The 69,902-nt window shown below is 41.5% G+C and overlaps 7 protein-coding genes and 3 non-coding genes across 10 annotated transcripts in view; all 10 read left to right on the forward strand.

Annotated features, from left to right (window-relative positions):
* The window catches only part of LOC140549655 (ribosomal protein S6 kinase alpha-2-like), a 15,900-nt gene extending 14,012 nt beyond the window's left edge, over positions 1–1,888 (forward strand). The window contains exons 4-6 of the mRNA XM_072673405.1: positions 107–317; positions 657–776; positions 1,823–1,888. Of these exons, the coding sequence (XP_072529506.1) occupies positions 107–317; positions 657–776; positions 1,823–1,888 (397 nt within the window). The remainder of the gene's footprint in view (positions 1–106; positions 318–656; positions 777–1,822) is intronic.
* Positions 1,889–5,146: 3,258 nt separating this feature from the next.
* Positions 5,147–5,289, forward strand: LOC140550475 (U4 spliceosomal RNA). The gene has a single exon (XR_011979172.1). It is a non-coding gene; the product is annotated as a U4 spliceosomal RNA (small nuclear RNA).
* A 3,902-nt stretch (positions 5,290–9,191) lies between these two features.
* On the forward strand, positions 9,192–11,946 carry LOC140549656 (testis-specific serine/threonine-protein kinase 6-like). The gene is made up of 4 exons (XM_072673406.1): positions 9,192–10,006; positions 10,155–10,365; positions 10,708–10,827; positions 11,845–11,946. The coding sequence occupies exons 1-4, from the start codon at positions 9,192–9,194 to the stop codon at positions 11,944–11,946; spliced, it is 1,248 nt and encodes a 415-aa protein (XP_072529507.1).
* A 7,604-nt stretch (positions 11,947–19,550) lies between these two features.
* LOC140549657 (testis-specific serine/threonine-protein kinase 6-like) lies at positions 19,551–22,297 on the forward strand. The gene is made up of 4 exons (XM_072673407.1): positions 19,551–20,365; positions 20,513–20,723; positions 21,066–21,185; positions 22,232–22,297. Exons 1-4 carry the CDS (start codon positions 19,551–19,553, stop codon positions 22,295–22,297), a joined length of 1,212 nt encoding a protein of 403 aa, XP_072529508.1.
* Positions 22,298–25,837: 3,540 nt separating this feature from the next.
* Positions 25,838–25,980, forward strand: LOC140550469 (U4 spliceosomal RNA). Its single transcript, XR_011979166.1, has one exon. It is a non-coding gene; the product is annotated as a U4 spliceosomal RNA (small nuclear RNA).
* Positions 25,981–29,836: 3,856 nt separating this feature from the next.
* Positions 29,837–31,625, forward strand: LOC140549659 (testis-specific serine/threonine-protein kinase 6-like). The gene is made up of 3 exons (XM_072673408.1): positions 29,837–30,651; positions 30,800–31,092; positions 31,582–31,625. The coding sequence occupies exons 1-3, from the start codon at positions 29,837–29,839 to the stop codon at positions 31,623–31,625; spliced, it is 1,152 nt and encodes a 383-aa protein (XP_072529509.1).
* Positions 31,626–39,361: 7,736 nt separating this feature from the next.
* LOC140549660 (testis-specific serine/threonine-protein kinase 6-like) lies at positions 39,362–41,142 on the forward strand. Its single transcript, XM_072673409.1, has 3 exons — positions 39,362–40,176; positions 40,325–40,997; positions 41,107–41,142. Exons 1-3 carry the CDS (start codon positions 39,362–39,364, stop codon positions 41,140–41,142), a joined length of 1,524 nt encoding a protein of 507 aa, XP_072529510.1.
* A 4,545-nt stretch (positions 41,143–45,687) lies between these two features.
* LOC140550470 (U4 spliceosomal RNA) lies at positions 45,688–45,830 on the forward strand. Its single transcript, XR_011979167.1, has one exon. It is a non-coding gene; the product is annotated as a U4 spliceosomal RNA (small nuclear RNA).
* Positions 45,831–54,991: 9,161 nt separating this feature from the next.
* LOC140549661 (testis-specific serine/threonine-protein kinase 6-like) lies at positions 54,992–56,780 on the forward strand. The gene is made up of 3 exons (XM_072673410.1): positions 54,992–55,806; positions 55,955–56,247; positions 56,737–56,780. The coding sequence occupies exons 1-3, from the start codon at positions 54,992–54,994 to the stop codon at positions 56,778–56,780; spliced, it is 1,152 nt and encodes a 383-aa protein (XP_072529511.1).
* A 6,799-nt stretch (positions 56,781–63,579) lies between these two features.
* Positions 63,580–65,360, forward strand: LOC140549662 (testis-specific serine/threonine-protein kinase 6-like). The gene is made up of 4 exons (XM_072673412.1): positions 63,580–64,394; positions 64,543–64,777; positions 65,096–65,215; positions 65,325–65,360. The coding sequence occupies exons 1-4, from the start codon at positions 63,580–63,582 to the stop codon at positions 65,358–65,360; spliced, it is 1,206 nt and encodes a 401-aa protein (XP_072529513.1).
* Positions 65,361–69,902: the final 4,542 nt, after the last annotated feature.

Genomic DNA, 69,902 nt, shown 5'->3' on the forward strand with positions numbered 1-69,902 from the left:
TTGAATGGGTCACTCAAAGTAAAGAGCTGTTTTGCAAATAGGTAACATACAGTATTAGTTCACTAACGATAAGTACACTAACACATTGCTTCTGTACTGTCTCCAGGGTTATTGGCAGGTTTGTGGTGGTGCCCGTTGAGGATCTGTGTCCAGACGTCAACCCACTTGAAACGTCAGAGGAAGAGTCTCAGTCTTCCTTCTCTTTGAACAGTAACATAGACAGTATATCCTCTTCTGCCTCTGAAAATGGGCTGGTGTTTTTCAGCACTCATCAGTCGACAGAGGAAGAGTCTCCGTCTTCTTCTTTAAGCAGAGACGTAGACGTTCTCTCAACTCTTGGTGTCAGATGCGAAACTCTGAAGCCTGAGCAGAAAGACAACAGCAGTGGAGCTGGTGCAAGTCTAACTTGCCAAAGGGTAGAGGCTGTGGAGGAGCACTATGGCTGCATTAGCTGTAGTCCTGTTTGTGCTGCTATTAAAAGGGCAGCTAATGCTTATGTCAAGGCACCAATTCTCAGAGCCTCCCGGTCACTCCGACGGAGGATGAGGAAGTTATTCAGAGTTAACTCTGTGGTCCATGACACCACCTCTATTTCCCAGCAGAGTGCTCCTCATTCTTCCCCTTCAGAAGCTCCTGCTTGTTTGTGTTCTGAGCAGAGACTCAAGGATGTGACTGTAGATGTCCCTCTCCATGGGCTAGTGGTGGAGACAACACCTGTTCTCCCACAGCCCACAGTACTGAAAGGAACCAGGAGGCTGAGGTTCCCTAAATTTAAGGTATGTTAGGCAAATGTTGAGCGATCGTCACAGCCTCAGATTTTATACTTTAAATATTTGCTAGAAATGTTTCAGTTGATTCATATATGTCATTTTGTCTCGCCAACAGATCCTGAAAAAGACTATTCATCCATTGTAGACATCTAGCACGGCCCTGGTGATGACATACTACCTTTACACAATTTATTGGTCATTTATACGTTGTTCTGACCAGAGGAGGATGGGTCCCCCTAGTGAGTCTTGGTTCCTCCCAAGGTTTCTTCCTCCAGCTCTGAGGGAGTTTTTCCTTGCCACTGTCGCCTTTGGCTTGCTCACTTGGGGTTCATGTTGTATTTATTTAGTTATATTTGTTCTATTTCCCGATTTCTGTAAAGCTGCGCCATCAGGTTGTAAAAAGCGACATACACATCATTTGGAGTTGTTATGTAAGGGGTAGGAAGGACACTGTCTAAACTGTGTCCATTAAGGGCAGTATAGCTCTGCACTCAGCTGAGGATATTGTTGGGTGGCTGATAGAACACTTTCTCTAGACATTAGGGATTGAGATGCCTCTGTAATGTTGCATGGACCTCGGGGACAGTGCCTCTGGACTGGCAATCCAAGGTTGTGGTCCTCATTAAGAAAGCGAACCAGAGAGTGTGTGGAAACGTTTGAAGCTTCACACCTCGGTTTCCCTCTAGAAAGTTTATGCCAGGGTAGTGCAAAGACGAGACTCAGGAGGAGAAATGCAGATTCTGTCCTGACCATGAAATGTTGGACCAGCTCTTCACTCTCTTTTGGATAGTTGAGGAGGCATGGGAGTTCAGCAATCCTGTCTACATGTTTTGTGGACTTGAAGGCTCATGACCATGTTCTCTGAGACATCTTGTGAGAAGTGCTCTAGGTGCATGGGATGCAAGGGTCGGTGATGCGAGCTGTGCAGTCCTTGTACTCACTGAGTCAGAGCTGTGTCCATATTTTCAGCACTAAGTCAAGCTTGTTAAGTGTTGCCGTTGGTCTTTGTCAGGGCTGTGCCATGTGTCTGCTCCTGTTTGTGATATTCATAGACGGGACAGCAAGGCGTAGCCAGGGGCAGGATGGTCTACGGGGGCCTCCAACGCACACTTGACTAGTTTGTAGCTAAGTGTATAGCGGTTGGTATGAGAATCAGCACCTTCAAGTCTGAGGCCACAGTGGTATCCCACTCACTTTTCACGACCCAGGACTTGCTAGAGGGATTGTATTTTATAGTATCTTATCTTAAGAATTAAATAGGGGTGCGAATCTCTCTGTGTCATGTGATTTGATTCAATTCTGATTTTTGAGGTCACGATTCAATTCAAAAACTATTTTCGATTCAGGAACCATTTTTCAATTCAAATGGTCTTTAAATTTGATTTAAATTAAGTGATTGACGAAGATGAAATGACACTGTTGTCATGGTGGGTCAGGCCAGACACAGAGGGATGAACACTCGCAGAGATGGGTGCAATGCAAGTACTTTAATAACACAATAGAAAATCATACAAAGAGCAAACTAAAGCAAACAAAGCAGCAACTAACGGGAATAAACAGGAAAACAACGTAAACTCGACAAACTAGAGGGCGAACACAAAGCACACCTTTGTGGGCTCTGGGAGCTGAGCTAGATGAGCAGGGCAGGGAACAGGGGGAACCAGCCGCAGAACCAAAAACGGCTAGGCCGACCAAACCAAACCTGACAACGCAGCGTGGAAAAGGGTCGCCTAGCTGGAGCGAGGGTCGTGGGTATAAGGTGGGAGTGAGCGAGAGCATCTCACTAAACACATGAACATGAAACACGACACTGAACCGACACAATGAACCAAACATGAACCAAACACACATGAACGTAACTGAACCAGAACCGAGTCACTGAATAGATACAAGAACAGAAACATAACAAAAAGTCCTTAAGTGGTTGGCGGCTCCGAATCGCTGCATTCTTGCTAGTAGAAAATGGAGCATTTTGCTTTCTTATTTTGAAGTTTACTTTAGTCTGTTTATGTTCAAAATGGAAAATAAAAAATGTAGTTAATTATGTATTTCAGTGTATTGTGGTTATTCGTGTGTGTGTGTGTGTGTGTGTTTGTATAGCAAGGATATGTTCTTTGTTTAAACTCTGTCATTGATAAAGTGGAGATATACATTTTTTGCATTATATATACAAAATTATTTTATATATATCACATATATCAACATCGTGAACCTAACCATACAGCTGTAGCCTATATGATATGGCTATGTAAAAGTGCTCTGTGGTTTTGCAGAATTCATGTGTCAATGGCATTGGGGCCCAGAAAATATGGTTTCAGAATCAGAATCAGAAATACTTTATTAATACTAGTAGTGAAACTGCAGTTGCTATAGTTGCAGCGGCTTGTGTAAGAATAAACACTCTATAAAGTTTAAAACAAAAACAGAAAAAAAAGGTTTATAAATGATATGATTAAATGGTATTTAGGGTATGAATATAGTTTTATGAACTAAGTGGCAAAGTGACAATAGCTGTGATAATAAATATGGAACAGACCATATGAAACATTTTGAATTATTGCACCTCTGAGTTATTTCACAGATATTAAAATGAATTGCATTACTATTATTATTGCACATATGAACAGTATAATCAGAGAACTGCACAGATGAACCATAGTGTCACACATTGAGGGAGGAGTTATAGAGTTTGATGAGCACAGGTAAGAATGACCCCCTGTGGCGCTCTGTGGCGCATTTTGGTGGACTGAGTTTTGCACTGAATGTGCTCCTGTGTCTCAACACCGTGTTGTAGAGTCATCAGAGTCAATGCCAATTCATCAGAAAACTTCTGAATGTGGCAGGTCTCTGTGCAATAGCTGAAGTCCGTGGTGTAAAGAGTGAAGAAGAAGAGAGAGAGGATAGGTCCCTGCGAGGCTCCAATGTTGCGGACCACTCTGTCCGACACACAGTGCACACAGTGCATCTTCTGGACAGAAACAATGCAGTACGTTTTCCACATCCACAGGACATAGTGCAGTACTCCGCAAAGCTGTGTGGCACAGGCCTAGCATAAGGCTTTGGCACAGGCCCCTGGGATGGACCCCATCTGGGAGAACAGAGAACACAAACATGAGTAAGAGAGTAAGCTAATCCAGAGTCTCATGGAGAAGCCTTAATATCCTAATTTTGAATGTGAGGCATTAACGAACTTACATTCTCAAATGACTCACCTAAATACATTTGAACATGCAATGATAGATTCTCAACTTCACACAGAGCTTACGTTTACTTGCTATGTTCTTTTGTATTATTCACTGAGATTGGGTAATGAATATATGGTCTCTTATTACTGAAAGGAAAGGAAACTTTTCTTTTCTTGACAAAAGAACAGACGTCTTGAATTTTACTAATTGTGTTTTCTTGCTGCTTCTTTCTTAAAATGTACAATAATAGTATGTTCCTTCCAAAAAGGAAAACACATTCAACCCTAAATCAAAGCCTTATGCTAGGTAGCCTGTATAACTCATTTAAAGCTGGTGAGGAATCTCAAGAGTGAGTATTAGAGCTAGAAGTCCTGATTCTGAAGTAGGAAACACTCCTGAACACCTGCACAGTTTAAACACTAACTATCAGACTGAAAGTTAGGATGGTTACTCAAACATACTCTGCTAAATCTGTTAGTAAACAGCATTAAAAGATCTAACAGACACTTCTTGTAAGTAATAACAGTGTATTTTACTCCAGAATCCTCAGAGCAAAACTATTTTCCTGCTGTACTTCTGCTGTTTTTCAGCCCTCTCTCCCTGGAGCCCCGCCCCTCTCTCTCAGGAACCAATTGAATACACTGAAAGCGCGGGATCCTGCTAAACTATCCAATTAGAAAGAAGATACAGGAAAACTGACAGATCCACATAACGTTGTAGTGCACTGAGCACATGTTCACCCTGTTCGTTTCAACCAAACTCTGGACCTTCTTTTTTCTCCTTTTTTCAATGATAGACTTCCTTTAACCATTACATGAACGTACAGACTATTAAAACATTAGTTTCCTCACCTTTGCCAACTATATTTTACAAAAGAACCACAAAGATTTTAACACTATTGCTGAATGAAACAAAAAATAATAATTTAATTCATTTTTCATAGTTATTTTTATTTACCTTTTTTCCCTTTTTTCTTTGTGCTGTTTACAACATGCCACGGCTTTTAAGTGCTTCATATTTTACTAATTGTGTTTTCTTGCTGCAATTTTCTTAAAATGTCCTTGTACAATAGTAGTATGTGGGTATAACGCAATTCGGAAAGTAATTCAGAAAGTAATTGTGATAAACTGGTTACGACTCTTGAAATCTTCAGTAAAGTCGATGTACATATATAGTTCTGAGAAGGTCTGTATTATTTTGCAGAGGCAGTATCATAGCTTGTGAGTTTAATCTGAGGTGTGATCATTGCTTGTTGAAAACTTTACCCACTATCCGACCAGGATGATTTGAAATATAGTCAACAATGGCCATTTTTTTGTTAGTGTTAGTTAAGAATAAGCTTGAATGTTTTTTCAGTGCTTTTTGTTGTAGTCAGGGTTTTTTGGCAGTTTGGTTTTAGATTGTGTGGGTATTAAGTTTACGTTCAGCTTTTTTCCACTTTCTAGCACTTATTTTTATATCTGTTTAGTCATTTACTGCATCATATGCTTACTAACTGCTTTTCCATTGTGTTTACAGTCTATTCCCACAGGTATATCAACAAACTAAACAAAAAGCCCAGTAGCAGTTTACCCCTACAACCAGCTTTATTTCAGTGCCCAAATCAACTGCAAGCGGGAAGTCCCTGCTTTTTATGGCTGCTGCTGCTTTTTGACTGTATGAAGTGTGGCATGTTTAGTCTAGAGCCTTTTTCCACCGCTAGTGATAATGATCGTGTTTGTACTGAATGTGAGCTAGTTCACTCTTTGGTGGTTAAAGTGGAGCAGTTAGAGGTGAGCATCACAGGTTTACGCTAAGACCAAAGCTAGCCCACCAGAACACCAAACAGGTTTACCCCTCAGTGAAACACCCGCTGAGGAGCCTGTTCAGCGTACTCTGGTCAGAGGAGACTCCACAACCGGACATTAGCGCCAACCTTAAGCAGGTAGCAAACAGGAGATATTCGAGGGTAGTTATTCATGTAGGGGCAACGATATTCATCTGCGGCAGTCAGAAGTAAGTAAGGATAACATTAAAGAGGTGGTTAAACTGGTCCAGACAATGTCTGATGTGGTCATTTGCTCTGGCCTTATCCCAATGAGGCGCGGCTCTGAGTCTTACAGCTGACTCACAGCGCTAAATCACTGGATGTTCAAGTGGTGTTCGGAAAATCATGTGGGCTTCATAGATAACTGGTTAAAGTTCGAGGACAAGTCTGTTTTTTTAGGTAGGGATGGCGTTCACCCCACACGGGAGGGTGCTGCCCTACTTTCGTGCAGCATAGCTCATAGTCTGCTAGTTAGTCGCTAGAGTCGTGTAAAAGGCTGCTGACAATCCAGAGCCTGGACCAGGCCACAGACAGACTGGCTAAACCGACTGCTTTAAGGCGTCACCCAGGTTTTACCACATTGAGACTGTGTCTGTGTCCCGAATTAAACCCAAACATAGAATATCTAAATCAGCTCGTTTTAATAATTTAATTAGTGTTAAATTCTCACATTCAAACAATAACAGCACCACCTCAAACCTAAAGCTCGGTCTACTTAATATTAGATCATTAACCCCGTTGTAAATGAAATTATATTTGATCAGAAATTAGATATTTTCTGCCTTACTGAATCCTGGATTAGACCTGATCAATATTTAGCACTAAATGAAGCCACCACCGCAGGTTATAAACATGTACATAGCCCTAGATTATCAGGCAGAGGAGGTGAAGTATGCATACACTTGATATTATTCAAAAACACTGTATCACCTTCACTTCTTTTGAGATCCTCTATATTAATATAGAGGCGTTTATAATAAGGCGTTTGCATGGATCATAGATTCTGTCTGCATGATACAAGACGTGACTGAACCCACACATTACTGTAATCATACCCTAGATTTAGTCCTGACCCTGGGTGTTAGCACTGATCATCTAAATATTCTACCTTAAAGCTCAGTAATATCAGACAATTATCTAATCTCCTATGATCTACACCTTATGTAATATGTTAATTAGTCCCCTTGCCTGTCATGACTGGCTAGGTCTTGACTATGAGGGTAAAAACTTACAGGGGATGGCTCGATGCGAGAGTGTTATATTAACAAATAAACACAAGTAGTAAACAAGGGTAAACACAAGAAGAAGCAGCAATATTACAGGGACAAAGCATAAACTGAAATATAACCATGACAAAGAAACTTGGGCAAAGCAAAGACGCACACCCGAGGCTGGCGAGTATCCTGGAGCTAGAATAGTGTGCGGGGAATGAGTAGGAAGAGTTACGCTAACCAATACCTATAGGCAGTGCCTGGGGAAACTAGGAATAACCAAAACTGCGCTCGTCAGGCGCTACTTACGTGACTTGAGAGCTGAGAGAACCCAAAAGGCAAGGCAAAACTGACTTGGTAACAAGGCTCGCCCATGAACGGTACAACTAACGTGAACCTGGATAGAGAGGGAGCCTCTCTGACGACCTCGTGGATAATAGGACCGTGAACTTGAACCTTGACGCCCTTGGTTAGTTCGGCTACGTCTATGCAAACAGCAACATGAATACATTCGCTACCTTGACTGTGTTCAGTAAGTTCAATGAGTTCACAACGCTAACTAAGCTAAATTCTCGGCAAAGGGCAGCTAGCGCTAGCCCCTTAAATACCTCAGCCCCAGGTGAAACGTATTAACCAAACAATGAACATGAATAAAACACACGTGACAATAACCAAACCGTGAAATTAGACATGAACATGAATATCAACATAAGAGTGCGTGAAACGTGATGGGCACGGCGACGCAGGCCTGACATCGCCACTGTCTAAAACATGCAATAACCCAAATGGCTGCTGTACAGTTTACTGAAAACCCTGACCTTAGCTTACACTCCATCAGACCAAACAGAGCTAGATAGATTAACAAACGGTCTAGAAAACACCCTTTGATCAACCTTAGACAAAAGTGGTACTGCTTCAGTCTAAAATGACTAGGTAAAAAAGGCTCGCACCGTGGTACAGTGATCAAACTCATACCTTAAAACAAACAGTATGGAAACTAGAGCGTAAATGGTGGACGACCACTAGAGGTGTTCCACTCTGACTAAGGACAGCTTTAGTCAATATAGAAAAGTACTCATTAAAGCTCGCTCAGCATGTTTGGCCTCGCTGATCGAGAATAACAAAAACAATCCCAGAGTACTTTTTAGTGAGATCTCTAAACTTACTCAAAGCCAGGCAGATCCTCAACCCCAGATTCTAATTTCTTTAACCAGTAATGTTTTATGGACTATTTTACCCAAAACGCTTAAATTAGCAGCCACAAAACTTATAATCAAGAAACCAAATCTTGATCTTAGTGTATTGTCTAATTACAGACCCATCTCCAACTTAACATTTATATCCAAGATATTAGAAAAAGCTGTGGCCCAACAACTCTGCTTATACCCGAGTAAAAATTACATGTATGAGAAATTCTGGACTCAGACCCAATCATAGCACAGAGACAGCCTTAGTGACGATTACAAACAATCTCCTTCTTGCCTCTGATCGAGGCTACGTATCTTTATTAGCCTTACTCGACCTCAGTGCAGCCTTCGGTACAATAGTAAAGACATGTGGAAATATGTGACTGATTTTACTGACTGCAGTGATTCATGTCCTAAAGTAACTAGACACCCTTTCTTCTGAATAAATTCAGCTGCTTTACGGCATCTGACACGGTATTATCTCCATAGAAACGCACTGACCAATAGAACAGGACATTCTACAGAAACTTTGTGGTGACAGACCCGGTTTCTAAATCTAGTCTCAGATCAAACAGATCTTACACTAAACTTTAGTATGAGTGAGGCCTTCATTCATCAGACCTGGCTGTATTCAATCAGCTCAGTCTCATCACTGCAATTTGCTCCATGTGTTGCTGAGGTAACTGAAGGGGCATAGCACTGTACGCAGCACTGTGTCCATACAGTCCTATACAGCCAATGAAGAGACTGACCTCAGTGACCCGAGTCCTCCTCCATTGTGAGGTCATGTCGATGACATCACAGAGCCTATAAAAAGGCAGGTTCCCCCTCACTGGCTCAGTTCAGATTCAGCAGCTCGAGAGATGCTTCATTCCTGCGTTCACACTGACACCATTTAGCTGATTTTGTCTAGAACCATCTTATCTAGAACCATACAGAGGTTCTACATTTGCTTGGAATATACAGGGAACAGTCCTTACAACCTTCTTAACCTTCTGACTTTTATTTCCTCTTTCCATCTACAGGGGAAAATGCAAACCAAAGAAGTCCTGAGGAGTTTGGGCTACGAGGTGGTGGATTTCATTGGTAAAGGGAGTTACGGTGAGGTTAAGCTGGCCACATCTCAAAGGCACTCCAACCATGTGGCCATCAAAATAATGCACCGCAGGCTGGCATCACATATTTTTGTCTCTAAACTTCTGCCCCGGGAACTGGCCATTCTGAAAAGAGTAAAGCACCCTCACATTGTTCAGGTGCATGAAATCTTTGAGATGCCAAACGGACAGGTGTTTATTGTGATGGAGGCTGCCGCAATGGATCTTCAACAGAAGATCTGGGAGCTCGGCCGCATTCCCATTGGCCAAGCAAAAATGTGGTTCTCACAGCTGCTCAGCGCTGTGGCCTATCTACATCAGCAGAACATTGTCCATCGTGATCTTAAATGTAAAAACGTTCTGCTGACTGCTAACGACCAAGTCAAATTAACCGACTTTGGTTTAGGCCGTTTTTCAAGGGGCTTTCCTGACTTAAGCAAGACCTATTATTGCACTCCCGAGTATGGTGCACCTGAGGTGCTTTTGGAAAAACCCTATGATCCAAAAAAAAGTGACGTGTGGAGTTTAGGTATTATCTTTTACTCCATGGTCACCGGATCCACACCCTTCAAAGTTAACAGTTTGAAGAGTCTCCTACGTGTCCAGCGAGAACCCTGGGTGTTCCCACGTAGGATCACAGTGGAGGAGCCCTGTCGGGCCTTCATATCTTATATGCTGCAGTACGACCCCTCCACTCGGCCGTCTGTGACAGAGGTGGCACAGCACCCTTGGCTGCAGCCAAGGCAGGAACGGTAAGTAAACCACTGTGCAGGTATACATACATGAAGAACATTTTGAATGGGTCACTCAAAGTAAAGAGCTGTTTTGCAAATAGGTAACATACAGTATTAGTTCACTAACGATAAGTACACTAACACATTGCTTCTGTACTGTCTCCAGGGTTATTGGCAGGTTTGTGGTGGTGCCCGTTGAGGATCTGTGTCCAGACGTCAACCCACTTGAAACGTCAGAGGAAGAGTCTCAGTCTTCCTTCTCTTTGAACAGTAACATAGACAGTATATCCTCTTCTGCCTCTGAAAATGGGCTGGTGTTTTTCAGCACTCCTCAGTCGACAGAGGAAGAGTCTCCGTCTTCTTCTTTAAGCAGTGACGTAGACGTTCTCTCAACTCATGGTGTCAGATGCGAAACTCTGAAGCCTGAGCAGAAAGACAACTGCAGTGGAGCTGGTGCAAGTCTAACTTGCCAAAGGGTAGAGGCTGTGGAGGAGCACTATGGCTGCGTTAGCTGTAGTCCTGTTTGTGCTGCTATTAAAAGGGCAGCTAATGCTTATGTCAAGGCACCAATTCTCAGAGCCTCCCGGTCACTCCGACGGAGGATGAGGAAGTTATTCAGAGTTAACTCTGTGGTCCATGACACCACCTTTATTTCCCAGCAGAGTGCTCCTCATTCTGCTTCCCCTTCAGAAGCTCCTGCTTGTTTGTGTTCTGAGCAGAGACTCAAGGATGTGACTGTAGATGTCCCTCTCCATGGGCTAGTGCTGGAGACAGCATCTGTTCTCCCACAGCCCACAGTACGGAAAGGAACCAGGAGGCTGAGGTTCCCTAAATTTAAGGTATGTTAGGCAAGTGTTGAGCGATCGTCACAGCCTCAGATTTTATACTTTAAATATTTGCTAGAAATGTTTCAGTTGATTCATAAATGTCATTTTGTCTCGCCAACAGATCCTGAAAAAGACAGAGATGATTCACCCATTGTAGACATCTAGCACGGCCCTGGTGATGACATACTACCTTTACACAATTTATTGGTCATTTATACGTTGTTTTGACCAGAGGAGGATGGGTCCCCCTAGTGAGTCTTGGTTCCTCCCAAGGTTTCTTCCTCCAGCTCTGAGGGAGTTTTTCCTTGCCACTGTCGCCTTTGGCTTGCTCACTTGGGGTTCATGTTGTATTTATTTATTTATATTTGTTCTATTTCCCGATTTCTGTAAAGCTGCGTTGCACCATCAGGTTGTAAAAAGCGACATACACATCATTTGGAGTTGTTATGTAAGGGGTAGGAAGGACACTGTCTAAACTGTGTCCATTAAGGGCAGTATAGCTCTGCACTCAGCTGAGGATATTGTTGGGTGGCTGATAGAACACTTTCTCTAGACATTAGGGATTGAGATGCCTCTGTAATGTTGCATGGACCTCGGGAACAGTGCCTCTGGACTGGCAATCCAAGGTTGTGGTCCTCATTAAGAAAGCGAACCAGAGAGTGTGTGGAAACGTTTGAAGCTTCACACCTCGGTTTCCCTCTAGAAAGTTTATGCCAGGGTAGTGCAAAGATGAGACTCAGGAGGAGAAATGCAGATTCTGTCCTGACCATGAAATGTTGGACCAGCTCTTCACTCTCTTTTGGATAGTTGAGGAGGCATGGGAGTTCAGCAGTCCTGTCTACATGTTTTGTGGACTTGAAGGCTCATGACCATGTTCTCTGAGACATCTTGTGAGAAGTGCTCTAGGTGCATGGGATGCAAGGGTCGGTGATGCGAGCTGTGCAGTCCTTGTACTCACTGAGTCAGAGCTGTGTCCATATTTTCAGCACTAAGTCAAGCTTGTTAAGTGTTGCCGTTGGTCTTTGTCAGGGCTGTGCCATGTGTCTGCTCCTGTTTGTGATATTCATAGATGGGATAGCAAGGCGTAGCCAGGGGCAGGATGGTCTACGGGGGCCTCCAACGCACACTTGACTAGTTTGTAGCTAAGTGTATAGCGGTTGGTATGAGAATCAGCACCTTCAAGTCTGAGGCCACAGTGGTATCCCACTCACCTTTCATGACCCAGGACTTGCTAGAAGGATTGTATCTTATAGTATCTTATCTTAAGAATGAAATAGGAGTGCAAATCTCTTTGTGTCAGGTGATTTGATTCAATTCTGATTCTTGAGGTCACGATTCAATTCAAAAACAATTTTCGACTCAGGAACCATTTTTCAATTCAAATGGTCTTTAAATTTGATTTAAATTAAGTGATTGACGAAGATGAAACTACATTGTTGTCATGATGGGTCAGGCCAGACACAGAGGGATGAACACTCACAGAGATGGGTGCAATGCAAGTACTTTAATAACACAATAGAAAATCATGCAAAGAGCAAACCAAAGCAAACAAAGCAGCAACTAACGGTAATAAACAGGAAAATAACGTAAACTCGACAAACTAGAGGGCGAACACAAAGCACACCTAAGACCGGGGGACTCTAGGAGCTGAGCTAGGTGAGCAGGGCAGGGAACAGGGGGAATGCTAACAACACCAACCTACAGGCAGTGCCTGGGGAAACAAGGGGGGAACTAAGGACTCATGAGAACCGTGCTGAGACCGCTGAAAAAGGGGAGAAGAGAGCTGGGGAACCAGCCGCAGAACCAAAAACGGCTAGGCCGACCAAACCTGGCAACGCAGCATGGAAAAGGGTCGCCTAACTAGAGCGAGAGTCGTGGGTATAAGGTGGCAGTGAGCGAAAGCATCTCGCTAAACACATGAACATGAAACACGACACTGAACCGACACAATGAACCAAATATGAACCAAACACATATGAACGTAACTGAACCAGAACCGAGTCACTGAATAGATACAAGAACAGAAACATAACAAAAAGTCTTTAAGTGGGCGGCGGCTCGGAATCGCCGCATTCTTACTAGTAGAAAATGGAGCATTTTGCTTTCTTATTTTGAAGTTTACTTTAGTCTGTTTATGTTCAAAATGGAAAATAAAAAATGTAGTTAATTATGTATTTCAGTGTATTGTGGTTATTCGTGTGTGTGCGTGTGTGTGTGTGTGTTTGTATAGCAAGGATTTGTTTTTTGTTTAAACTCTGTCATTGATAAAGTGGAGATATACATTTTTTGCATTATATATACAAAATTATTTTATATATATCACATATATCAACATCGTGAACCTAACCATACAGCTGTAGCCTATATGATATGGCTATGTAAAAGTGCTCTGTGGTTTTGCAGAATTCATGTGTCAATGGCATTGGGGCCCAGAAAATATGGTTTCAGAATCAGAATCAGAAATACTTTATTAATACTAGTAGTGAAACTGCAGTTGCCATAGTTGCAACTATTGTGTAAGAATAAACACTCTATAAAGTTTAAAACAAAAACAGAAAAAAAAAGCTGTGATAATAAATATGGAACAGACCATATGAAACATTTTGAATTATTGCACCTCTTAGTTATTTCACAGATATTAAAATGAATTGCATTACTATTATTATTGCACATATGAACAGTATAATTAGAGAACTGCACAGATGAACCATAGTGTCACACATTGAGGGAGGAGTTATAGAGTTTGATGACCACAGGTAAGAATGACCCCCTGTGGCGCTCTGTGGCGCATTTTGGTGGACTGAGTTTTGCACCGAATGTGCTCCTGTGTCTCAACACCGTGTTGTAAAGTGGGTGGGAGCCATCAGTGTTCTTAGCCCAGTGAAGTTTATTATCAGGACGACAGATATTTGTAGTTCTCCACAGTGTCCACACTGACCCCACTGACGGACACAAGGGTGCCTTGTCTCTTCTCAGGTCCACCAACAGTTCTTTGGTCTTTGTCACATTGAGATTCAGATGGTTTAGCTCACACCATGTGACAAAGTTCTTCATCCTCACCATATCCTCGTCCTTATCACTCCTGTGAACGAGTGTAGAAGAAGAGAGAGAGAGAGAGAGAGAGAGAGAGAGAGAGAGAGAGAGAGAGAGGGAGAGGGAGGACAGGTCCCTGCAAGGCTCCAATGTTGCGGACCACTCTGTCCGACACACAGTGCTGCAGTCTTTTTTTTAAGGGGCTACACTTGTCTTTGTTGGTTTCTTCAATAAAGGCAGGTTCTTTGGCAGTTGGGTTCTTTGCGTTCTTTCTCATTCAGTGGGTGAGAAACTAGTAACTTGGTGTTGAGTTGTTTTTAAATTTTTGCCCATAGTTACAATCACATTTTATTCTCAAAGGTTTCTTGCTTTGTGGTAGTAAGATTTCTGTAATGCATCCAGATTTTGTCGTCCATCGAAACACCGCCTTCAAAATGCAAAAATACCCATAATGCCTTTTTCTTTTGCTGTTCACAACATGCCATGGCTTTTAAGTGCTTCACATTTTACTAATTGTGTTTTCTTGCTGCTATTTTCTTAGAATGTTCTTGTACAATAATAGTATGTTGGTATAACATTTTTGAAAATAATTCAGAAATTAATTGCAAATATAAATATATTACCCGGCGAGGCCTGTGCCCCCTCGACACGCAGTACTTCAACAAGTTCAAACCAGGCCTCATCCACTTGGACTGAAACTAAAACTTCAGGTATGACTGATGAAGCAATCAAGTCAGATATCCTAGCCTCACTGAGGGAAGATATATCCAAAATAATAAGGCAAGAATTGGAGTGTGTGTTTACTGACAATTTTAATGCTCTACAAAGTGAGTTGATGTGGCGGGAGGTCTGTTGACATGGTCTGACGAAGTGATTACTGACTGCTGAAACTTGCCTTAAAAGCCAAGTTGAAACCCTTAAAGAAAAGAATGATGATTAGAGGGCAGAATGAGAAGGGGGAATGTTTGAATAGTTGGCGGGGGGTCTTAACTGTGTCTTGTCACAGCACAAGGACAGACGACCCGAATCGAAAGCCCCCCTCCCTAAAATGAGTAAGATGCTTAGACATCAATCTTTTGAACTGGGTCTTGTTGATTTGTTGAGAAGTAAATTCACAAGACACAGAGACTTTACACACTATTCATGTACAACTGCATCCTATTCCAGGATTGACTATTTTTGAACCCCCAAATTAGAGTTACATGGGGTAATAAACATTATGATACCTCTTATACTCTTTATTTAACACACTTTTTTTTTTATTTCCTAATGCAAACTGGAAGAAGGAAAAAATGCTATGTATGGAAACATTCTGTCTCATGACTTCTGTATTTTTATCACAGATTTTTTGGCAGTTTGGTTTTAGGTTGTGTGGGCTTTCTGTTTAGGTTCAGCTTTTGAGTTTTGCGTTCTGTCTCATGCAGTGGGTGAGAAACTAGTAACTTGGTGGTGATTTGTTTTAAGGGTTCCTTGCTTTGCCGCCTTCACAATGCAAAAATACCCATAATGCCGTTTCCTTTTGCTGTTTAAAACATGCCATGGCATTTAAGTGCTTCATATTTGGATAACTGTGTTTTCTTGCATGTATTTGCTTTGAATGTTCTAGTACAATAATAGTATGTTTGTATAACGCAGTTCATAATTCAGAAAGTAATTGTGATAAACTGGTTACCATTGTTGAAATCCGAAGTAAAGTAGGTTTACATATATACTTCTGAAAAGGGTCAGCGTTGTTTTTTTTTGTTTGTTTTGCAAAAGCATTATCAAAGCTGTTGAGTTTAATTCTGTGAGTGTTCATTACTGGCAAAAAGATCTACCCAATACCCCACCATGATGATTTGAAATATAATAAACCATGGCATTGATTTGTTTTTATACAGAATTAAAAGATTGTTTTAAGAATAAGCTTGAATTTTTTTTCAGTATTTTCTGTTGCAGTCAAGACAATTTGTTTGGCAGTAGGTTCAGCTTTGTGTTTCATCTCATCCAGTGGGTAAGAAACTAGTAACTCGGTGGTGAGTTGTTTTAAGACTGGTTTTATTGTTTTTTTTTATTTTTGCCCATATTACAAACACATTTTTTCCTCAAGGGACCCTTGCTTTGTTGTGTTAAGATTCACGTAATGTGTCCGGATTTTGTTATCAATTGTAACGCCACCTTCACAATGCAAAAATACCCATAATGCTTTTTCCTTTTGCTGTTTGCAACATCCCATGCCTTTCTTGTGCTTCATATTTTACTAATTGTGTTTTATTGCTGCTATTTTCTTAGAATGTTCTGAATACATTTTATAATGTAATTCAGAATGTAATTCAGAAAGTAATTCAGAAAGTAATTGCGATAAATTTGTTACCATTCTTGAAATCCTCTGTAAAGTAGGTGTACATGTATAGTTCTAAGAAAGGTAAGCTTTCTTTTGCAGAGGCTTTATATAATCTGTGAGAGTAATCTGAGGTATGGTAATACCTTGTTCAAAACCTTCCCACCCTTAATTGAAATATATTCTGTCATGGCAAATTGTGTTCGTTTTTTGGGGGGTTTTTCAGGCTCTTTTTGCTGCAAGGTAGATTTTATTGGTGGTTTGGTTATAGATTGTGTAGGCATTTTGTTTAGGTTCAGCTTTTGAGCTTTGCGTTTTATCTTATCCAGTGGGTAAAAAACTAGTAACTTGGTGGTGAGTTACTTGAAGACTGTTTTAATTGAATTTTACATTTTTTAAAATGATCCATAAATGCAAAAATACCCATAATGATTTTTTTCCTTCTGCCATGCCTTTTAAGTGCTTCATAATAAACTAATTGTGTTTTCTTATAATAATAATTATAAAATAATAGTATGTTGGTACAAGGCAATTTGGAAAGTAATTCAGAAAGTAAATGTGATAAATTGGTTACCGTTCTTGAAATCCTGAGTAAAGTAGGTGAACATTTTTTGTGGGTTTTTTTTTCTGCAAAGGCAATGTCATAGTTTTTGAGTTTAATCCAGTGCATGGTCATTACTGTTTAAAATATTTACTCAATACCCCATCATGATGGTTTGAAATATAGTCCATCATGGCAATTTGTGTTTTTATAGAGACTCAAAAATCTTTTCGTTTTTTTGGCAGTTTGGTTTTAGATTGTGTGGCCAACGTGTTTAGTTTCAGGTTTTGAGCTTTGCTTTTCATCTTATCCAGTGGGTAAGAAACTTGGTGAAGAGTTATTTTAAGACTGATTTTATTATTTTTTAAATGTTTGTGCCCATAGTTACAATCACAGTCAACACAGTCTTTTGGCAGTTTGTTTTTAGGTTGTGTGTGCATTATATTTATGTTCAGGTTTTGAGCTTTGTGTTTTGTCTCATCTAGTGAGTAAGAAACTAGTAACTTGGTTGTGAGTTGTTTTAAGACTGGTTTTATTGTTGTTGTTTTATTGGTGTTGCCCACAGTTATAAACATTTTTTTCCTCAAGGGTCCCTTGCTTTGTTGTGGTAAGATTCACGTAATGCGTATAGATTTTGTTGTCAATTGTATCCCCGCCTTCACAATGCAAAAATACCCAAAATGCTTTTTCCTTTTGCGTTCTACGACATGCCATGTCTTTGTATTGCTTCATATTTTCCTAATTGTATTTTTTTGCTGCTAATTACTTAGAATCTTTCATGTACAACAATAGTAAGTTGGAACAACACAATTTGGAAAGTAGTTGAGAAAGTAATTGCTATAAACTGGTTACCATTCTTGAAATCCTCAGTACATTAGGTGTGTATATATCTATATATATATCTATATATATATATATATATATATTTATATATTTCTTTTTAAGAAGATTTAGTCTTTTTTTACTTAGAACCAATGTCATGGTTTATGAGATTAATTCAAGGCGTTGCTATTTGTGGTTGAAAACTTTTGGTTTTTTGACTTGGAAATATAATCAGCCATGGCAATTTTTGTTATTCTGTAATGAGACTTGAGTCTTTTGGTTTCGTCTCTCTTTTTTCTCACAGTCAAGGCAGTTTCTTGGCAATTTGTTTTTAGCTTGTGTGGGTATTATGTTTAGGTTCAGCTTTTGAGCTTTGCGTTCTGTCTCATCCAGTGGGTGAGAAAATAGTAACTTGGTGGTGATTTGGCTGGTTTTATTGATTTTAAATTTTTGGCCCATAGTAACAAACACATTTTTCTCAAGGGTCCCGTGCTTTGTTGTGTTAAGATTCCGGTAACGCTTTTGGATTTTTTTGTCAATCGGAACAGCGACTTCACAATGCAAAAATACCCACAATGCTTTTCCCTTTTGCTTTCTACGACATGCCATGGCTTTTAAGTGCTTCATATTTTACTAACTGTTTTCTTGCTGCAATTGTCTTAAAATGTTCTTGTACAATAGTAGTATGTTGGTATAACGCAATTCCTAAAAAGTCTAAGTAGATATAAGTTCTGTATTTTTGGCAATATTGTAGAGTGTAAATTTAATATGAGGTGTGATCATTGCTGGTTAAAAATATTACACAATACTTTGCCAGCATGTTTGGAAATATAGTCAGCCAAGACGTATTTTACATAGTTTTTGCAGGGAATTGAATGTTTATGTGAAAATGAAGTTTGTATCTTTGGTTTCTTCAGGCTATTTGTGCTGCAATCAAGGCAGTATTATAGCAGTTTGGTTTTAGATTGTGTGGGCATTCTGTTTGGTGGGTTGTTTTAAGACTGCTTTTATTCATTTCTTAATATTTTTGCCTATAGATACAATGACATTTGTCTCAAGGGTCCTTTCCTTTGTTATGTTAAGATTCTCGTGATGTGTTTGGATGTTCTTGTCAATCGCAACACCGCCTTGACATTGCAAAAATAACCATACTTTTTCCTTTTGTTGAGCACGGAGAACACAAAGAACACAAATATGACTAAGAAAGAGCACAAAGAACACACACATAAACCCATACATGAGTACAAATATGGAAATACATTAATAAATAAATATAGACATACAGAAACAGATGAATGCCAAAATGTGGCGAAATACATAAATAAAATAAAATAATAATAATTAAAAAAAAAATAGAGAAATTAATGTGAAATTGTGGAAATACCAAAGTAAAGATGTGGAAATATGTGACTGATTTTACTGACTGCAGTGATTCATGTCCTAAAGTAACTAGACATCCTTTCTTCTGAATAAATTCAGCTGCTTTACGGCATCTGACACGGATGTTTCCATAGAAACGCACTGACCAATAGAACAGGACTCTCTAAAGAAACTTTGTGGTGACAGACCCGGTTTCTAAATCTAGTCTCAGATCATACAGATCTGATGCTAAACTTTAGTATAAGTGAGGCCTTAATTCATCAGGCCTGGATGTATTTAATCAGCTCAGTCTGATCACTGCAATTTGCTTCATGTGTTGCTGAGGTAAATGAAGGGGCATAGCACTGTACACAGCACTGTATGTCCATACAGTCCTATACAGCCAATGAAGAGACTGACCTCAGTGACCCGAGTCCTCCTCCATTGTGAGGTCATGTCGATGACATCACAGAGCCTATAAAAAGGCAGGTTCCCCCTCACTGGCTCAGTTCGGATTCAGCAGCTCGAGAGACGCTTCATTCCTGCGTTCACACTGACACTGACGCCATTTAGCTGACGCTCTTGTCTAGAACCATCTTATCTAGAACCAGAAAGAGGTTCTACTTTTGCTTCTCCTTTAAAATAGGACAGAGTAGAAAAATGCAAACCAAAGAAGTCCTGAGGAGTTTGGGCTACGAGGTGGTGGATTTCATTGGTAAAGGGAGTTACGGTGAGGTTAAGCTGGCCACATCTCAAAGGCACTCCAACCATGTGGCCATCAAAATAATGCACCGCAGGCTGGCATCACATATTTTTGTCTCTAAACTTCTGCCCCGGGAACTGGCCATTCTGAAAAGAGTAAAGCACCCTCACATTGTTCAGGTGCATGAAATCTTTGAGATGCCAAACGGACAGGTGTTTATTGTGATGGAGGCTGCCGCAATGGATCTTCAACAGAAGATCTGGGAGCTCGGCCACATTCCCACTGGCCAAGCAAAAATGTGGTTCTCACAGCTGCTCAGCGCTGTGGCCTATCTACATCAGCAGGACATTGTCCATCGTGACCTTAAATGTAAAAACGTTCTGCTGACTGCTAACAACCAAGTCAAATTAACCGACTTTGGTTTAGGCCGTTTTTCAAGGGGCTTTCCTGACTTAAGCAAGACCTATTATTGCACTCCCGAGTATGGTGCACCTGAGGTACTTTTGGAAAAACCCTATGATCCAAAAAAAAGTGACGTGTGGAGTCTAGGTATTATCTTTTACTCCATGGTCACCGGATCCACACCCTTCAAAGTTAACAGTTTGAAGAGTCTCCTACGTGTCCAGCGAGAACCCTTGGTGTTCCCACGTAGGATCGCGGTGGAGGAGCCCTGTCGGGCTTTCATATCTTATATGCTGCAGTATGACCCTTCCACTCGGCCATCTGTGACAGAGGTGGCACAGCACCCTTGGCTGCAGCCGAGGCAGGAACGGTAAGTAACCACTGTGCAGGTATACATATATGAAGAACATTTTGAATGGGTCACTCAAAGTAAAGAGCTGTTTTGCAAATAGGTAACATACAGTATTAGTTCACTAACGATAAGTACACTAACACATTGCTTCTGTACTGTCTCCAGGGTTATTGGCAGGTTTGTGGTGGTGCCCGTTGAGGATCTGTGTCCAGACGTCAACCCACTTGAAACGTCAGAGGAAGAGTCTCAGTCTTCCTTCTCTTTGAACAGTAACATAGACAGTATATCCTCTTCTGCCTCTGAAAATGGGCTGGTGTTTTTCAGCACTCATCAGTCGACAGGGGAAGAGTCTCCGTCTTCTTCTTTAAGCAGAGACGTAGACGTTCTCTCAACTCATGGTGTCAGATGCGAAACTCTGAAGCCTGAGCAGAAAGACAACAGCAGTGGAGCTGGTGCAAGTCTAACTTGCCAAAGGGTAGAGGCTGTGGAGGAGCACTATGGCTGCGTTAGCTGTAGTCCTGTTTGTGCTGCTATTAAAAGGGCAGCTAATGCTTATGTCAAGGCACCAATTCTCAGAGCCTCCCAGTCACTCCGACGGAGGATGAGGAAGTTATTCAGAGTTAACTCTGTGGTCCATGACACCACCTCTATTTCCCAGCAGAGTGCTCCTCATTCTGCTTCCCCTTCAGATGCTCATGCTTGTTTGTGTTCTGAGCAGAGACTCAAGGATGTGACTGTAGATGTCCCTCTCCATGGGCTAGTGGTGGAGACAACATCTGTTCTCCCACAGCCCACAGTACTGAAAGGAACCAGGAGGCTGAGGTTCCCTAAATTTAAGGTATGTTAGGCAAATGTTGAGCGATCGTCACAGCCTCAGATTTTATACTTTAAATATTTGCTAGAAATGTTTCAGCTGATTCATATATGTCATTTTGTCTCGCCAACAGATCCTGAAAAAGACTATTCATCCATTGTAGACATCTAGCACGGCCCTGGTGATGACATACTACCTTTACACAATTTATTGGTCATTTATACGTTGTTCTGACCAGAGGAGGATGGGTCCCCCTAGTGAGTCTTGGTTCCTCCCAAGGTTTCTTCCTCCAGCTCTGAGGGAGTTTTTCCTTGCCACTGTCGCCTTTGGCTTGCTCACTTGGGGTTCATGTTGTATTTATTTAGTTATATTTGTTCTATTTCCCGATTTCTGTAAAGCTGCGCCATCAGGTTGTAAAAAGCGACATACACATCATTTGGAGTTGTTATGTAAGGGGTAGGAAGGACACTGTCTAAACTGTGTCCATTAAGGGCAGTATAGCTCTGCACTCAGCTGAGGATATTGTTGGGTGGCTGATAGAACACTTTCTCTAGACATTAGGGATTGAGATGCCTCTGTAAAGTTGCATGGACCTCGGGAACAGTGCCTCTGGACTGGCAATCCAAGGTTGTGGTCCTCATTAAGAAAGCGAACCAGAGGGTGTGTGGAAACGTTTGAAGCTTCACACCTCGGTTTCCCTCTAGAAAGTTTATGCCAGGGTAGTGCAAAGACGAGACTCAGGAGGAGAAATGCAGATTCTGTCCTGACCATGAAATGTTGGACCAGCTCTTCACTCTCTTTTGGATAGTTGAGGAGGCATGGGAGTTCAGCAGTCCTGTCTACATGTTTTGTGGACTTGAAGGCTCATGACCATGTTCTCTGAGACATCTTGTGAGAAGTGCTCTAGGTGCATGGGATGCAAGGGTCGGTGATGCGAGCTGTGCAGTCCTTGTACTCACTGAGTCAGAGCTGTGTCCATATTTTCAGCACTAAGTCAAGCTTGTTAAGTGTTGCCGTTGGTCTTTGTCAGGGCTGTGCCATGTGTCTGCTCCTGTTTGTGATATTCATAGACGGGACAGCAAGGCGTAGCCAGGGGCAGGATGTTCTACGGGGGCCTCCAACGCACAGTTGACTAGTTTGTAGCTAAGTGTATAGCGGTTGGTATGAGAATCAGCACCTTCAAGTCTGAGGCCACAGTGGTATCCCACTCACTTTTCACGACCCAGGACTTGCTAGAAGGATTGTATCTTATAGTATCTTATCTTAAGAATTAAATAGGGGTGCGAATCTCTCTGTGTCAGGTGATTTGATTCAATTCTGATTTTTGAGGTCACGATTCAATTCAAAAACAATTTTCGATTCAGGAACCATTTTTCAATTCAAATGGTCTTTAAATTTGATTTAAATTAAGTGATTGACGAAGATGAAATGACACTGTTGTCATGGTGGGTCAGGCCAGACACAGAGGGATGAACACTCGCAGAGATGGGTGCAATGCAAGTACTTTAATAACACAATAGAAAATCATACAAAGAGAAAAACAAAGCAAACAAAGCAGCAACTAACGGGAATAAACAGGAAAACAACGTAAACTCGACAAACTAGAGGGCGAACACAAAGCACAACTTTGTGGGCTCTGGGAGCTGAGCTAGATGAGCAGGGCAGGGAACAGGGGGAACCAGCCGCAGAACCAAAAACGGCTAGGCCGACCAAACCAAATCTGACAACGCAGCGTGGAAAAGGGTCGCCTAGCTGGAGCGAGGGTCGTGGGTATAAGGTGGGAGTGAGCGAGAGCATCTCACTAAACACATGAACATGAAACACGACACTGAACCGACACAATGAACCAAACATGAACCAAACACACATGAACGTAACTGAACCAGAACCGAGTCACTGAATAGATACAAGAACAGAAACATAACAAAAAGTCCTTAAGTGGGCGGCGGCTCTGAATCGCCGCATTCTTACTAGTAGAAAATGGAGCATTTTGCTTTCTTATTTTGAAGTTTACTTTAGTCTGTTTATGTTCAAAATGGAAAATAAAAAATGTAGTTAATTATGTATTTCAGTGTATTGTGGTTATTCGTGTGTGTGTGTGTGTGTGTGTTTGTATAGCAAGGATATGTTCTTTGTTTAAACTCTGTCATTGATAAAGTGGAGATATACATTTTTTGCATTATATATACAAAATTATTTTATATATATCACATATATCAACATCGTGAACCTAACCATACAGCTGTAGCCTATGTGATATGGCTATGTAAAAGTGCTCTGTGGTTTTGCAGAATTCATGTGTCAATGGCATTGGGGCCCAGAAAATATGGTTTCAGAATCAGAATCAGAAATACTTTATTAATACTAGTAGTGAAACTGCAGTTGCTATAGTTGCAGCGGCTTGTGTAAGAATAAACACTCTATAAAGTTTAAAACAAAAACAGAAAAAAAAGGTTTATAAATGATATGATTAAATGGTATTTAGGGTATGAATATAGTTTTATGAACTAAGTGGCAAAGTGACAATAGCTGTGATAATAAATATGGAACAGACCATATGAAACATTTTGAATTATTGCACCTCTGAGTTATTTCACAGATATTAAAATGAATTGCATTACTATTATTATTGCACATATGAACAGTATAATCAGAGAACTGCACAGATGAACCATAGTGTCACACATTGAGGGAGGAGTTATAGAGTTTGATGAGCACAGGTAAGAATGACCCCCTGTGGCGCTCTGTGGCGCATTTTGGTGGACTGAGTTTTGCACTGAATGTGCTCCTGTGTCTCAACACCATGTTGTAGAGTCATCAGAGTCAATGCCAATTCATCAGAAAACTTCTGAATGTGGCAGGTCTCTGTGCAATAGCTGAAGTCCGTGGTGTAAAGAGTGAAGAAGAAGAGAGAGAGGATAGGTCCCTGCGAGGCTCCAATGTTGCGGACCACTCTGTCCGACACACAGTGCTGCAGGCGTACATACTGTGGTCTGCCAGTCAGGTAGTGAACAATCCAGGACACGAGGGGGCCATCTACTTGCATCATTGTCAGCTTGTCACCCAGAGCATTAGGCCAAATGGTGTTAAATGCACTGGAGAAATCAAAAAACATGATCCTTACAGTGCTGGCTGGATTATAGCATCCTCAACTCCCAGACAGGACTGTGCCGGAGCTCATCCAGGACTAGCTTCTCCATGGTCTTCATGATGTGTGACGTCAGTGCCCCTGGCCTGTACTCCTAATGTCACTGGGTCGCGGCATCTTCTGGACAGGAACAATGCAGTACGTTTTCCACATCCACAGGACATAGTGCAGTACTCCGCAAAGCTGTGTGGCACAGGCCTAGCATAAGGCTTTGGCACAGGCCCCTGGGATGGACCCCATCTGGGAGAACAGAGAACACAAACATGAGTAAGAGAGTAAGATAATCCAGAGTCTCGTGGAGAAGCCTTAATATCCTAATTTCGAATGTGAGGCATTAACGAACTTACATTCTCAAATGACTCACCTAAATACATTTGAACATGCAATGATAGATTCTCAACTTCACACAGAGCTTACGTTTACTTGCTATGTTCTTTTGTATTATTCACTGAGATTGGGTAATGAATATATGGTCTCTTATTACTGAAAGGAAAGGAAACTTTTCTTTTCTTGACAAAAGAACAGACGTCTTGAATTTTACTAATTGTGTTTTCTTGCTGCTTCTTTCTTAAAATGTACAATAATAGTATGTTCCTTCCAAAAAGGAAAACACATTCAACCCTAAATCAAAGCCTTATGCTAGGTAGCCTGTATAACTCATTTAAAGCTGGTGAGGAATCTCAAGAGTGAGTATTAGAGCTAGAAGTCCTGATTCTGAAGTAGGAAACATTCCTGAACACCTGCACAGTTTAAACACTAACTATCAGACTGAAAGTTAGGATGGTTACTCAAACATACTCTGCTAAATCTGTTAGTAAACAGCATTAAAAGATCTAACAGACACTTCTTGTAAGTAATAACAGTGTATTTTACTCCAGAATCCTCAGAGCAAAACTATTTTCCTGCTGTACTTCTGCTGTTTTTCAGCCCTCTCTCCCTGGAGCCCCGCCCCTCTCTCTCAGGAACCAATTGAATACACTGAAAGCGTGGGATCCTGCTAAACTATCCAATTAGAAAGAAGATACAGGAAAACTGACAGATCCACATAAAGTTGTAGTGCACTGAGCACATGTTCACCCTGTTCATTTCAACCAAACTCTGGACCTTCTTTTTTCTCCTTTTTTCAATGATAGACTTCCTTTAACCATTACATGAACGTACAGACTATTAAAACATTAGTTTCCTCACCTTTGCCAACTATATTTTACAAAAGAACCACAAAGATTTTAACACTATTGCTGAATGAAACAAAAAATAATAATTTAATTCATTTTTCATAGTTATTTTTATTTACCTTTTTCCCCTTTTTTCTTTGTGCTGTTTACAACATGCCACGGCTTTTAAGTGCTTCATATTTTACTAATAGTGTTTTCTTGCTGCAATTTTCTTAAAATGTCCTTGTACAATAGTAGTATGTTGGTATAACGCAATTCGGAAAGTAATTCAGAAAGTAATTGTGATAAACTGGTTACGACTCTTGAAATCTTCAGTAAAGTCGATGTACATATATAGTTCTGAGAAGGTCTGTATTATTTTGCAGAGGCAGTATCATAGCTTGTGAGTTTAATCTGAGGTGTGATCATTGCTTGTTGAAAACTTTACCCACTATCCGACCAGGATGATTTGAAATATAGTCAACTATGGCCATTTTTTTGTTAGTGTTAGTTAAGAATAAGCTTGAATGTTTTTTTCAGTGCTTTTTGTTGTAGTCAGTTTGGTTTTAGATTGTGTGGGTATTAAGTTTACGTTCAGCTTTTTTCCACTTTCTAGCACTTATTTTTATATCTGTTTAGTCATTTACTGCATCATATGCTTACTAACTGCTTTTCCATTGTGTTTACAGTCTATTCCCACAGGTATAACAACAAACTAAACAAAAAGCTGAGTAGCAGTTTACCCCTACAACCAGCTTTATTTCAGTGCCCAAATCAACTGCAAGCGGGAAGTCCCTGCTTTTTATGGCTGCTGCTGCTTTTTGACTGTTTGAAGTGTGGCATGTTTAGTCTAGAGCCTTTTTCCACCGCTAGTGATAATGATAGTGTTTGTACTGAATGTGAGCTAGTTCACTCTTTGGTGGTTAAAGTGGAGCAGTTAGAGGTGAGCATCACAGGTTTACGCTAAGACCAAAGCTAGCCCACCAGAACACCAAACAGGTTTGTCCCCCTCAGTGAAACACCCGCTGAGGAGCCTGTTCAGCGTACTCTGGTCAGAGGAGACTCCACAACCAGACATTAGCGCCAACCTTAAGCAGGTAGCAAACAGGAGATATTCGAGGGTAGTTATTCATGTAGGGGCAACGATATTCATCTGCGGCAGTCAGAAGTAAGTAAGGATAACATTAAAGAGGTGGTTAAACTGGTCCAGACAATGTCTGATGTGGTCATTTACAGCTGACTCACAGCGCTAAATCACTGGATGTTCAAGTGGTGTTCGGAAAATCATGTGGGCTTCATAGATAACTGGTTAAAGTTCGAGGACAAGTCTGTTTTTTTAGGTAGGGATGGCGTTCACCCCACACGGGAGGGTGCTGCCCTACTTTCGTGCAGCATAGCTCATAGTCTGCTAGTTAGTCGCTAGAGTCGTGTAAAAGGCTGCTGACAATCCAGAGCCTGGACCAGGCCACAGACAGACTGGCTAAACCGACTGCTTTAAGGCGTCACCCAGGTTTTACCACATTGAGACTGTGTCTGTGTCCCGAATTAAACCCAAACATAGAATATCTAAATCAGCTCGTTTTAATAATTTAATTAGTGTTAAATTCTTACATTCAAACAATAACAGCACCACCTCAAACCTAAAGCTCGGTCTACTTAATATTAGATCATTAACCTCGTTGTAAATGAAATTATATTTGATCAGAAATTAGATATTTTCTGCCTTACTGAATCCTGGATTAGACTTGATCAATATTTAGCACTAAATGAAGCCACCACCGCAGGTTATAAACATGTACATAGCCCTAGATTATCAGGCAGAGGAGGTGAAGTATGCATACACTTGATATTATTCAAAAACACTGTATCACCTTCACTTCTTTTCAGATCCTCTATATTAATATAGAGGCCTTTATAATAAGGCGTTTGCATGGATCATAGATTCTGTCTGCATGATACAAGACGTGACTGAACCCACACATTACTGTAATCATACCCTAGATTTAGTCCTGACCCTGGGTGTTAGCACTGATCATCTAAATATTCTACCTCAAAGCTTAGTAATATCAGACAATTATCTAATCTCCTATGATCTACACCTTATGTAATATGTTAATTAGTCCCCTTGCCTGTCATGACTGGCTAGGTCTTGACTATGAGGGTAAAAACTTACAGGGGATGGCTCGATGCGAGAGTGTTATATTAACAAATAAACACAAGTAGTAAACAAGGGTAAACACAAGAAGAAGCAGCAATATTACAGGGACAAAGCATAAACTGAAATATAACCATGACAAAGAAACTTGGGCAAAGCAAAGACGCACACCCGAGGCTGGCGAGTATCCTGGAGCTAGGATAGTGTGCGGGGAATGAGTAGGAAGAGTTACGCTAACCAATACCTATAGGCAGTGCCTGGGGAAACTAGGAATAACCAAAACTGCGCTCGTCAGGCGCTACTTACGTGACTTGAGAGCTGAGAGAACCCAAAAGGCAAGGCAAAACTGACTTGGTAACGAGGCTCGCCCATGAACGGTACAACTAACGTGAACCTGGATAGAGAGGGAGCCTCTCTGACGACCTCGTGGATAATAGGACCGTGAACTTGAACCTTGACGCCCTTGGTTAGTTCGGCTACGTCTATGCAAACAGCAACATGAATACATTCGCTACCTTGACTGTGTTCAGTAAGTTCAATGAGTTCACAACGCTAACTAAGCTAAATTCTCGGCAAAGGGCAGCTAGCGCTAGCCCCTTAAATACCTCAGCCCCAGGTGAAACGTATTAACCAAACAATGAACATGAATAAAACACATGTGACAATAACCAAACCGTGAAATTAGACATGAACATGAATATCAACATAAGAGTGCGTGAAACGTGACGGGCACGGCGACGCAGGCCTGACATCGCCACTGTCTAAAACATGCAATAACCCAAATGGCTGCTGTACAGTTTACTGAAAACCCTGACCTTAGCTTACACTCCATCAGACCAAACAGAGCTAGATAGATTAACAAACGGTCTAGAAAACACCCTTTGATCAACCTTAGACAAAGTGGTACTGCTTCAGTCTAAAATGACTAGGTAAAAAAGGCTCGCACCGTGGTACAGTGATCAAACTCATACCTTAAAACAAACAGTATGGAAACTAGAGCGTAAATGGTGGACGACCACTAGAGGTGTTCCACTCTGACTAAGGACAGCTTTAGTCAATATAGAAAAGTACTCATTAAAGCTCGCTCAGCATGTTTGGCCTCGCTGATCGAGAATAACAAAAACAATCCCAGAGTACTTTTTAGTGAGATCTCTAAACTTACTCAAAGCCAGGCAGATCCTCAACCCCAGATTCTAATTTCTTTAACCAGTAATGTTTTATGGACTATTTTACCCAAAACGCTTAAATTAGCAGCCACAAAACTTATAATCAAGAAACCAAATCTTGATCTTAGTGTATTGTCTAATTACAGACCCATCTCCAACTTAACATTTATATCCAAGATATTAGAAAAAGCTGTGGCCCAACAACTCTGCTTATACCCGAGTAAAAATGACATGTATGAGAAAATCCAATCTGGACTCAGACCCAATCATAGCACAGAGACAGCCTTAGTGACGATTACAAACAATCTCCTTCTTGCCTCTGATCGAGGCTACGTATCTTTATTAGCCTTACTCGACCTCAGTGCAGCCTTCGGTACAATAGTAAAGACATGTGGAAATATGTGACTGATTTTACTGACTGCAGTGATTCATGTCCTAAAGTAACTAGACACCCTTTCTTCGGAATAAATTCAGCTGCTTTACGGCATCTGACACGGTATTATCTCCATAGAAATGACTGACCAATAGAACAGGACATTCTACAGAAACTTTGTGGTGACAGACCCGGTTTCTAAATCTAGTCTCAGATCAAACAGATCTGACACTAAACTTTAGTATGAGTGAGGCCTTCATTCATCAGACCTGGCTGTATTCAATCAGCTCAGTCTCATCACTGCAATTTGCTCCATGGGTTGCTGAGGTAACTGAAGGGGCATAGCACTGTACGCAGCACTGTGTCCATACAGTCCTATACAGCCAATGAAGAGACTGACCTCAGTGACCCGAGTCCTCCTCCATTGTGAGGTCATGTCGATGACATCACAGAGCCTATAAAAAGGCAGGTTCCCCTTCACTGGCTCAGTTCGGATTCAGCAGCTCGAGAGATGCTTCATTCCTGCGTTCACACTGACACCATTTAGCTGATTTTGTCTAGAACCATCTTATCTAGAACCATACAGAGGTTCTACATTTGCTTGGAATACACAGGGAACAGTCCTTACAACCTTCTTAACCTTCTGACTTTTATTTCCTCTTTCCATCTACAGGGGAAAATGCAAACCAAAGAAGTCCTGAGGAGTTTGGGCTACGAGGTGGTGGATTTCATTGGTAAAGGGAGTTACGGTGAGGTTAAGCTGGCCACATCTCAAAGGCACTCCAACCATGTGGCCATCAAAATAATGCACCGCAGGCTGGCATCACATATTTTTGTCTCTAAACTTCTGCCCCTGGAACTGGCCATTCTGAAAAGAGTAAAGCACCCTCACATTGTTCAGGTGCATGAAATCTTTGAGATGCCAAACGGACAGGTGTTTATTGTGATGGAGGCTGCCGCAATGGATCTTCAACAGAAGATCTGGGAGCTCGGCCGCATTCCCATTGGCCAAGCAAAAATGTGGTTCTCACAGCTGCTCAGTGCAGTGGCCTATCTACATCAGCAGGACATTGTCCATCGTGATCTTAAATGTAAAAACGTTCTGCTGACTGCTAACAACCAAGTCAAATTAACCGACTTTGGTTTAGGCCGTTTTTCAAGGGGCTTTCCTGACTTAAGCAAGACCTATTATTGCACTCCCGAGTATGGTGCACCTGAGGTGCTTTTGGAAAAACCCTATGATCCAAAAAAAAGTGACGTGTGGAGTCTAGGTATTATCTTTTACTCCATGGTCACCGGATCCACACCCTTCAAAGTTAACAGTTTGAAGAGTCTCCTACGTGTCCAGCGAGAACCCTTGGTGTTCCCACGTAGGATCACAGTGGAGGAGCCCTGTCGGGCCTTCATATCTTATATGCTGCAGTACGACCCCTCCACTCGGCCGTCTGTGACAGAGGTGGCACAGCACCCTTGGCTACAGCTGAGGCAGGAACGGTAAGTAATCCACTGTGCAGGTATACATACATGAAGAACATTTTGAATGGGTCACTCAAAGTAAAGAGCTGTTTTGCAAATAGGTAACATACAGTATTAGTTCACTAACGATAAGTACACTAACACATTGCTTCTGTACTGTCTCCAGGGTTATTGGCAGGTTTGTGGTGGTGCCCGTTGAGGATCTGTGTCCAGACGTCAACCCACTTGAAACGTCAGAGGAAGAGTCTCAGTCTTCCTTCTCTTTGAACAGTAACATAGACAGTATATCATCTTCTGCCTCTGAAAATGGGCTGGTGTTTTTCAGCACTCCTCAGTCGACAGAGGAAGAGTCTCCGTCTTCTTCTTTAAGCAGAGACGTAGACGTTCTCTCATCTCATGGTGTCAGATGCGAGACTCTGATGCCTGAGCAGAAAGGCGACAGCAATGGAGCTGGTGCAAGTCTGACTTGCCAAAGGGTAGAGGCTGTGGAGGAGCACTATGGTTGCGTTAGCTGTAGTCCTGTTTGTGCTGCTATTAAAAGGGCAGCTAATGCTTATGTCAAGGCACCAATTCTCAGAGCCTCCCGGTCACTCCGACGGAGGATGAGGAAGTTATTCAGAGTTAACTCTGTGGTCCATGACACCACCTCTATTTCCCAGCAGAGTGCTCCTCATTCTGCTTCCCCTTCAGATGCTCATGCTTGTTTGTGTTCTGAGCAGAGACTCAAGGATGTGACTGTAGATGTCCCTCTCCATGGGCTAGTGGTGGAGACAGCATCTGTTCTCCCACAGCCCACAGTATGGAAAGGAACCAGGAGGCTGAGGTTCCCTAAATTTAAGGTATGTTAGGCAAGTGTTGAGCGATCGTCACAGCCTCAGATTTTATACTTTAAATATTTGCTAGAAATGTTTCAGTTGATTCATATGTGTCATTTTGTCTCGCCAACAGATCCTGAAGAAGACGAAGATGATTCACCCATTGTAGACATCTAGCACGGCCCTGGTGATAACATACTACCTTTACACAATTTATTGGTCATTTATACGTTGTTTTGACCAGAGGAGGATGGGTCCCCCTAGTGAGTCTTGGTTCCTCCCAAGGTTTCTTCCTCCAGCTCTGAGGGAGTTTTTCCTTGCCACTGTCGCCTTTGGCTTGCTCACTTGGGGTTCATGTTGTATTTATTTATTTTTATTTGTCCTATTTCCGGATTTTTGTAAAGCTGCGTTGCACCATGAGGTTGTAAAAAGCGACATACACATCATTTGGAGTTGACTTGTTATGTAAGGGGTAGGAGGGACACTGTCTAAACTGATTGAGATGCCTCTGTAATGTTGCATGGACCTCAGGAACAGTGCCTCTGGACTGGCAATCCAAGGTTGTGGTCCTCATTAAGAAAGTGAACCAGAGAGTGTGTGGAAACTTTTGAAGCATCACACCTCGGTTTCCCTCTAGAAAGTTTATGCCAGGGTAGTGCAAAGATGAGACTCAGGAGGAGAAATGCAGATTCTGTCCTGACCATGAAATTTTGGACCAGCTCTTCACTCTCTTTTGGATAGTTGAGGAGACATGGGAGTTCAGCAGTCCTGTCTACATGTTTTGTGGACTTGAAGGCTCATGACCATGTTCTCTGAGACATCTTGTGAGAAGTGCTCTAGGTGCATGGGATGCAAGGGTCGGTGATGCGAGCTGTGCAGTCCTTGTACTCACTGAGTCAGAGCTGTGTCCATATTTTCAGCACTAAGTCAAGCTTGTTGAGTGTTGCCGTTGGTCTTTGTCAGGGCTGTGCCATGTGTCTGCTCCTGTTTGTGATATTCATAGACGGGACAGCAAGGCGTAGCCAGGGGCAGGATGGTCTACGGGGGCCTTCAACGCACACTTGACTAGTTTGTAGCTAAGTGTATAGCGGTTGGTATGAGAATCAGCACCTTCAAGTCTGAGGCCACAGTGGTATCCCACTCACCTTTCATGACCCAGGACTTGCTAGAGGGATTGTATCTTATAGTATCTTATCTTAAGAATTAAATAGGGGTGTGAATCTCTCTGTGTCAGGCGATTTGATTCAATTCTGATTTTTGAGGTCACGATTCAATTCAGAAACAATTTTTGATTCAGGAACCATTTTTCAATTTAAATGGTCTTTAAATTTGATTTAAATTAAGTGATTGACGAAGAAGAAATGACATTGTTGTCATGGTGGGTCAGGCCAGACACAGAGGGATGAACACTCCCAGACATGGGTGCAATGCAAGTACTTTAATAACACAATAGAAAATCATACAAAGAGCAAACTAAAGCAAACAAAGCAGCAACTAACGAGAATAAACAGGAAAACAACGTAAACTCGACAAACTAGAGGGCGAACACAAAGCACACCTGAGACCGGGGGGCTCTAGGAGCTGAGCTAGATGAGCAGGGCAGGGAACAGGGGGAACCAGCCGCAGAACCAAAAACGGCTAGGCCGACCAAACCTGGCAACGCAGTGTGGAAAAGGGTCGCCTAGCTGGAGCGAGGGTCGTGGGTATAAGGTGGGAGTGAGCGAAAGCATCTCGCTAAACACATGAACATGAAACACGACACTGAACCGACACAATAAACCAAACATGAACCAAACACACATGAACGCAACTGAACCAGAACCGAGTCACTGAATAGATACAAGAACAGAAACATAACAAAAAGTCCTTAAGTGGGCGGCGGCTCGGAATCGCTGCATTCTTGCAAGTAGAAAATGGAGCATTTTACTTTCTTATTTTGAAGTTTACTTTAGTCTGTTTATGTTCAAAACGGAAAATAAAAAATGTAGTTAATTATGTATTTCAGTGTATTGTGGTTATTCGTGTGTGTGTGTGTGTGTGTGTGTAAATGTGTATAGCTATGTTCTTTGTTTAAACTCTGTCACTGATAAAGTGGAGATATACATTTTTTGCATTATAAATATAAAATTATTTTATATATATCACATATATCAACAATGTGAACCATACAGCTGTAGCCTATAAGTGCTGTGTGGTTTTGCAGAATTCATGTGTCAATGGCATTGGGGGCCAGAAAATATGGTTTCAGAATCAGAAATACTTTATTAATCCTAGTAGTGAAACTGCAGTTGCCATAGTTGCAGCGGTTTGTGTAAGAATAAACACTCTATAAAGTTTAAAACAAAAACAGAAAAATAAGGTTTATAATATATATTATATGATATGACATATATTATGATATGATTAAATGGTATTTATAGTATGAATATAGTTTTATGAATAAAAGCAAAGTGACAATAACTGTGATAATAAATATGGAACAGACCATATGAAACATTTTGAATTACTGCACCTCTGAGTTATTTCACAGATATTAAAATGAATTGCATTACTATTATTATTGCACATATGAACAGTATAATTAGAGAACTGCACAGATGATCCATAGTGTCACACATTGAGGGAGGAGTTATAGAGTTTGATGAGCACAGGTAAGAATGACCCCCTGTGGCGCTCTGTGGTGCATTTTGGTGGACTGAGTTTTGCACTGACTGTGCTCCAGTGTCTCAACACCGTGTTGTAAAGTGGGTGGGAGCCATCAGTGTTCTTAGCCCTGTTTGTAGTTCTCCACAGTGTCCACACTGACCCCACTGACGGACACAGGGGTCATCGGTGCCTTGTCTCTTCTCAGGTCCACCAATAGTTCTTTGGTCACATTGAGATGCAGATGGTTTAGCTCACACCATGTGACAAAGTTCTTCATCGTCACCAAATCCTCATCCTCATCACTTCTGTAAAAGAGTGTAGAAGAAGAGAGAGAGAGAGAGGATAGGTCCCTACGAGGCTCCAATGTTGCTGACCACTCTGTCCGACACACAGTTCTGCAGTCTTTTTTTTAAGGGGCTACACTTGTCTTTGTTGGTTTCTTTAATCAAGGCAGGTTTTTTGGCAGTTGGGTTCTTTGCGTTCTTTCTCATTCAGTGGGTGAGAAACTAGTAACTTGGTGTTGAGTTGTTTTTAAATTTTTGCCCATAGTTACAATCACATTTTATTCTCAAAGGTTTCTTGCTTTGTGGTAGTAAGATTTTCGTAATGCGTCCAGATTTTGTCGTCCATCGAAACACCGCCTTCAAAATGCAAAAATACCCATAATGCCTTTTTCTTTTGCTGTTTACAACATGCCATGGCTTTTAAGTGCTTCACATTTTACTAATTGTGTTTTCTTGCTGCTATTTTCTTAGAATGTTCTTGTACAATAATAGTATGTTGGTATAATATTTTTGTAAATAATTTAGAAATTAATTGCAAATATAAATATATTACCCGGCGAGGCCTGTGCCCCCTCGACACGCAGTACTTCAACAAGTTCAAACCAGGCCTCATCCACTTGGACTGAAACTGAAACTTCAGGTATGACTGATGAAGAAATCAAGTCAGATATCCTAGCCTCACTGAGGGAAGATATATCCAAAATAATAAGGCAAGAATTGGAGTGTGTGTTTACTGACAATTTTAATGCTCTACAAAGTGAGTTGATGTGGCGGGAGGTCTGTTGACATGGTCTGACGAAGTGATTACTGACTGCTGAAACTTGCCTTAAAAGCCAAGTTGAAACCCTTAAAGAAAAGAATGATGATTAGAGGGCAGAATGAGAAGGGGGAATGTTTGAATAGTTGGCGGGGGGTCTTAACTGTGTCTTGTCACAGCACATGGACAGACAACCCGAATCGAAAGCCCCCCTCCCTAAAATGAGTAAGATGCTTAGACATCAATCTTTTGAACTGGGTCTTGTTGATGTGTTGAGAAGTAAATTCACAAGACACAGAGACTTTACACACTATTCATGTACAACTGCATCCTATTCCAGGATTGACTATTTTTGAACCCCCAAATTAGAGTTACATGGGGTAATAGACATTATGATACCTCTTATACTCTTTATTTAACTCACTTTTTTTATTTCCTAATGCAAACTGGAAGAAGGAAAAAATGCTATGTATGGAAACATTCTGTCTTATGACTTTAAAAAAATCTTCTGTATTTTTATCACAGATTTTTTGGCAGTTTGGTTTTAGGTTGTGTGGGCTTTCTGTTTAGATTCAGCTTTTGAGCTTTGCGTTCTGTCTCATGCAGTGGGTGAGAAACTAGTAACTTGGTGGTGATTTGTTTTAAGGCTTCCTTGCTTTGCCGCCTTCACAATGCAAAAATACCCATAATGCCTTTTCCTTTTGCTGTTTAAAACATGCCATGGCATTTAAGTGCTTCATATTTGGATAATTGTGTTTTCTTGCATGTATTTGCTTTGAATGTTCTAGTACAATAATAGTATGTTTGTATAACGCAGTTCATAATTCAGAAAGTAAGTGTGATAAACTGGTTACCATTGTTGAAATCTGAAGTAAAGTAGGTGTACATATATACTTCTGAAAAGGGTCAGCATTGTTTTGTTTTTTTTTGTTTTTTTTGTAAAAGCATTATCAAAGCTGTTGAGTTTAATTCTGTGTGTGTTCATTACTGGTAAAAAGATCTACCCAATACCCCACCATGCTGATTTGAAATATAATCAACCATGGCATTGTTTTCTTTTTATACAGAATTAAAAGATTGTTTTAAGAATAAGCTTGAATTTTGTTTCAGTATTATCTGTTGCAGTCAAGACAATTTGTTTGGCAGTAGGTTCAGCTTTGTGTTTCATCTCATCAAGTGGGTAAGAGACTATTAACTTGGTGGTGAGTTGTTTTAAGACTGTTTTTATTGTTTTTTTTTAATTTTTGCCCATAGTTACAAACACATTTTTTCCTCAAGGGACCCTTGCTTTGTTGTGTTAAGATTCACGTAATGTGTCCGGATTTTGTTATCATTTGTAACGCCACCTTCACAATGCAAAAATACCCATAATGCTTTTTCCTTTTGCTGTTTGCAACATCCCATGCCTTTCTTGTGCTTCATATTTTACTAATTGTGTTTTATTGCTGTTATTTTCTTAAAATGTTCTTGTACAATAGTAGTATGTTGGTATAATGCAATTATACCATTCTTGAAATCCTCTGTAAAGTAGGTGTACATGTATAGTTCTAAGAAAAGCAAGCTTTCTTTTGCAGCGGCTTTATATAATCTGTGAGAGTAATCTGAGGTATGGTAATACCTTGTTCAAAACTTTACCCAAAACCTTCCCACCCTTAATTGAAATATATTGTGTCATGGCAAATTGTGTTAGTTTTTTGAGGGGTTTCTCAGGCTCTTTTTGCTGCAAGGTAGATTTTATTGGTGGTTTGGTTATAGATTGTGTAGGCATTTTGTTTAGGTTCAGCTTTTGAGCTTTGCGTTTTATCTTATCCAGTGGGTAAGAAACCAGTAACTTGGTGGTGAGTTACTTGAAGACTGTTTTAATTGAATTTTACATTTTTTAAAATGATCCATGAATGCAAAAATACCCATAATGATTTTCCTCTTCGGCCATGCCTTTTAAGTGCTTCATAATAAACTAATTGTGTTTTCTTATAATAATAATTATAAAATAATAGTATGTTGGTACAAGGCAATTTGGAAAGTAATTCAGAAAGTAATTGTGATAAATTGGTTACCATTCTTGAAATCCTGAGTAAAGTAGGTGAACATTTTTTGTGGGTTTTTTTTCTGCAAAGGCAATGTCATAGTTTTTGAGTTTAATCCAGTGCATGGTCATTACTGTTTAAAATATTTACTCAATACCCCACCATGATGGTTTGAAATATAGTCCATCATGGCAATTTGTGTTTTTATAGAGACTCAAAAATCTATGTTAAGAATAAGCTTGAATTTTTTTTTTTTTTATAGTGTTTTCTGTTCCTGTCAAAACAGGGTTTTTTTGGCAGTTTGGTTTTAGATTGTGTGGCCAACGTGTTTAGTTTCAGGTTTTGAGCTTTGCTTTTGTTTTTTGACTTGGAAATATAATCAGCCATGGCAATTTTTGTTGTTCTGTAATGAGACTTGAGTCTTTTGGTTTCGTCTCTCTTTTTTCTCACAGTCAAGGCAGTTTCTTGGCAATTAGTTTTTAGCTTGTGTGGGTATTATGTTTAGGTTCAGCTTTTGAGCTTTGCGTTCTGTCTCATCCAGTGGGTGAGAAAATAGTAACTTGGTGGTGATTTGGCTGGTTTTATTGATTTTTAATTTTTGGCCCATAGTAACAAACACATTTTTCTCAAGGGTCCCGTGCTTTGTTGTGTTAAGATTCCGGTAATGCTTTTGGATTTTTTTGTCAATCGGAACAGCGACTTCACAATGCAAAAATACCCACAATGCTTTTCCCTTTTGCTTTCTACGACATGCCATGGCTTTTAAGTGCTTCATATTTTACTAACTGTGTTTTCTTGCTGCAATTGTCTTAAAATGTATGTTGGTATAACGCAATTCGGAAAGTAATTCAGAAAGTAATTGAAATAACCTGGTTACCATTCTTGAAATCCTCTGTAAAGTAGGTGTACATATATAGAGTTCTAAGTAGATATAACTTCTGTATTTTTGGCAATATTGTAGAGTGTAAATTTAATATGAGGTGTGATCATTGCTGGTTAAAAATACTGAAAGTTGCTGGTTGAAAATGGAGTTTGTATCTTTGGTTTCTTCAGGCTATTTGTGCTGCAATCAAGGCAGTTTTATAGCAGTCTGGTTTTAGATTGTGTGGGCATTCTGTTTGGTGGGTTGTTTTAAGACTGCTTTTATTCATTTCTTAATGTTTTTGCCTATAGATATAATGAGATTTTTCTCAAGGGTCCTTTCCTTTGTTATGTTAAGATTCTCGTGATGTGTTTGGATGTTCTTGTCAATCACAACACCGCCTTGACATTGCAAAAATAACCATACTTTTTCCTTTTGTTGAGCACGGAGAACACAAAGAGCACAAATATGACTAAGAAAGAGCACAAAGAACACACACATGAACCCATACATGAGTACAAATATGGAAATACATTAATAAATAAGTGTAGACATATGGAAACAGATAAATGCCAAAATGTGGCGAAACAAATAAATACACTAAAACAAACAAAAAAATAGAGAAATTAATGTGAAATTGTGAAAATACCAAAGTAAAGATGTGGAAGTATGTGACTGATTTTACTGACTGCAGTGATTCATGTCCTAAAGTAACTAGACACCCTTTCTTCTGATTAAATTCAGCTGCTTTACGGCATCTGACACAGCTGTATTATTTCCATAGAAAAACACTGACCAATAGAACAGGACTTTCTACAGAAACTTTGTGGTGACAGACCCGGTTTCTAAATCTAGTCTCAGATCAAACAGATCTGACACTAAACTTTAGTATGAGTGAGGCCTTCATTCATCAGACCTGGCTGTATTCAGTCAGCTCAGTCTCATCACTGCAATGTGCTTCATGTGTTGCTAAGGTAACTGAAGGGGCATAGCACTGTACACAGCACTGTGTGTCCATACAGTCCTATACAGCCAATGAAGAGACTGACCTCAGTGACCCGAGTCCTCCTCCATTGTGAGGTCATGTCGATGACATCACAGAGCCTATAAAAAGGCAGGTTCCCCCTCATTGGCTCAGTTCGGATTCAGCAGCTCGGGAGACGCTTGATTCCTGCGTTCACACTGACGCCATTTAGCTGATTTAGCTGATTTTGCCTAGAACCATCTTATCTAGAACCATAAAGAGGTTCTACATTTGCTTGGGATATACAGGGAACAGTCCTTACAGCCTTCTTAACCTTCTGACTTTTATTTCCTCTTTCCATCTACAAGGGAAAATGCAAACCAAAGAAGTCCTGAGGAGTTTGGGCTACGAGGTGGTGGATTTCATTGGTAAAGGGAGTTACGGTGAGGTTAAGCTGGCCACATCTCAAAGGCACTCCAACCATGTGGCTATCAAAATAATGCACCGCAGGCTGGCATCACATATTTTTGTCTCTAAACTTCTGCCCCGGGAACTGGCCATTCTGAAAAGAGTAAAGCACCCTCACATTGTTCAGGTGCATGAAATCTTTGAGATGCCAAATGGACAGGTGTTTATTGTGATGGAGGCTGCCGCAATGGATCTTCAACAGAAGATCTGGGAGCTCGGCCGCATTCCCATTGGCCAAGCAAAAATGTGGTTCTCACAGCTGCTCAGTGCAGTGGCCTATCTACATCAGCAGAACATTGTCCATCGTGATCTTAAATGTAAAAACGTTCTGCTGACTGCTAACGACCAAGTCAAATTAACCGACTTTGGTTTAGGCCGTTTTTCAAGGGGCTTTCCTGACTTAAGCAAGACCTATTATTGCACTCCCGAGTATGGTGCACCTGAGGTGCTTTTGGAAAAACCCTATGATCCAAAAAAAAGTGACGTGTGGAGTCTAGGTATTATCTTTTACTCCATGGTCACCGGATCCACACCCTTCAAAGTTAACAGTTTGAAGAGTCTCCTACGTGTCCAGCGAGAACCCTTGGTGTTCCCACGTAGGATCACAGTGGAGGAGCCCTGTCGGGCCTTCATATCTTATATGCTGCAGTACGACCCCTCCACTCGGCCGTCTGTGACAGAGGTGGCACAGCACCCTTGGCTGCAGCCGAGGCAGGAACGGTAAGTAAACCACTGTGCAGGTATACATACATGAAGAACATTTTGAATGGGTCACTCAAAGTAAAGAGCTGTTTTGCAAATAGGTAACATACAGTATTAGTTCACTAACGATAAGTACACTAACACATTGCTTCTGTACTGTCTCCAGGGTTATTGGCAGGTTTGTGGTGGTGCCCGTTGAGGATCTGTGTCCAGACGTCAACCCACTTGAAACGTCAGAGGAAGAGTCTCAGTCTTCCTTCTCTTTCAGCAGTAACATAGACAGTATTTCCTCTTCTGCCTCTGAAAATGGGCTGGTGTTTTTCAGCACTCATCAGTCGACAGAGGAAGAGTCTCCGTCTTCTTCTTTAAGCAGAGACGTAGACGTTCTCTCATCTCATGGTGTCAGATGCGAAACTCTGATGCCTGAGCAGAAAGACAACAGCAGTGGAGCTGGTGCAAGTCTAACTTGCCAAAGGGTAGAGGCTGTGGAGGAGCACTATGGCTGCGTTAGCTGTAGTCCTGTTTGTGCTGCTATTAAAAGGGCAGCTAATGCTTATGTCAAGGCACCAATTCTCAGAGCCTCCCGGTCACTCCGACGGAGGATGAGGAAGTTATTCAGAGTTAACTCTGTGGTCCATGACACCACCTCTATTTCCCAGCAGAGTGCTCCTCATTCTGCTTCCCCTTCAGAAGCTCCTGCTTGTCTGTGTTCTGAGCAGAGACTCAAGGATGTGACTGTAGATGTCCCTCTCCATGGGCTAGTGGTGGAGACAGCACCTGTTCTCCCACAGCCCACAGTACAGAAAGGAACCAGGAGGCTGAGGTTCCCAAAATTTAAGGTATGTTAGGCAAATGTTGAGCGATCGTCACAGCCTCAGATTTTATACTTTAAATATTTGCTAGAAATGTTTCAGTTGATTCATATGTATCATTTTGTCTCGCCAACAGATCCTGAAGAAGACAGAGATTATTCACCCATTGTAGACATCTATTACGGCCCTGGTGATGACATACTACCGTTACACAATTTATTGGTCATTTATACGTTGTTCTGACCAGAGGAGGATGAGTCCCCCTAGTGAGTCTTGGTTCCTCCCAAGGTTTCTTCCTCCAGCTCTGAGGGAGTTTTTCCTTGCCACTGTCGCCTTTGGCTTGCTCACTTGGGGTTCATGTTGTATTTATTTATTTTTATTTGTCCTGTTTCCCGATTTCTGTAAAGCTGCGTTGCACCATCAGGTTGTAAAAAGCGTCATACACATCATTTGGACTTGTTATGTGAGGGGTAGGAGGGACACTGTCTAAACTGTGTCCATTAAGGGCAGTATAGCTCTGCACTCAGCTGAGGATATTGTTGGGTGGCTGATAGAACACTTTCTCTAGACATTAGGGATTGAGATGCCTCTGTAATGTTGCATGGACCTCGGGAACAGTGCCTCTGGACTGGCAATCCAAGGTTGTGGTCCTCATTAGGAAAGCGAACCAGAGAGTGTGTGGAAACGTTTGAATCATCACACCTCGGTTTCCCTCTAGAAAGTTTATGCCAGGGTAGTGCAAAGACGAGACTCAGAAGGAGAAATGCAGATTCTGTCCTGACCATGAAATGTTGGACCAGCTCTTCACTCTCTTTTGGATAGTTGAGGAGGCATGGGAGTTCAGCAGTTCTGTCTACATGTTTTGTGGACTTGAAGGCTTATGACCATGTTCTCTGAGACATCTTGTGAGAAGTGCTCTAGGTGCATGGGATGCAAGGGTCGGTGATGCGAGCTGTGCAGTCCTTGTACTCACTGAGTCAGAGCTGTGTCCATATTTTCAGCACTAAGTCAAGCTTGTTAAGTGTTGCCGTTGGTCTTTGTCAGGGCTGTGCCATGTGTCTGCTCCTGTTTGTGATATTTATAGACGGGATAGCAAGGCGTAGCCAGGGGCAGGATGGTCTGGGGGGCCTCCAACGCACACTTGACTAGTTTGTGTATAGTGGTTGGTATGAGAATCAGCACCTTCAAGTCTGAGGCCACAGTGGTATCCCACTCACCTTTCACGACCCAGGACTTGCTAGAGGGATTGTATCTTATAGTATCTTATCTTAAGAATGAAATAGGGGTGCGAATCTCTCTGTGTCAGGTGATTTGATTCAATTCTGATTTTTGAGGTCACGATTCAATTCAGAAACAATCTTTGATTCAGGAACCATTTTTCAATTCAAATGGTCTTTAAATTTGATTTAAATTAAGTGACTGATGAAGATGAAACGACATTGTTGTCATGGTGGGTCAGGCCAGACACAGGGGGATGAACACTCGCAGAGATGGGTGCAATGCAAGTCCTTTAATAACACAATAGAAAATCATACAAAGAGCAAACCAAAGCAAACAAAGCAGCAACTAACGGGAATAAACAGGAAAACAACGTAAACTCGACAAACTAGAGGGCGAACACAAAGCACACCTGAGACCGGGGGACTCTGGGAGCTGAGCTAGATGAGCAGGGCAGGGAACAGAGGGAACCAGCCGCAGAACCAAAAACGGCTAGGCCAACCAAACCTGGCAACGCAGTGTGGAAAAGGGTCGCCTAGCTGGAGCGAGGGTCGTGGGTATAAGGTGGCAGTGAGTGAAAGCATCTCGCTAAACACATGAACATGAAACACGACACTGAACCGACACAATGAACCAAACACACATGAACGCAACTGAACCAGAACCGAGTCACTGAATAGATACAAGAACAGAAACATAACAAAAAGTCCTTAAGTGGGCAGCGGCTCGGAATCGCCGCATTCTTGCTAGTAGAAAATGGAGCATTTTGCTTTCATATTTTGAAGTTTACTTTAGTCTGTTTATGTTCAAAACGGAAAATAAAAAATGTAGTTAATTATGTATTTCAGTGTATTGTGGTTATTCATGTGTGTGTGTGTGTGTGTGTGTATATAGCAAGAATATGTTCTTTGTTCTTCTGTCACTGATAAAGTGGATATATACATTTTTTGCATTATAAATACAAAATTATTTTATATATATCACATATATCAACACCGTGAACCTAACCATACAGCTGTAGCCTATATGATATGGCTATGTAAAAGTGCTGTGTGGTTTTGCAGAATTCATGTGTCAATGGAATTGGGGGCCAGAAAATATGGTTTCAGAATCAGAATCAGAAATACTTTATTAATCCTAGTAGTGAAACTGCAGTTGCTATAGTTGCAGCGGTTTGTGTAAGAATAAACACTCTATAAAGTTTAAAACAAAAATAGAAAAAAGGTTTATAAATTATAAGATTAAATGGTATTTAGAGTATGAATATAGTTTTATGAATAAATGGCAAAGTGACAATAACTGTGATAATAAATATGGAACAGACCGCCCAGAGCATTAGGCCAAATGGTGTTAAATGCACTGGAGAAATCAAAAAACATGATCCTTACAGTGCTGGCTGAATTATAGCATCCTCAACTCCCAGACAGGACTGTGCTGGAGCTCATCCAGGACTAGCTTCTCCATGGTCTTCATGATGTGTGACGTCAGTGCCACTGGCCTGTACTCCTAATGTCACTGGGTCACGGCATCTTCTGGACAGGAACAATGCAGTACGTTTTCCACATCCACGGGACATAGTGCAGTACTCCGCAAAGCTGTGTGGCACAGGCCTAGCATAAGGCTTTGGCACAGGCCCCTGGGATGGACCCCATCTGGGAGAACAGAGAACACAAACATGAGTAAGAGAGTAAGATAATCCAGAGTCTCGTGGAGAAGCCTTAATATCCTAATTTCGAATGTGAGGCATTAACGAACTTACATTCTCAAATGACTCACCTAAATACATTTGAACATGCAATGATAGATTCTCAACTTCACACAGAGCTTACGTTTACTTGCTATGTTCTTTTGTATTATTCACTGAGATTGGGTAATGAATATATGGTCTCTTATTACTGAAAGGAAAGGAAACTTTTCTTTTCTCGACAAAAGAACAGACGTCTTGAATTTTACTAATTGTGTTTTCTTGCTGCTTCTTTCTTAAAATGTACAATAATAGTATGTTCCTTCCAAAAAGGAAAACACATTCAACCCTAAATCAAAGCCTTATGCTAGGTAGCCTGTATAACTCATTTAAAGCTGGTGAGGAATCTCAAGAGTGAGTATTAGAGCTAGAAGTCCTGATTCTGAAGTAGGAAACACTCCTAAACACCTGCACAGTTTAAACTCATGCAAATAACCAGAGCTGAATTCACTGATATTTGGACTACACTCACTTCAACCAGAAATCAGCTCTGTGAGCAACACTTGTGAGATGAACAACTCATAGCAGGTACCCCCATCTTTTTAGTCTTTTCCCCCACCCACGCTGCAGGCCTGTTAGGATGCTTGTGAACGTTGGGGCCTTGAACCAGTAAACAGCACTGGCCGCTTCGCCCCGTGTGGAGCAAAATAAAAGAAAATAAAAGGGTAGCGCTAAAATAGCTTCATCAAATGTGAGGCTTGAGTCGTTTCTGGCTCCTTCTCATCCCCTGCCCACTCTTCCACTCTCTGTCTCTCTCTCTCTAGCCTCAGCTCCTGCTAACTGTGCTATGGGGTTGTGTATCCCACTCTCTCCAGGAGAAAGTCAAACTCTCAGTTCTAGCCACTCCGACTACAACAGGTCATCCACAGTACAGCGACAGTCCCTTACTGGTAGCTGACAGTGAACCTGCACCCCAAGCTCATCTGGCTTCTCCAACCAAACTGAGACCCAGGCTAGCACGGCTGCTCTGCACTCTGAGCTCACTAACTATCAGACTGAAAGTTAGGATGGTTACTCAAACATACTCTGCTAAATCTGTTAGTAAACAGCATTAAAAGGTCTAACAGACACTTCTTGTAAGTAATAACAGTGTATTTTACTCCAGAATCCTCAGAGCAAAACTATTGTCCTGCTGTACTTCTGCTGTTTTTCAGCCCTCTCTCCCTGGAGCCCCGCCCCTCTCTCTCAGGAACCAATTGAATACACTGAAAGCGTGTGATCCTGCTAAACTATCCAATTAGAAAGAAGATACAGGAAAACTGACAGATCCACATAACCTTGTAGTGCACTGAGCACATGTTCACCCTGTTCATTTCAACCAAACTCTGGAGCTTCTTTTTTCTCCTTTTTTCAATGATAGACTTCCTTTAACCATTACATGAACGTACAGACTATTAAAACATTAGTTTCCTCACCTTTGCCAACTATATTTTACAAAAGAACCACAAAGATTTTAACACTATTGCTGAATGAAACAAAAAATAATAATTTCATTCATTTTTCATAGTTATTTTTATTTACCTTTTTTCCCTTTTTTCTTTGTGCTGTTTACAACATGCCACGGCTTTTAAGTGCTTCATATTTTACTAACTGTGTTTTCTTGCTGCAATTTTCTTAAAATGTCCTTGTACAATAGTAGTATGTTGGTATAACGCAATTCGGAAAGTAATTCAGAAAGTAATTGTGATAAACTGGTTACGACTCTTGAAATCTTCAGTAAAGTCGATGTACATATATAGTTCTGAGAAGGTCTGTATTATTTTGCAGAGGCAGTATCATAGCTTGTGAGTTTAATCTGAGGTGTGATCATTGCTTGTTGAAAACTTTACCCACTATCCGACCAGGATGATTTGAAATATAGTCAACTATGGCCATTTTTTTGTTAGTGTTAGTTAAGAATAAGCTTGAATGTTTTTTTCAGTGCTTTTTGTTGTAGTCAGTTTGGTTTTAGATTGTGTGGGTATTAAGTTTACGTTCAGCTTTTTTCCACTTTCTAGCACTTATTTTTATATCTGTTTAGTCATTTACTGCGTCATATGCTTACTAACTGCTTTTCCATTGTGTTTACAGTCTATTCCCACAGGTATATCAACAAACTAAACAAAAAGCCCAGTAGCAGTTTACCCCTACAACCAGCTTTATTTCAGTGCCCAAATCAACTGCAAGCGGGAAGTCCCTGCTTTTTATGGCTGCTGCTGCTTTTTGACTGTATGAAGTGTGGCATGTTTAGTCTAGAGCCTTTTTCCACCGCTAGTGATAATGATCGTGTTTGTACTGAATGTGAGCTAGTTCACTCTTTGGTGGTTAAAGTGGAGCAGTTAGAGGTGAGCATCACGGCTTTACTAAAGGATAGAGAGCCAGAGTCACTGACAGCAGCCCCGGATGCTTTAGGGAGAGCTAGCACCCCCCTCCACTCCGGAGTTAGCTAAGCTAAGGCTAATGCTAGCGCTAAGACCAAAGCTAGCCCACCAGAACACCAAACAGGTTTACCCCTCAGTGAAACACCCGCTGAGGAGCCTGTTCAGCGTACTCTGCTCAGAGGAGACTCTGTTATCTGACACGTGAAGATAGCTCGTCCTTTAGAGGCTCCAGCAGAACCGTTAGCTGTTTACCAGGAGCCAGAGCGCCGGACATTAGCGCCCACCTTAAGCAGGTAGCTAACAGGAGATATTCGAGGGTAGTTATTCATGTAGGGGCAACGATATTCATCTGCGGCAGTCAGAAGTAAGTAAGGATAACATTAAAGAGGGGGTTAAACTGGTCCAGACAATGTCTGATGTGGTCATTTGCTCTGGCCTTATCCCAATGAGGCGCGGCTCTGAGTCTTACAGCCGACTCACAGCGCTAAATCACTGGATGTTCAAGTGGTGTTCGGAAAATCATGTGGGCTTCATAGATAACTGCTTAGAGAGAGAGAGAGAGAGAGAGAGTCGTGTTTAGTATGAGCTCTTAAAATTTCTACCTTTCTTCATTTTTAAAATGAGATTAATCACAGAAATCAAACTGATTATAATTATAATATCAACAAAACGTCATTTCAGTTTAAAAAGAATTTATTTGGATATAATTAGACAGAAAAACAAGCAAAAATAAGAATCAGAAGGAGAGCAGCTAGCAGAGCAGCAAGCAGCGTAGCCGTTAGCCGTTAGCAGTGGAAGCAGATTCAGCAGAAGCAGAATCAGCTCCAGAAAGAATCCAGAGGAAAACTGAACAGGGAGCTGTAGACCTGCTACACCCACCGCTGAGACCAACCACACCCGACTAAACCAGGAGCAGAGACCAGACAGCCCCCACACCTGCGCCTCACACTGGGGTAAGAGACCCGCTCCCACAGAGCGACAGAGTCACAGACCGGAGACCATCACCCTAAACTAAGGTCTGAACTCAGGTATGAAACTCTAGCTACAGAAGAGGAGAACGTGCTCAGATAGCGCTAACCCCGCTAAGTTTGCTAAAGCAGCTAATCTGGCAGTTACTGCGAGCCTCCTCTGATTGGTCAGCTGCTACAAAAACTGCTACAACCAATGAGAATGGCCTCAGCAGCAGCAGCTCCGCCTTCCCACATGTTTGACTTTCCCACAGACGCTGGATCAGAGAGCAGCAGACAGCAGCATAAACAGAGGCAGCAGAGAGAGAACCCTGAGACCCTGTTTAAAGACTGCAGCTCCATCAGAGGGAGAAACACCACCACCAACCTGCTCTTCTACACTGAGCACAGTCCAGCATGGCATTCGGCTCTGTGCAGATATTTCACACACACCACAAAGAGAGGCATCTGCAAGGGCCGCCAGTTATACATCTTTGAGGATGCAGAAAAAGATGCAGAGAACAGGCTCCTAACAGTGAAGCTGTACCAAAACAGCACAGTGATGGTGCAGGGGAGTGAAGACGCTCTGCTGGAATTTGAAATGGCTTTTCCCAGTCTCACAAACCTGGCCAACCAAGAAAGAGCTGAAGCCCCCAGCACAGTCCCCAGCCCAACCCCCACACTTGAACAAACACCTGCTGAAGGGGAAACAGAGCCCCCCCACAACATTACTGTAGATCACAGCCCTCCCTCAGTCAGCACTGCCCCGCCCCCGAGCCCACGCCTCCACTCCACTGTAGCTGAGATAAAGAACAGCCTCTCCTTACTGGAAGTGGAACTGGTAGAACTGAGGGAGCACATCCACACCCACATCACCACCAGGAAAGACATGAGCCTCCTCAGAGACCAGTACAGCCAGCTAAAGGTATCTGTACAAGAGCTGAAGGGAGACGTAAAGAATCTGCTACAGGAGAGAGAAGCACTAAACAATGAACTGGCAAGGGTTCGAGACAACACACACAAAGAACTGGAACAAATTAGACAGGAACTGAAAACAGAAATTCGGAGCCTCAAGGAAGAGCTGCACCAGAAAGACACCACCATAAAGAACCTAAACACACAGATCCAGACACATACTGAGCAGCTGAACACTCCACTCACTGCCAGCCCCTCACAATCCAGCCAGACTCAAAATCTCCCTGCTACACAGCAAGACCACCACAAGCCCTCATCTGATAGACCCGTAGAGCTCCAGAAGCCTGAAGCAGAGGGAGCAGCCGAACAGCAGAGCAGCAGACCAGCCACCGTGGAGAAAGACACAGACATTGCCATTCTGATTGATTCAAACGGAAAATTCCTGCAGGAGGATTTACTCTTCCCAGGTCAGAAAACAGCAAAAAATATGGTGCCCAAAAATAAAAGATGCCCACAGAATTCTCTCTGATTCCAAACTTAACACTGCTAAATCTATCATTATCCACACTGGCACCAATGACCTCAGAACAGAGCAGGAGAGGGTAGGAAGACTGATGTGCAGAGTAGCAGAGAGAGCTGCTGAGTCCTTTCCTAACACCAAAATCATTATCTCCACCCTCCTGCCCTGCAAAGACTTCCACCCAGCCACCATCCACAAGATCAACACAGACATCTCTAGAGGATGTGCCCTCATGCCTAATGTGCACCTGGCCCACCACTCTAACATCACCCCCCACCATCTCTACGACCATGTGCACATAAGCAAACACATGGTCAGAGAATTTGCCAGGACACTTAAAAATACTACACTTGGCAGACATTCCCACTCAACACAGGAACACGGAGGAATGGTTCCCAAGACCACAACACAGCTTCAGGCACGCAGCCATCAGCCCTACCATCCACAAACACCTCCTGAGAGCCCGACACCTACCTGGACAGCATAATTCTCCTCACACCCCGCCAACTGGACCAGCCTACCGGGTCACACCGTCCAGACCAGCACAACGCCCCCCTCCAACCAGACCAGTGCACCGGCCCCACCCTGAACATGCACCCCGAGCAGCCCCCCTCACTCAGGACAGGGCCCTACAGCAGCAACGCAGCTATGCAGAGGTCCTTCGTACTCCACAGAGCTCTACACAGATGGGTAAAATCAAACAGTTACTACAGTACATCTGTGCAAAACTCCCATAGCTCATATATGCAGCACACTTACAGTCACTACTTCAATCTTTTTCATTATAAAATGAACTTGTAGTGGACTTCTTGTTTTGTTTTTGAATGCATTTATTTATTTTCCCCAATATATTCAGTATTAGTAGATTTCTTTATTTATCTCATTTTAATCAGAAAAGGAGATTCACTATTAACATGGCTTCACTCTCAATTAGTATGTGGAACATTCAAGGTTTAAAATCATCAACATTTGGGTTTAAAAATCTAGATGAAGACTTTACAAAAACACTGATCTTCTAATACTGCAGGAGACTTGGTGTAGGACTAATACGACCACTCACTGTCCCCAAGGCCACAGAGACATCATCATCCCTTCCCAAAAACTGAACTCAGTGCGTCAGGGCAGAGACTCGGGAGGAATAATCATATGGTACAAAGAAAACCTACACAGTTTTTTAGACACATTGAAAATTGGAAAATTTTACATTTGGCTTAAAATAAAAAAGGCATTATTATCTATGAAAAAAGATCTGTTTCTCTGTGCCATATATATTCCTCCAACAGAGTCCCCTTACTGCTCTGAAGAGATGTTCCCAGAGCTAGAAAAGGAAATGTGCCATTTCCAGGCGCAGGGAAATGTGCTGATTTGTGGGGACTTCAATGCTAGAACTGGAACACAGCCTGATTATATTAATATAAAAAATGACAAATACATTAACAATAATATGCCATCCATTACTAATAACCCTTCTTATGCCCATAGAAACAATCAAGATTGCACGGTCAACAAAAGTGGTAAAGACCTCCTGCAGCTCTGTCAAAGCCTGGGTCTGTACATCGTCAACGGTAGGTTACGAGGGGACACTTTAGGAAGGTATACATTTTGCTCACCTCTTGGGAATTGTACAGTAGATTACATCATAACAGATTTAGACCCTTTCTCTCTCAGCGCATTCACTGTAAAAACACTAACCCCTTTGTCTGATCACAGCCAAATCACTGTGTTCATTAAAAGGGCAGAAAATAACAGCAGTGCACACACACAGCCCAGTAAGCTGTACAACATCCGGAGACCATACAGATGGGCCCAAAACAGCACAGAAGAGTTCCAGAAAGCAGCTGCAAACCAAGAAATTCAGACACTTTTAGACTCCTTTCTGGACACCACATATGTTCCCAGTAAAGAAGGAATCAATCTAGCAGTAAGAAATATGAGTATGATTTTTGACAAAACAGCTAAAAAAGCACAATTAAAAAATAGAAACAGATCAAAACCCAAACTCAAAAAAGAAGACAATTGGTTTGATCAGGAGTGCCAAAACATGAGAAAAGAACTTCGAAATTTATCAAATCAGAAACACAGAAATCCAAACAATGCACACATACGCCTTCTTTACTGTGAAACACTAAAGAATTATAAATATACACTCAGAACCAAAAAAGCTCAATATACATACAAGCAACTATCACTACTTGATTCAATAAATACAAATAGATTCTGGAATAATTGGAATAAACTTAAAAAGAAAGATTATGAAGAACTAGCCATACAAAATGGAGATACATGGACAAACCACTTCCAAACACTGTTTAAAAAAATAGAATTTGACCCAAATTCAGAACAAAGCAAGATAAACAGAAAACTAGAAAAAATAGAAATAGCAATTAAAAACAATCAAAATCCTTTAGACTTCTCAATTACTGAACAGGAGCTTAAAGACAAAATAAAAATAATAAAACCAAATAAAGCATCTGGACCCGATTGCATCCTCAATGAGACGCTAAAATGTTCCAGTTCAAAATTTAATTTGGCCATTTTAAAACTGTTCAATTTAGTTCTGAGTGTAGGTCACTTCCCTGAAACCTGGAACCATGGACTGATAACACCAATCTTTAAAAATGGAGATAAGTTTGACCCTAATAATTACTGAGGCATCTGTGTGAACAGTAATTTGGGGAAGCTGATGTGCAGCATCTTAAATTCTAGAATCTTAAACTTCCTTATGAAGCACAGTGTCTTGAATAGAAGTCAAATTGGGTTTTTACCAAATTACCGCACCACTGATCATATTTACACCCTACACACTCTGATTGAAAAACATTAAAATAAAACCAGAATATTTGCCTGTTTTATTGACTTTAAAAAAGCATTTGATTCTATTTGGCACCAAGGATTCTTTTACAGACTTCTAGAAAGTGGTGTAGGGGGGTAAAACATATGATCTCATTAAATCAATGTACACAGGAAACAGGTGTGGAATTAAAATCGGTAACAAACAAACAGATTCTCTCGCTCAGGAGTGCGGAGTGCGACAGGGCTGCTGTTTAAGCCCAACCCTATTCAACATTTATATTAATGAACTGGCCAAAATATTAGAGGAGTCTAAAGCTCCCGGTCTCACTCTGCACAACTCAGAGATCAAATTCCTGCTCTATGCAGACGACCTGGTCCTGCTGTCCTCCACAGAGCAGGGTCTACAGCAGAACCTGGACCTGCTGGAGCAGTACTGCCAGACCTGGGCCCTGGCAGTAAACCCCAAAAAGACAAAGATCATGATATTTCAAAAAAGATCCCGATCTCAATTTCTATTAGGCACACAGGAAATCAACCATGCCTCCAACTATAACTATTTAGGCATCACAATCAGTTCCTCCGGAAATTTCCATCAAGCAGTGAATCAGCTGAGAGAAAAAACACGCAGAGCTTTCTACACCATAAAACGTCAAATTTGTGCAGAAATTCCAATTAAAATTTGGCTAAAAATATTTGAGTCAGTAATGGAACCTATTGCCCTTCATGGCAGGGAAGTTTGGGGTCCGCTTACCAATCAACAATTTGACAAATGGGACAAACATCCAATTGAGACTCTGCATGCAGAATTCTGTAAAAACATGCACAAAAACTCCACCAACAACGCATGCAGGACCAGAACATCACTAAACTAATCAGAACAAACCAAATTACAACTCATTTCAGAGACAAATACAACACCTATTGGGAAACTCAAACACAATTACAGAGTAAAATGCAATGTTATCTGACCCCAAAACGCCAGTACACTGTGGCAGAGTACCTGAGCACAGTGACTGACCCGAAACTGAGGACCACTCTGACCAGGTACAGACTCAGTCAGCACAGCCTGGCTATAGAGACTGGCAGACACAAAAGATCCTGGGTTCCTCAGGAGAAGAGAACATGCCAGCAGTGCCAGCTCAACAAAACAGAGTCAGAGCTGCACTTCCTGACAGAATGCCCCAAATACACCCAGACCCGCCAGCAATTCTACACCAAAATCAGCCACAGATACCCCAAATTCCTCAGCCTCTCCAACCCAGAGAAACTGCCCTATCTGCTAGGAGAGCGTAGAGAGTGCTGCTCACTCACAGCTCAGTACACCCTTGCCTGCCACCGTCAGAGAGACAGTGAGTGACCATATCAGCTTCTACACACTGTAACACACACTGACACAAACACTGAAACACACACTGACAAACTTTTTTTTTTTTTTTATGTTAATAGTTCAAACTGTTCAGTAATGTTTAATCTGTTCACATTTCACAACTTTCCTGTAACCTGTAGCTTTGGCAATACAAATGTAGCTCTATTTGTCATGCCAATAAAGCCCCCTGAATTGAAAAGTTAATTGGTTAAAGTTCGAGGACAAGCCTGTTTTTTTTAGGTAGGGATTGCGTTCACCCCACACGGGAGGGTACTGCCTTACTTTCGTGCAGTATAGCTCATAGTCTGCTAGTTAGTCGCTAGAGTCGTGTAAAAGGCTGCTGACAATCCAGAGCCGGGACCAGGCCGCAGACAGACTGGCTAAACCGACCGTCTGCGAGCTGCTTTAAGGCGTCACCCAGGTTTTACCGTATTGAGACTGTGTCTGTGTCCCGAATTAAACCCAAACATAGAATATCTAAATCAGCTCGTTTTAATAATTTAATTAGTGTTAAATTCTCACATTCAAACAATAACAGCACCACCTCAAACCTAAAGCTCGGCCTATTTAATATTAGATCATTAACCTTGTTGTAAATGAAATTATATGTGATCAGAAATTAGATATTTTCTGCCTTACTGAATCCTGGATTAGACCTGATCAATATTTAGCACTAAATGAAGCCACCACCGCAGGTTATAAACATGCACATAGCCCTAGATTATCAGGCAGAGGAGGTGAAGTATGCATACACTTGATATTATTCAAAAACACTGTATCACCTTCACTTCTTTTCAGATTCTCTACATTAATATATCACATTGCATTTATACTAATTCATATTTATAGGCCTCCAGGGCCCTACTCTGAATTAAAAAAAAAAATGAGTGATTTTGCTGCAGACTTGGCAAAGTTATAATAGTAGGAGACTTTAATATTCATTTTGAAAAAGCAGACGATCCATTAACAAAGGCGTTTGCATAGATCTTAGATTCTGTCTGCATGATACAAGACATGACTGAAGCCACACATTACTGTAATCATACCCTAGATTTAGTCCTGACCCTGGGTGTTAGCACTGATCATCTAAATATTCTACCTCAAAGCTCTACCTCCACTCTGACTAAGGACAGCCTTAGTCAATATAGAAAGGTACTCATTAAAGGCATGTACCCAAAACGCTTACATTAGCAGCCATAAAACCAAATCTTGATCTTAGTGTATTGTCTAATTACAGACCCATCTCCAACTTAACATTTATATCCAAGATATTAGAAAAAGCTGTGGCCCAACAACTCTGCTTATACCCGAGTAAAAATGACATGTATGAGAAATTTCAATCTGGACTCAGACCCAATCATAGCACAGACACAGCCTTAGTGAAGATTACAAATGATCTCCTTCTTGCCTCTGATCGAGGCTATGTATCTTTATTAGCCCTACTCGACCTCAGTGCAGCCTTCGGTACAATAGTAAAGACATGTGGAAATATGTGACTGATTTTACTGACTGCAGTGATTCATGTCCTAAAGTAACTAGACACCATTTCTTCTGAATAAATTCAGCTGCTTTACGGCGTCTGACACAGCTGTATTATTTCCATAGAAAAACACTGACCAGTAGAACAGGACTTTCTACAGAAACTTTGTGGTGACAGACCCGGTTTCTAAATCTAGTCTCAGATCATACAGATCTGATGCTAAACTTTAGTATGAGTGAGGTCTTCATTCATCAGACCTGGCTGTATTCAATCAGCTCAGTCTCATCACCGCAATGTGCTTCATGTGTTGCTAAGGTAACTGAAAGGGCATAGCACTGTACACAGCACTGTGTGTCCATACAGTCCTATACAGCCAATGAAGAGACTGACCTCAGTGACCCGAGTCCTCCTCCATTGTGAGGTCATGTCAATGACATCACAGAGCCTATAAAAAGGCAGGTTCCCCCTCACTGGCTCAGTTCGGATTCAGCAGTTCGGGAGATGCTTCATTCCTGCGTTGACACTTACACCATTTAGCTGATTTAGCTGATTTTGTCTAGAACCATCTTATCTAGAACCATAAAGAGGTTCTACATTTGCTTGGAATATACAGGGAACAGTCCTTACAACCTTCTTAACCTTCTGACTTTTATTTCCTCTTTCCATCTACAGGGGAAAATGCAAACCAAAGAAGTCCTGAGGAGTTTGGGCTACGAGGTGGTGGATTTCATTGGTAAAGGGAGTTACGGTGAGGTTAAGCTGGCCACATCTCAAAGGCACTCCAACCATGTGGCCATCAAAATAATGCACCGCAGGCTGGCATCACATCTTTTTGTATCTAAACTTCTGCCCCGGGAACTGGCCATTCTGAAAAGAGTAAAGCACCCTCACATTGTTCAGGTGCATGAAATTTTTGAGATGCCAAACGGACAGGTGTTTATTGTGATGGAGGCTGCCGCAATGGATCTTCAACAGAAGATCTGGGAGCTCGGCCGCATTCCCATTGGCCAAGCAAAAATGTGGTTCTCACAGCTGCTCAGCGCTGTGGCCTATCTACATCAGCAGAACATTGTCCATCGTGATCTTAAATGTAAAAACGTTCTGCTGACTGCTAACGACCAAGTCAAATTAACCGACTTTGGTTTAGGCCGTTTTTCAAGGGGCTTTCCTGACTTAAGCAAGACCTATTATTGCACTCCCGAGTATGGTGCACCTGAGGTGCTTTTGGAAAAACCCTATGATCCAAAAAAAAGTGACGTGTGGAGTCTAGGTATTATCTTTTACTCCATGGTCACCGGATCCACACCCTTCAAAGTTAACAGTTTGAAGAGTCTCCTACGTGTCCAGCGAGAACCCTTGGTGTTCCCACGTAGGATCACAGTGGAGGAGCCCTGTCGGGCCTTCATATCTTATATGCTGCAGTACGACCCCTCCACTCGGCCGTCTGTGACAGAGGTGGCACAGCACCCTTGGCTACAGCTGAGGCAGGAACGGTAAGTAATCCACTGTGCAGGTATACATACATGAAGAACATTTTGAATGGGTCACTCAAAGTAAAGAGCTGTTTTGCAAATAGGTAACATACAGTATTAGTTCACTAACGATAAGTACACTAACACATTGCTTCTGTACTGTCTCCAGGGTTATTGGCAGGTTTGTGGTGGTGCCCGTTGAGGATCTGTGTCCAGACGTCAACCCACTTGAAACGTCAGAGGAAGAGTCTCAGTCTTCCTTCTCTTTGAACAGTAACATAGACAGTATATCATCTTCTGCCTCTGAAAATGGGCTGGTGTTTTTCAGCACTCCTCAGTCGACAGAGGAAGAGTCTCCGTCTTCTTCTTTAAGCAGAGACGTAGACGTTCTCTTATCTCATGGTGTCAGATGCGAGACTCTGATGCCTGAGCAGAAAGGCGACAGCAATGGAGCTGGTGCAAGTCTGACTTGCCAAAGGGTAGAGGCTGTGGAGGAGCACTATGGTTGCGTTAGCTGTAGTCCTGTTTGTGCTGCTATTAAAAGGGCAGCTAATGCTTATGTCAAGGCACCAATTCTCAGAGCCTCCCGGTCACTCCGACGGAGGATGAGGAAGTTATTCAGAGTTAACTCTGTGGTCCATGACACCACCTCTATTTCCCAGCAGAGTGCTCCTCATTCTGCTTCCCCTTCAGATGCTCATGCTTGTTTGTGTTCTGAGCAGAGACTCAAGGATGTGACTGTAGATGTCCCTCTCCATGGGCTAGTGGTGGAGACAGCATCTGTTCTCCCACAGCCCACAGTATGGAAAGGAACCAGGAGGCTGAGGTTCCCTAAATTTAAGGTATGTTAGGCAAGTGTTGAGCGATCGTCACAGCCTCAGATTTTATACTTTAAATATTTGCTAGAAATGTTTCAGTTGATTCATATGTGTCATTTTGTCTCGCCAACAGATCCTGAAGAAGACGAAGATGATTCACCCATTGTAGACATCTAGCACGGCCCTGGTGATAACATACTACCTTTACACAATTTATTGGTCATTTATACGTTGTTTTGACCAGAGGAGGATGGGTCCCCCTAGTGAGTCTTGGTTCCTCCCAAGGTTTCTTCCTCCAGCTCTGAGGGAGTTTTTCCTTGCCACTGTCGCCTTTGGCTTGCTCACTTGGGGTTCATGTTGTATTTATTTATTTTTATTTGTCCTATTTCCGGATTTTTGTAAAGCTGCGTTGCACCATCAGGTTGTAAAAAGCGACATACACATCATTTGGAGTTGACTTGTTATGTAAGGGGTAGGAGGGACACTGTCTAAACTGATTGAGATGCCTCTGTAATGTTGCATGGACCTCAGGAACAGTGCCTCTGGACTGGCAATCCAAGGTTGTGGTCCTCATTAAGAAAGTGAACCAGAGAGTGTGTGGAAACTTTTGAAGCATCACACCTCGGTTTCCCTCTAGAAAGTTTATGCCAGGGTAGTGCAAAGATGAGACTCAGGAGGAGAAATGCAGATTCTGTCCTGACCATGAAATTTTGGACCAGCTCTTCACTCTCTTTTGGATAGTTGAGGAGACATGGGAGTTCAGCAGTTCTGTCTACATGTTTTGTGGACTTGAAGGCTCATGACCATGTTCTCTGAGACATCTTGTGAGAAGTGCTCTAGGTGCATGGGATGCAAGGGTCGGTGATGCGAGCTGTGCAGTCCTTGTACTCACTGAGTCAGAGCTGTGTCCATATTTTCAGCACTAAGTCAAGCTTGTTGAGTGTTGCCGTTGGTCTTTGTCAGGGCTGTGCCATGTGTCTGCTCCTGTTTGTGATATTCATAGACGGGACAGCAAGGCGTAGCCAGGGGCAGGATGGTCTACGGGGGCCTTCAACGCACACTTGACTAGTTTGTAGCTAAGTGTATAGCGGTTGGTATGAGAATCAGCACCTTCAAGTCTGAGGCCACAGTGGTATCCCACTCACCTTTCACGACCCAGGACTTGCTAGAGTGATTGTATCTTATAGTATCTTATCTTAAGAATTAAATAGGGGTGTGAATCTCTCTGTGTCAGGCGATTTGATTCAATTCTGATTTTTGAGGTCACGATTCAATTCAGAAACAATTTTTGATTCAGGAACCATTTTTCAATTTAAATGGTCTTTAAATTTGATTTAAATTAAGGGATTGACGAAGAAGAAATGACATTGTTGTCATGGTGGGTCAGGCCAGACACAGAGGGATGAACACTCCCAGACATGGGTGCAATGCAAGTACTTTAATAACACAATAGAAAATCATACAATGAGCAAACTAAAGCAAACAAAGCAGCAACTAACGAGAATAAACAGGAAAACAACGTAAACTCGACAAACTAGAGGGCGAACACAAAGCACACCTGAGACCGGGGGGCTCTAGGAGCTGAGCTAGATGAGCAGGGCAGGGAACAGGGGGAACCAGCCGCAGAACCAAAAACGGCTAGGCCGACCAAACCTGGCAACGCAGTGTGGAAAAGGGTCGCCTAGCTGGAGCGAGGGTCGTGGGTATAAGGTGGGAGTGAGCGAAAGCATCTCGCTAAACACATGAACATGAAACACGACACTGAACCGACACAATAAACCAAACATGAACCAAACACACATGAACGCAACTGAACCAGAACCGAGTCACTGAATAGATACAAGAACAGAAACATAACAAAAAGTCCTTAAGTGGGCGGCGGCTCGGAATCGCTGCATTCTTGCAAGTAGAAAATGGAGCATTTTACTTTCTTATTTTGAAGTTTACTTTAGTCTGTTTATGTTCAAAACGGAAAATAAAAAATGTAGTTAATTATGTATTTCAGTGTATTGTGGTTATTCGTGTGTGTGTGTGTAAATGTGTATAGCTATGTTCTTTGTTTAAACTCTGTCACTGATAAAGTGGAGATATACATTTTTTGCATTATAAATATAAAATTATTTTATATATATCACATATATCAACAATGTGAACCATACAGCTGTAGCCTATAAGTGCTGTGTGGTTTTGCAGAATTCATGTGTCAATGGCATTGGGGGCCAGAAAATATGGTTTCAGAATCAGAAATACTTTATTAATCCTAGTAGTGAAACTGCAGTTGCCATAGTTGCAGCGGTTTGTGTAAGAATAAACACTCTATAAAGTTTAAAACAAAAACAGAAAAATAAGGTTTATAATATATATTATATGATATGACATATATTATGATATGATTAAATGGTATTTATAGTATGAATATAGTTTTATGAATAAAAGCAAAGTGACAATAACTGTGATAATAAATATGGAACAGACCATATGAAACATTTTGAATTACTGCACCTCTGAGTTATTTCACAGATATTAAAATGAATTGCATTACTATTATTATTGCACATATGAACAGTATAATTAGAGAACTGCACAGATGATCCATAGTGTCACACATTGAGGGAGGAGTTATAGAGTTTGATGAGCACAGGTAAGAATGACCCCCTGTGGCGCTCTGTGGTGCATTTTGGTGGACTGAGTTTTGCACTGACTGTGCTCCAGTGTCTCAACACCGTGTTGTAAAGTGGGTGGGAGCCATCAGTGTTCTTAGCCCTGTTTGTAGTTCTCCACAGTGTCCACACTGACCCCACTGACGGACACAGGGGTCATCGGTGCCTTGTCTCTTCTCAGGTCCACCAATAGTTCTTTGGTCACATTGAGATGCAGATGGTTTAGCTCACACCATGTGACAAAGTTCTTCATCGTCACCAAATCCTCATCCTCATCACTTCTGTAAAAGAGTGTAGAAGAAGAGAGAGAGAGAGAGGATAGGTCCCTACGAGGCTCCAATGTTGCTGACCACTCTGTCCGACACACAGTTCTGCAGTCTTTTTTTTAAGGGGCTACACTTGTCTTTGTTGGTTTCTTTAATCAAGGCAGGTTTTTTGGCAGTTGGGTTCTTTGCGTTCTTTCTCATTCAGTGGGTGAGAAACTAGTAACTTGGTGTTGAGTTGTTGAGTTGTTTTTAAATTTTTATCCATAGTTACAATCATATTTTATTCTCAAAGGTTTCTTGCTTTGTGGTAGTAAGATTTTCGTAATGCGTCCAGATTTTGTCGTCCATCGAAACACCGCCTTCAAAATGCAAAAATACCCATAATGCCTTTTTCTTTTGCTGTTTACAACATGCCATGGCTTTTAAGTGCTTCACATTTTACTAATTGTGTTTTCTTGCTGCTATTTTCTTAGAATGTTTTATTAAATTAATTGCAAATATAAATATATTACCCGGCGAGGCCTGTGCCCCCTCGACACGCAGTACTTCAACAAGTTCAAACCAGGCCTCATCCACTTGGACTGAAACTGAAACTTCAGGTATGACTGATGAAGAAATCAAGTCAGATATCCTAGCCTCACTGAGGGAAGATATATCCAAAATAATAAGGCAAGAATTGGAGTGTGTGTTTACTGACAATTTTAATGCTCTACAAAGTGAGTTGATGTGGCGGGAGGTCTGTTGACATGGTCTGACGAAGTGATTACTGACTGCTGAAACTTGCCTTAAAAGCCAAGTTGAAACCCTTAAAGAAAAGAATGATGATTAGAGGGCAGAATGAGAAGGGGGAATGTTTGAATAGTTGGCGGGGGGTCTTAACTGTGTCTTGTCACAGCACATGGACAGACAACCCGAATCGAAAGCCCCCCTCCCTAAAATGAGTAAGATGCTTAGACATCAATCTTTTGAACTGGGTCTTGTTGATGTGTTGAGAAGTAAATTCACAAGACACAGAGACTTTACACACTATTCATGTACAACTGCATCCTATTCCAGGATTGACTATTTTTGAACCCCCAAATTAGAGTTACATGGGGTAATAGACATTATGATACCTCTTATACTCTTTATTTAACTCACTTTTTTTATTTCCTAATGCAAACTGGAAGAAGGAAAAAATGCTATGTATGGAAACATTCTGTCTTATGACTTTAAAAAAATCTTCTGTATTTTTATCACAGATTTTTTGGCAGTTTGGTTTTAGGTTGTGTGGGCTTTCTGTTTAGATTCAGCTTTTGAGCTTTGCGTTCTGTCTCATGCAGTGGGTGAGAAACTAGTAACTTGGTGGTGATTTGTTTTAAGGCTTCCTTGCTTTGCCGCCTTCACAATGCAAAAATACCCATAATGCCTTTTCCTTTTGCTGTTTAAAACATGCCATGGCATTTAAGTGCTTCATATTTGGATAATTGTGTTTTCTTGCATGTATTTGCTTTGAATGTTCTAGTACAATAATAGTATGTTTGTATAACGCAGTTCATAATTCAGAAAGTAAGTGTGATAAACTGGTTACCATTGTTGAAATCTGAAGTAAAGTAGGTGTACATATATACTTCTGAAAAGGGTCAGCGTTGTTTTGTTTTTTTTTTTGTTTTTTTTGTAAAAGCATTATCAAAGCTGTTGAGTTTAATTCTGTGTGTGTTCATTACTGGTAAAAAGATCTACCCAATACCCCACCATGCTGATTTGAAATATAATCAACCATGGCATTGTTTTCTTTTTATACAGAATTAAAAGATTGTTTTAAGAATAAGCTTGAATTTTGTTTCAGTATTATCTGTTGCAGTCAAGACAATTTGTTTGGCAGTAGGTTCAGCTTTGTGTTTCATCTCATCAAGTGGGTAAGAGACTATTAACTTGGTGGTGAGTTGTTTTAAGACTGTTTTTATTGTTTTTTTTAATTTTTGCCCATAGTTACAAACACATTTTTTCCTCAAGGGACCCTTGCTTTGTTGTGTTAAGATTCACGTAATGTGTCCGGATTTTGTTATCATTTGTAACGCCACCTTCACAATGCAAAAATACCCATAATGCTTTTTCCTTTTGCTGTTTGCAACATCCCATGCCTTTCTTGTGCTTCATATTTTACTAATTGTGTTTTATTGCTGTTATTTTCTTAAAATTTTGTACAATTCTACAATTTGCTTTTGTTTTTTTGACTTGGAAATATAATCAGCCATGGCAATTTTTGTTGTTCTGTAATGAGACTTGAGTCTTTTGGTTTCGTCTCTCTTTTTTCTCACAGTCAAGGCAGTTTCTTGGCAATTAGTTTTTAGCTTGTGTGGGTATTATGTTTAGGTTCAGCTTTTGAGCTTTGCGTTCTGTCTCATCCAGTGGGTGAGAAAATAGTAACTTGGTGGTGATTTGGCTGGTTTTATTGATTTTTAATTTTTGGCCCATAGTAACAAACACATTTTTCTCAAGGGTCCCGTGCTTTGTTGTGTTAAGATTCCGGTAATGCTTTTGGATTTTTTTGTCAATCGGAACAGCGACTTCACAATGCAAAAATACCCACAATGCTTTTCCCTTTTGCTTTCTACGACATGCCATGGCTTTTAAGTGCTTCATATTTTACTAACTGTGTTTTCTTGCTGCAATTGTCTTAAAATGTATGTTGGTATAACGCAATTCGGAAAGTAATTCAGAAAGTAATTGAAATAACCTGGTTACCATTCTTGAAATCCTCTGTAAAGTAGGTGTACATATATAGAGTTCTAAGTAGATATAACTTCTGTATTTTTGGCAATATTGTAGAGTGTAAATTTAATATGAGGTGTGATCATTGCTGGTTAAAAATACTGAAAGTTGCTGGTTGAAAATGGAGTTTGTATCTTTGGTTTCTTCAGGCTATTTGTGCTGCAATCAAGGCAGTATTATAGCAGTTTGGTTTTAGATTGTGTGGGCATTCTGTTTGGTGGGTTGTTTTAAGACTGCTTTTATTCATTTTTTTAATGTTTTTGCCTATAGATATAATGAGATTTTTCTCAAGGGTCCTTTCCTTTGTTATGTTAAGATTCTCGTGATGTGTTTGGATGTTCTTGTCAATCACAACACCGCCTTGACATTGCAAAAATAACCATACTTTTTCCTTTTGTTGAGCACGGAGAACACAAAGAGCACAAATATGACTAAGAAAGAGCACAAAGAACACACACATGAACCCATACATGAGTACAAATATGGAAATACATTAATAAATAAGTGTAGACATATGGAAACAGATAAATGCCAAAATGTGGCGAAAGAAATAAATACACTAAAACAAACAAAAAAATAGAGAAATTAATGTGAAATTGTGAAAATACCAAAGTAAAGATGTGGAAGTATGTGACTGATTTTACTGACTGTAGTGATTCATGTCCTAAAGTAACTAGACACCCTTTCTTCTGATTAATTTCAGCTGCTTTACGGCATCTGACACAGCTGTATTATTTACATAGAAAAACACTGACCAATAGAACAGGACTTTCTACAGAAACTTTGTGGTGACAGACCCGGTTTCTAAATCTAGTCTCAGATCAAACAGATCTGACACTAAACTTTAGTATGAGTGAGGCCTTCATTCATCAGACCTGGCTGTATTCAGTCAGCTCAGTCTCATCACTGCAATGTGCTTCATGTGTTGCTAAGGTAACTGAAGGGGCATAGCACTGTACACAGCACTGTGTGTCCATACAGTCCTATACAGCCAATGAAGAGACTGACCTCAGTGACCCGAGTCCTCCTCCATTGTGAGGTCATGTCGATGACATCACAGAGCCTATAAAAAGGCAGGTTCCCCCTCATTGGCTCAGTTCGGATTCAGCAGCTCGGGAGACGCTTGATTCCTGCGTTCACACTGACGCCATTTAGCTGATTTAGCTGATTTTGCCTAGAACCATCTTATCTAGAACCATAAAGAGGTTCTACATTTGCTTGGGATATACAGGGAACAGTCCTTACAACCTTCTTAACCTTCTGACTTTTATTTCCTCTTTCCATCTACAAGGGAAAATGCAAACCAAAGAAGTCCTGAGGAGTTTGGGCTACGAGGTGGTGGATTTCATTGGTAAAGGGAGTTACGGTGAGGTTAAGCTGGCCACATCTCAAAGGCACTCCAACCATGTGGCTATCAAAATAATGCACCGCAGGCTGGCATCACATATTTTTGTCTCTAAACTTCTGCCCCGGGAACTGGCCATTCTGAAAAGAGTAAAGCACCCTCACATTGTTCAGGTGCATGAAATCTTTGAGATGCCAAACGGACAGGTGTTTATTGTGATGGAGGCTGCCGCAATGGATCTTCAACAGAAGATCTGGGAGCTCGGCCGCATTCCCATTGGCCAAGCAAAAATGTGGTTCTCACAGCTGCTCAGTGCAGTGGCCTATCTACATCAGCAGAACATTGTCCATCGTGATCTTAAATGTAAAAACGTTCTGCTGACTGCTAACGACCAAGTCAAATTAACCGACTTTGGTTTAGGCCGTTTTTCAAGGGGCTTTCCTGACTTAAGCAAGACCTATTATTGCACTCCCGAGTATGGTGCACCTGAGGTGCTTTTGGAAAAACCCTATGATCCAAAAAAAAGTGACGTGTGGAGTCTAGGTATTATCTTTTACTCCATGGTCACCGGATCCACACCCTTCAAAGTTAACAGTTTGAAGAGTCTCCTACGTGTCCAGCGAGAACCCTTGGTGTTCCCACGTAGGATCACAGTGGAGGAGCCCTGTCGGGCCTTCATATCTTATATGCTGCAGTACGACCCCTCCACTCGGCCGTCTGTGACAGAGGTGGCACAGCACCCTTGGCTGCAGCCGAGGCAGGAACGGTAAGTAAACCACTGTGCAGGTATACATACATGAAGAACATTTTGAATGGGTCACTCAAAGTAAAGAGCTGTTTTGCAAATAGGTAACATACAGTATTAGTTCACTAACGATAAGTACACTAACACATTGCTTCTGTACTGTCTCCAGGGTTATTGGCAGGTTTGTGGTGGTGCCCGTTGAGGATCTGTGTCCAGACGTCAACCCACTTGAAACGTCAGAGGAAGAGTCTCAGTCTTCCTTCTCTTTGAACAGTAACATAGACAGTATATCCTCTTCTGCCTCTGAAAATGGGCTGGTGTTTTTCAGCACTCATCAGTCGACAGAGGAAGAGTCTCCGTCTTCTTCTTTAAGCAGAGACGTAGACGTTCTCTCATCTCATGGTGTCAGATGCGAAACTCTGATGCCTGAGCAGAAAGACAACAGCAGTGGAGCTGGTGCAAGTCTAACTTGCCAAAGGGTAGAGGCTGTGGAGGAGCACTATGGTTGCGTTAGCTGTAGTCCTGTTTGTGCTGCTATTAAAAGGGCAGCTAATGCTTATGTCAAGGCACCAATTCTCAGAGCCTCCCGGTCACTCCGACGGAGGATGAGGAAGTTATTCAGAGTTAACTCTGTGGTCCATGACACCACCTCTATTTCCCAGCAGAGTGCTCCTCATTCTGCTTCCCCTTCAGAAGCTCCTGCTTGTCTGTGTTCTGAGCAGAGACTCAAGGATGTGACTGTAGATGTCCCTCTCCATGGGCTAGTGGTGGAGACAGCACCTGTTCTCCCACAGCCCACAGTACAGAAAGGAACCAGGAGGCTGAGGTTCCCAAAATTTAAGGTATGTTAGGCAAATGTTGAGCGATCGTCACAGCCTCAGATTTTATACTTTAAATATTTGCTAGAAATGTTTCAGTTGATTCATATGTATCATTTTGTCTCGCCAACAGATCCTGAAGAAGACAGAGATTATTCACCCATTGTAGACATCTATTACGGCCCTGGTGATGACATACTACCGTTACACAATTTATTGGTCATTTATACGTTGTTCTGACCAGAGGAGGATGAGTCCCCCTAGTGAGTCTTGGTTCCTCCCAAGGTTTCTTCCTCCAGCTCTGAGGGAGTTTTTCCTTGCCACTGTCGCCTTTGGCTTGCTCACTTGGGGTTCATGTTGTATTTATTTATTTTTATTTGTCCTGTTTCCCGATTTCTGTAAAGCTGCGTTGCACCATCAGGTTGTAAAAAGCGTCATACACATCATTTGGACTTGTTATGTGAGGGGTAGGAGGGACACTGTCTAAACTGTGTCCATTAAGGGCAGTATAGCTCTGCACTCAGCTGAGGATATTGTTGGGTGGCTGATAGAACACTTTCTCTAGACATTAGGGATTGAGATGCCTCTGTAATGTTGCATGGACCTCGGGAACAGTGCCTCTGGACTGGCAATCCAAGGTTGTGGTCCTCATTAGGAAAGCGAACCAGAGAGTGTGTGGAAACGTTTGAATCATCACACCTCGGTTTCCCTCTAGAAAGTTTATGCCAGGGTAGTGCAAAGACGAGACTCAGAAGGAGAAATGCAGATTCTGTCCTGACCATGAAATGTTGGACCAGCTCTTCACTCTCTTTTGGATAGTTGAGGAGGCATGGGAGTTCAGCAGTTCTGTCTACATGTTTTGTGGACTTGAAGGCTTATGACCATGTTCTCTGAGACATCTTGTGAGAAGTGCTCTAGGTGCATGGGATGCAAGGGTCGGTGATGCGAGCTGTGCAGTCCTTGTACTCACTGAGTCAGAGCTGTGTCCATATTTTCAGCACTAAGTCAAGCTTGTTAAGTGTTGCCGTTGGTCTTTGTCAGGGCTGTGCCATGTGTCTGCTCCTGTTTGTGATATTTATAGACGGGATAGCAAGGCGTAGCCAGGGGCAGGATGGTCTGGGGGGCCTCCAACGCACACTTGACTAGTTTGTAGCTAAGTGTATAGTGGTTGGTATGAGAATCAGCACCTTCAAGTCTGAGGCCACAGTGGTATCCCACTCACCTTTCACGACCCAGGACTTGCTAGAGGGATTGTATCTTATAGTATCTTATCTTAAGAATGAAATAGGGGTGCGAATCTCTCTGTGTCAGGTGATTTGATTCAATTCTGATTTTTGAGGTCACGATTCAATTCAGAAACAATCTTTGATTCAGGAACCATTTTTCAATTCAAATGGTCTTTAAATTTGATTTAAATTAAGTGACTGATGAAGATGAAACGACATTGTTGTCATGGTGGGTCAGGCCAGACACAGGGGGATGAACACTCGCAGAGATGGGTGCAATGCAAGTCCTTTAATAACACAATAGAAAATCATACAAAGAGCAAACCAAAGCAAACAAAGCAGCAACTAACGGGAATAAACAGGAAAACAACGTAAACTCGACAAACTAGAGGGCGAACACAAAGCACACCTGAGACCGGGGGACTCTGGGAGCTGAGCTAGATGAGCAGGGCAGGGAACAGAGGGAACCAGCCGCAGAACCAAAAACGGCTAGGCCAACCAAACCTGGCAACGCAGTGTGGAAAAGGGTCGCCTAGCTGGAGCGAGGGTCGTGGGTATAAGGTGGCAGTGAGTGAAAGCATCTCGCTAAACACATGAACATGAAACACGACACTGAACCGACACAATGAACCAAACACACATGAACGCAACTGAACCAGAACCGAGTCACTGAATAGATACAAGAACAGAAACATAACAAAAAGTCCTTAAGTGGGCAGCGGCTCGGAATCGCCGCATTCTTGCTAGTAGAAAATGGAGCATTTTGCTTTCATATTTTGAAGTTTACTTTAGTCTGTTTATGTTCAAAACGGAAAATAAAAAATGTAGTTAATTATGTATTTCAGTGTATTGTGGTTATTCATGTGTGTGTGTGTGTGTGTGTGTATATAGCAAGAATATGTTCTTTGTTCTTCTGTCACTGATAAAGTGGATATATACATTTTTTGCATTATAAATACAAAATTATTTTATATATATCACATATATCAACACCGTGAACCTAACCATACAGCTGTAGCCTATATGATATGGCTATGTAAAAGTGCTGTGTGGTTTTGCAGAATTCATGTGTCAATGGAATTGGGGGCCAGAAAATATGGTTTCAGAATCAGAATCAGAAATACTTTATTAATCCTAGTAGTGAAACTGCAGTTGCTATAGTTGCAGCGGTTTGTGTAAGAATAAACACTCTATAAAGTTTAAAACAAAAATAGAAAAAAGGTTTATAAATTATAAGATTAAATGGTATTTAGAGTATGAATATAGTTTTATGAATAAATGGCAAAGTGACAATAACTGTGATAATAAATATGGAACAGACCGCCCAGAGCATTAGGCCAAATGGTGTTAAATGCACTGGAGAAATAAAAAAACATGATCCTTACAGTGCTGGCTGGATTATAGCATCCTCAACTCCCAGACAGGACTGTGCCGGAGCTCATCCAGGACTAGCTTCTCCATGGTCTTCATGATGTGTGACGTCAGTGCCACTGGCCTGTACTCCTAATGTCACTGGGTCGCGGCATCTTCTGGACAGGAACAATGCAGTACGTTTTCCACATCCACGGGACATAGTGCAGTACTCCGCAAAGCTGTGTGGCACAGGCCTAGCATAAGGCTTTGGCACAGGCCCCTGGGATGGACACCATCTGGGAGAACAGAGAACACAAACATGAGTAAGAGAGTAAGCTAATCCAGAGTCTCGTGGAGAAGCCTTAATATGCTAATTTCGAATGTGAGGCATTAACTAACTTACGTTCTCAAATGACTCACCTAAATACATTTGAACATGCAATGATAGATTCTCAACTTCACACAGAGCTTACGTTTACTTGCTATGTTCTTTTGTATTATTCACTGAGATTGGGTAATGAATATATGGTCTCTTATTACTGAAAGGAAAGGAAACTTTTCTTTTCTCGACAAAAGAACAGACGTCTTCATTTGATCAAACAGACACGAGCTAGAAATTACACCAAAAAGAACAATGTGACGTGAAACACTTGAGGACAAACATCAGTTACATGAGTCTGTTTGCTTCACTATATGTGTGTGTGTGTGTGTGTGTTATAGGGTCACTCCAGACAAAGTGCCTCCAGAGGGAGGTGAGAGTTGTGTTGTTAGACGGGGAGTAGAGTGTCTGGGTTGATTCACAAGTACCCCAAGACGTTTTAAGGATCTTGGTCCGAGGTACTCTCCTAAAACTACATGCCATGGCTTTACTAGAATTTGACTAATTGTGTTTTCTTGCTGCTTCTTTCTTAAAATGTTCTTCTACAATAATAGTATGTTCCTTCCAAAAGGAAAACACATTCAACCCTAAATCAAAGCCTTATGCTAGGTAGCCTGTATAACTCATTTAAAGCTGGTGAGGAATCTCAAGAATGAGTATTAGAGCTAGAAGTCCTGATTCTGAAGTAAGAAACACTCCTGAACACCTGCACAGTTTAAACTCATGCAAATAACCAGAGCTGAATTCACTGATATTTGGACTACACTCACTTCAACCAGAAATCAGCTCTGTGAGCAACACTTGTGAGATGAACAACTCATAGCAGGTACCCCCATCTTTTTAGTCTTTTCCCCCACCCACGCTGCAGGCCTGTTAGGATGCTTGTGAACGTTGGGGCCTTGAACCAGTAAACAGCACTGGCCGCTTCGCCCCGTGTGGAGCAAAATAAAAGAAAATAAAAGGGTAGCGCTAAAATAGCTTCATCAAATGTGAGGCTTGAGTCGTTTCTGGCTCCTTCTCATCCCCTGCCCACTCTTCCATTCTCTGTCTCTCTCTCTAGCCTCAGCTCCTGCTAACTGTGCTATGGGGTTGTGTATCCCACTCTCTCCAGGAGAAAGTCAAACTCTCAGTTCTAGCCACTCCGACTACAACAGGTCATCCACAGTACAGCGACAGTCCCTTACTGGTAGCTGACAGTGAACCTGCACCCCAAGCTCATCTGGCTTCTCCAACCAAACTGAGACCCAGGCTAGCACGGCTGCTCTGCACTCTGAGCTCACTAACTATCAGACTGAAAGTTAGGATGGTTACTCAAACATACTCTGCTAAATCTGTTAGTAAACGGCATTAAAAGATCTAACAGACACTTCTTGTAAGTAATAACAGTGTATTTTACTCCAGAATCCTCAGAGCAAAACTATTGTCCTGCTGTACTTCTGCTGTTTTTCAGCCCTCTCTCCCTGGAGCCCCGCCCCTCTCTCTCAGGAACCAATTGAATACACTGAAAGCGTGTGATCCTGCTAAACTATCCAATTAGAAAGAAGATACAGGAAAACTGACAGATCCACATAACGTTGTAGTGCACTGAGCACATGTTCACCCTGTTCATTTCAACCAAACTCTGGAGCTTCTTTTTTCTCCTTTTTTCAATGATAGACTTCCTTTAACCATTACATGAACGTACAGACTATTAAAACATTAGTTTCCTCACCTTTGCCAACTATATTTTACAAAAAAACCACAAAGATTTTAA

This window comes from Salminus brasiliensis, chromosome 2 (assembly GCF_030463535.1).
Source record: "Salminus brasiliensis chromosome 2, fSalBra1.hap2, whole genome shotgun sequence".
NCBI classification, from domain to species: Eukaryota; Metazoa; Chordata; class Actinopteri; order Characiformes; family Bryconidae; genus Salminus; species Salminus brasiliensis.

Coding starts and splice junctions, on each gene's coding strand:
- LOC140549656 (XM_072673406.1), top strand. CDS start 9,192: ATGCAAACCAAAGAAGTCCTGAGGAGTTTGGGCTACGAGGTGGTGGAT. Junction 10,366..10,707: donor CTTCTTCTTTAAGCAGTGAC/GTAGACGTTCTC, acceptor TGTTCTGAGCAG/AGACTCAAGGATGTGACTGT. Junction 10,828..11,844: donor TGAGGTTCCCTAAATTTAAG/GTATGTTAGGCA, acceptor GGTCTTTGTCAG/GGCTGTGCCATGTGTCTGCT.
- LOC140549657 (XM_072673407.1), top strand. CDS start 19,551: ATGCAAACCAAAGAAGTCCTGAGGAGTTTGGGCTACGAGGTGGTGGAT. Junction 20,724..21,065: donor CTTCTTCTTTAAGCAGAGAC/GTAGACGTTCTC, acceptor TGTTCTGAGCAG/AGACTCAAGGATGTGACTGT. Junction 21,186..22,231: donor TGAGGTTCCCTAAATTTAAG/GTATGTTAGGCA, acceptor TGATATTCATAG/ACGGGACAGCAAGGCGTAGC.
- LOC140549659 (XM_072673408.1), top strand. CDS start 29,837: ATGCAAACCAAAGAAGTCCTGAGGAGTTTGGGCTACGAGGTGGTGGAT. Junction 30,652..30,799: donor CTACAGCTGAGGCAGGAACG/GTAAGTAATCCA, acceptor TACTGTCTCCAG/GGTTATTGGCAGGTTTGTGG. Junction 31,093..31,581: donor CAGCAATGGAGCTGGTGCAA/GTCTGACTTGCC, acceptor TCTCGCCAACAG/ATCCTGAAGAAGACGAAGAT.
- LOC140549660 (XM_072673409.1), top strand. CDS start 39,362: ATGCAAACCAAAGAAGTCCTGAGGAGTTTGGGCTACGAGGTGGTGGAT. Junction 40,177..40,324: donor CTGCAGCCGAGGCAGGAACG/GTAAGTAAACCA, acceptor TACTGTCTCCAG/GGTTATTGGCAGGTTTGTGG. Junction 40,998..41,106: donor TGAGGTTCCCAAAATTTAAG/GTATGTTAGGCA, acceptor TCTCGCCAACAG/ATCCTGAAGAAGACAGAGAT.
- LOC140549661 (XM_072673410.1), top strand. CDS start 54,992: ATGCAAACCAAAGAAGTCCTGAGGAGTTTGGGCTACGAGGTGGTGGAT. Junction 55,807..55,954: donor CTACAGCTGAGGCAGGAACG/GTAAGTAATCCA, acceptor TACTGTCTCCAG/GGTTATTGGCAGGTTTGTGG. Junction 56,248..56,736: donor CAGCAATGGAGCTGGTGCAA/GTCTGACTTGCC, acceptor TCTCGCCAACAG/ATCCTGAAGAAGACGAAGAT.
- LOC140549662 (XM_072673412.1), top strand. CDS start 63,580: ATGCAAACCAAAGAAGTCCTGAGGAGTTTGGGCTACGAGGTGGTGGAT. Junction 64,395..64,542: donor CTGCAGCCGAGGCAGGAACG/GTAAGTAAACCA, acceptor TACTGTCTCCAG/GGTTATTGGCAGGTTTGTGG. Junction 64,778..65,095: donor ACGTTCTCTCATCTCATGGT/GTCAGATGCGAA, acceptor TGTTCTGAGCAG/AGACTCAAGGATGTGACTGT.